Here is a 72,089-nt window from a genome sequence, read left to right as displayed (position 1 = left end):
ACGTACTGCTCAAAAGCATGAGGGAGGAATGCCCACCGACCCATTTCAAAGCCGGGTTGGGTCCTATTTGGATAATCTCCGAGGAGGGATGAATTACAACACACAAATGTTGGAGGCCATGTTTTCTCACATGGGCATGGTTCATCCACATGTCGTGCCGCCGCAGTGCCTATACATACCTACTTGGGAGGAGCTTTGGATACCAAGGGGAGATGGAGAAGGACCTAGTGGAGTACAAGGACATACCAATGATGATTGATTTCTTTTTCTTAATTTTTATTTAGTTTTTATTTGGTTTTGTTTTGTGTGGTTTTTGAATTGTTTTTAAACTTATGGTTTGTAAGAATTTGTTTGATTATTATGTTACACTTTTATTTCTTTTTGGTGGTTTAATTTCAGATTGCTAAGGAGTCTCGGGAGTAGAGTCAAGTCGAAAGTAAATACGTCTACCTAAGAGTTGGTTAGAGTCTAGAGTCAAGAGTTGAAATCCACAATTGGAAATAAGTGTGGGGTGCGTCAAAGAGAGAGGATAGAGTCAGGAAGGGTCATTAGAGTACTAAATGAGAAGTGTCTTAACTAGTTAAGACATTGGTCAAACTCTCAGGCTGAATGAAAAATTGGGAAATCTTAGTTCTGGATTGCCCAGTTTTCAAGACGTGGTGCCTCATTTCTCATCGCGAGCTAGTAGAAATGAGAGATTTAACACGCAATTTTGTGCAACACCATGACGTGGTCCTCTTCGCTACGACATGGTTTCTAATTTTTTTTTCACAAATTTGAAGGCCATTGGCATACTTTATTTTATGGCTTGCCACATTTCTTCTTGGGGTCATTATGAAGGCTCTTATGGCTTGTTTCCTCTACTATGTAATGTGGCGTATGCTTTCCCACATTATTCTACACGTTTTACACATTTGTGTCCGATTTTATTGAAGATTGAAGTTTCGATTCATTGCTTGATAGTTCAAGGTCCGAGTTCCTGTACCAAAGAGGTTCACATTCGAGATGCACATTTTATCCACACTTTTGGAGTTCGATTACGCCACTATTCCAGGGGAGTCTGTTCCCTTTTGTCCCTTTTATTGCTTTTAGTTTATTTTATGCATACAATGAGGGTATTTTATGTAATAAGTGTGGGGTAGGGGGTAGCAAAAGTAAAATTACTAGAAAATTTGGTAAATTTTAAAATTTTTAATAATTAGATCTAGTAATAATAAGTTGAACTGTAGTTGCTAATGTTATATGGGATGATATGATAAGAGCTTAAATGTTTCGTTGAGGCGATACACATTATAGTGCATTTATGGCCTCCCTTATTTTAGTGAAATCATGGAACAAAAACACAACCTCGCTTAGTTTGAGGAATGCGATATGTTTAGTAGCCTAAACCTGAAATATATCTAGGAAAACTAACATCTTAACCAATAAAGGTTGAAGTAAAGCGCCCCTTCTTAAGCATGTAGGGTTTTGAGTGATATAAAGAAGTGAGTACGTGTAAAAAAAGAGAGATACATTACCAAAAAGTGAAAAAATTGAAGAATTTTTGGAGCATAAAAGTATCAAAGTATGAAGATCAAAGATCGAAAATTCTAAAGTTTCTTAAGTTGAAGATATCAAAATTACACAAAAAGTTGGTAAATTCAAAAAAATCAAAGATCAAAATATCAAGAAGTGAAGAATTCAAGAGCTCCATATTGTGGTATCTTCTTAGAGTTGTAATTCTCTAGTTTATGTATGCTTGGGTGGCTTTACAAAAATACCTTGAGGTTAGAAAGCGTTCTGAGGATGGGTTAGGAGGGTTGCATAAAATGAGCATTGTTCAAAAGAAGTGGGTGGATGTTTATGAGGATTGTGACTATTTAGAATAGAGGGGGTCCTTAGGAAAAATTTTAGACACAATGCATGCGTTGAGGTCTTGGCATAATGGCTGAGCTGGAGTTGGATTGTTTGATGTGATGTTGGTGATGAAGGTTTAAGTTTAAGTTAAGTAGATTTGCTTGAGGGCAAGCAAACAACAAGTGTGGGGTATTTTGATATTGCTATATTTATACATATTTTTAGGCAATATTTACTTACATTTTTATTAACATTTTGGTTATTTGCATAGAATTATGGTACTTATAAGGATAAATTGTTAAGTTGCAGCCAAAGTGAAGCATTTTCGAAGAATGGGACCAAAACTGACAAAACTTGGAACATTGGAGACTTGGAGTACAAAAGATGAAGAAATTTACGGATTCAACCTAATCCACGACGTGCACTAGAGGGCTACGACGTGGCATGAGTCTTCCAGAAGATAAGTACACGCGAAGGAAAATCCTTGCCCGATAAGGATTCCTCTCAAACAACGTCGTGAAACATCAAACCACGATGTGAAAAGGGAAAAAATGGAAATTATAAATACCATTGTTCGTTACGATTTAGAGGCTTTTTGGCTGGAGAAAAGGGTTCAAGAAGACGAATTTTAGTAGAAGAGAAGCTCTGGAAAAAGGTTTTCAACACCAAAGTGTTGGAATAGTGTTTAAGATCGTAAGTATATTTGGTATGTACTTGACCCGGTTGTGCATGGTCATTTTTGGTTGCCTTCTCCAAAGCAACTTGACAAGGTAATTTAAGGAGAGAGAGAGAGAGAGATAATATTATGGTTTATTAATATATTATAAGAATAATATATTAAAGGAGAAATCATATTTATTTAATTAGTATTAGTCCTAAATTAATTAGGAATTAATTTGGTGACTAAAAGAGATTAATTAAATAAAGGGGTATAAACTGTCAAACGTATGATAGTTGAGTTTTGGGTTAAGGAAACCTAATGGACTTAAGGGGGAATGAAATTATGATGGGGATCCATCATATTTTCGTCCAAGGCCTTATTCGAGAAGGTTCCTTGGGTTGCTTGGTGGCTAAGTTGTCCATTAGGGTTTAGACTGAAACCCTAGCAGTCTGCAAGTATAAATAAGACCCTTAGGCTATGGAAATCGGCTAGACTTGATTCCAAGAAAACCCTAGGGCCAATTCTTAGCATCTCTCACCCTCTATCATATTGCCTTCTTGCTTGTGGAGTTTGTGAACCATTAGAGGAGTTACAATTGTGACTCTAAGCTCAAGATGAAGAAGATTACAAGGATTCAAGCTACTTGAAAGAGGTAAACCACTTAGATCTGTTTTCTTTATGATAATTTCGAATTATATATGATAGATCTAGGTTTGTAAGTCTTGGATTCAAAGCATGTACAATAGAGAAACCTAGATCCAAGCATTAGGGTTTGTATGAGCACATAAGATTGTTCTTATGCATAAAACCCATAAGTGGTATCAAAGCCTTGATTGGTTTAAATTGTATGTGAGGCTTAACTGTTTTGCTTGCTGAAAATTGTTTCTCTTGCCTCTGCCTGACTCAACTCGGTGAGTAAGTATCTAGACTCGGCGAGTTGGCCCTACTCGGCGAGTTTGTGCGTTAGACAGAGGATATTTCGAGATTTAGTTGCTGTTTTGTCTTGGATTTGATGCCTAAATCGTTTTTTTGAAGTTAAAATCTGAATTTTATCTTAATTAAATGATTATCCTTGCCAAAACAATAGATAATTTCAAATCTTTTGAATATTGGTTGTTTATATGATAAATATGGAATATTTAAAATGATTTTGTAATTATCTTATGACTAAAATATGATTAGGTCAAATATAGATAATTATGAAATTAATTGTTTAATTTAAATTATTTTTTATTTTATCCCTTGTGTTTTGAAAAGTTCAAAACTTGCCCTCAAGTTTTGAAATTTGAATTTTGTGATTAAAAGTTTAATTTTGAATAATTTGAATTTCAAACCCTTAGAATTTTACATGTTTAAAATTCAACCCTATACTGTTATATATTATTACAAGCTTTATATATATATATATATATATATATATATATATATATATATATATAACTTAAATTGCTAGTCTTACCGTTAGTAGGTCTCATTCACAAAGCCAGTCTACAAGGCGGGTATAAGGTTGCTGGCTAAAAAATGGCGCTTAATGGGTGTACACTCACACCCACCGCTTGCTTGACTGGTGGAGGGTCGTTAGCCGAACGGGTAGGATAGGGCAACGCTCTCCTCATTAAAAGTATAATGTAAGATACAAAGTAACTACATGTTTTACAAATTCCAAATCTTATTTACTTTAGGGTAAAATGTGAAAATGATGCTAATCCATGGAATTACACTTCGTACCCTTGTCAAATGTTGGTGGAGCGCGTGTGGTTAACCGGCACACTAATTTGGGGATGACATTGGTAGCGAAGGGTGACTCGATGTTTGTCATAGATCAATGGAGCGTGTGTGGTTTACCGGCACATTGATTAGGTGATAGAGACATTGAGTGCACCATGTCGATTCGCATGGTTATTCACAACTTGTTTGCGATCCTCGGTATCCCGGTCGCAAATTTGAAGTGCATATTGAGATTTAAACATGCCATTGAAAAGTTCAATGAATCTCAAAGATCTAGGAGTTTTCAATACATTTAAAACCTAAATTTCCTTTTCATTTTTCATGGTGAGAATTAGTGAATCGTCATTCACTTACCTTCAAATTATGTACTTTTATAGTACTGCATCCATTTCTAAGTTGTAAATATTGTTGTTGGATCCTAGCCCTAATTTGTCATTTGGGTGTTTAATTAGGGATTCATTTCTAATCAAACTTTGTTCATTTCGTTTTTTCATATGTCTGCAAACAACAACAACAACAACACTTTTGGGTCATTCTCGTTGATGAACCTGTGTCAAAAAGTGACATTTGATGGGTCGAACTTCAACGAGTGGATGAGGTATATTCGCATGATCACATGCTACGAGGAAAAAGAATATGTCCTTGATGAAAAGCTTGAAAAGATCATCCCAGATGTTGCAACTCCTGAAGAGTTGGCCGCCTTTGAGGCCCACGAGCGTGATACTACGAAAGTTCACTACATCATGATGGCCACCATGAACCTCGAACTCCAAAAGTCCTATGAGGACATGTATCCGTATGAAATGCATCAGGATTTGCTGGACAGGTATCACCAGAGCGCGAGGCAAGATATAAAGGATGGGAAGATTAAGCCCACCTTTGCAGGTATGTATTGAATTAAATGTAATAACTCATCATTTGCTACTTCATGGTTTCTTGATACAGGGTGTGGTTACCACATTTGTTCTGATATGCTGGGCCTAAAAAGTAGGGAGGTGGAACATGGAAAGATGAGCCTGATTACGGGAAACAGAAGATCGTCGCATGTAACCAAAGTCGGTGTTTATTGTTTAGTGTAGAGTAATGGGTTAGGGATAGATTTAAACAATTGCTGTTATTCGCCATATATGGCAAGAAACATTATTTCATTTCATGGGTTGTTTAGACAAGGTTTCAGATATTCTTTTGATAATAGTAATGGTTCTATTAACGTTTATTTGAATGGTGTCTTTTACTTCAATGCATTACCTTGTAATGGGATTTATGAATCTGTGATGGTTGTTGATAATTTAGGAAATAATGTTTTGAATATTGATTCGTCTACTAGTCTAGACAAAGCATTCTTGTGGCATTGTCGCCTAGGCCATGTCAACAAAAAACGCATAGCCCAACTCCAAAAGGATGGAGTGTTGGAGTCATTCGACCTTAGGGACGATGACACGTATGAATCTTGTTTACTTGGGAAGATGACCAAGTCACCATTTACTGGCACTTGTGAAAGGGATGAGGGTCTATTGGATTTCATACACACCGATGTGTGTGGGCCCTTTAGACCCACCACAAGGGATGCTTGCCGCTTCTACGTGACTTTTACAGATGATTATAGCAGATATGGATATATCTACTTAATCAAGCAAAAGTCGGAAACCTTTGAAAAGTTCAAAGAGTTTAAGAATGAAGTGGAGAATCAGCTGGGCAGGAAAATCAAGATGCTTTGGTCAGACCGAGGAGGAGAGTACCTAAGTCTTAAGTTTCACGACTCTCTAAAAGAATGCGGAATAGTTTCACAATTGACGCCTCCGAGGACGCCACAATTGAATGGTGTGGCTGAGAGATGTAATCGGACCTTGTTGGACATGGTTCGTTCTATGGTGAATCAGACTTCGTTACCAATAGCTTTCTGGGGGTATGCCTTAGAGACTGCCGCCCATATCCTTAACTTAGTTCCCACCAAGAAGGTTACCAAAACTCCTCACGAGATGTGGACAGGGACGGCTCCCTTGTTGGCACATATCAAGGTTTGGGGTTGCGAGGCTTTCATAAGAAGAGAGACTCACGACAAGCTCGAACCTCGTAGTGAGAAGTGTTATTTCATCGGCTATCCGCAGAAGTCTTTTGGCTATCTTTTCTATAGACCGAATGACAATGTTGTCTTCGTTGCTACAAGAGGAGTTTTCCGAGAAAGGGAATTGATAAGTCAAGAAGACAGTGGGAGGCAAATTGAACTTGAAGAGATTCAAGATCAAAGCGATGAAGGAACGTCTGACACTGGCACTCAACCTGAGGAGGAAACTCCTGTTGAACCTGTTGACGAATCCTTACCTCTTCGACGTTCCACTAGGGCTAGTGTTCCACCCTAGTTGTATGGATTTCATATTACTACTGAAGAGGATACATTTATTAGTGATAGTACACTAGTAAATTTAGACGAACCTACCAGCTACAAGGAAGCCATGGCAGGCCCGGAGTTTGCGAAATGGAAAGAGGCGATGGACAGCGAGATTCAGTCCATGTACGACAACCAAGTTTAGAATTTGGTTGATCATGTACCGGGTCGTAAGATAATCGGGTGCAAGTGGATCTTCAAGAAGAAGACGGACATGGATGGGAAAGTGCATACTTATAAAGCGCGATTGGTTGTGAAGGGCTTTACTCAAACTCACAGAGTTGACTATGATGAGACCTTCTCACCAGTTGCGAAGATAAAGTCTATTAGGGTAATGCTTGCAATAGTTGCGTTTCATGATTATGAAATATGGCAGATGGACGTGAAAACCGATTTCCTTAATGGAAAGTTGGCTGAGGATGTTTACATGAATCAACCAGAGGGGTTTTTCGATGCGAAGCATCCAAATAGAGTATGCAAGCTTGAGAAATCCAGTTATAGATTGAAACAAGCGTCTCGTAGATGGAATCTTTGTTTTGACGAGAAAGTTAAAGAGTTTGGCTTTCTGTGAAGCGAAGATGAATCTTGTGTGTATGTCAAAGCCAGTGGGAGTATAGTGAGCTTCCTCGTATTTTATGTCGATGACATACTGCTCATAGGAAACGATGTACCAACCTTGCAGGAGGTCAAGTCCTGGCTTGGTAAATGTTTCGCTATAAAGGACCTCGAAGAGGCTGCTTATATTCTGGGAATAAGGATAGTAAGAAACAGAGAAAAGAGACTGATAGGACTTAGTCAGGATACATACATGGATAAGGTACTAAAGCGTTTTAGTATGGAAAATTCCAAGAAAGGGGAGTTCCCAATCCAAAGCAATACCAAGCTGAGTAAGACTCAGAGCCTGAGTACCGAGGCAGAGATAGCTGATATGAGCCGATTACCTTACGCTTCCGCAGTAGGCTCTATCATGTACGCTATGACTTGTACTCGCCTTGATGTGGCCTTCGCTTTGAGCATGGACAACAGATATCATGGAAACCCTGGTAGAGCCCATTGGATTACAGTTAAGAATATTATTAAGTGCCTACGAAGGACCAAGGAATGGTTTCTAGTCCTCGGTGGGAGTGATGACTTAAGGGTACGAGGGTACAATGACGCTATTTTTCAGAAGGATCGGGATAATTACCGATCGCATTCGGGTTGGGTCTTTACCCTAAATGGAGGAGCAGTGACTTGGAAAAGTTCCATGCAGGAGACCGTAGCTGATTCAACGTGCGAATCAGAGTATATTGCTGCGAGCGAAGCGTCAAAGGAGGATATATGGTTGAAGAACTTCATTGGAGACCTTGGAGTTATGCCATCCATAAAGGAGCCGATGGAAATTTTTTGTGATAATGAAGGAGCGGTTGCCTTGACCAAGGAACCAAGAGATCATGGTAGATCTCGACATATCAGCAGAAAATACCATTTTATCAGACATCAGGTAGAAGAGGGACACCTCGTTGTGAAGAGGGTATCATCAGAAGAAAACCCAGCAAATCCCCTTACAAAGGGACTGAGTAGGGTCAAACACATGCAGCACGCTAGGAGCATTGGGATGAAGGATGATATAAGTTTGGATTAGATAGGAAACGTGTAATAGATAGTTTGTACTTGACATTTGATGAATAAATAAAATTGTTTTATTTATGAGTAAAGCTACTATCTTGTGTTGGTTATTTATCTATTGTTTCCATTTTGCATGTTTTGACTTCCTGAATGATAGGATTATTCAAACAGTCCACAGTCGGTCATATTTTGGAAGTAGATGTGAATGAAGATTGTCATGAATTGTTTGTAGATTGTCTAAAAGGTTTTGGGCATAGCAAAAGTTTGCTGCAAAGTTCATGAGTGCTTATGAATATGATTTGAGCATTGGAATAAACCCGAGTTTGCTGGTATCACTTCGTGGTGTTTTACCTTAAGTGATCGCAAAGCGATAATATCATATAGTCTTAAAACTTAGAGATATGGTTGTTGTTTGTTGGTTGGTTATGCATTGATGATGTGTAAACGCATCAGTAACTTGATGTTATAAAATACATTATTGTGCATAATTCAATTAGTAAACAATGGATGCATATGAGTCGAAGTTGATATGTTCCTTTTATTCTATGAGAATAAAAGTGATATCTTGGCCACTTGATGATTTGGTTTGACTTATGTGCCGTGCCCGGTCAGAATGAAGTTGATGTGTTCAACTAAATTCTATGTCAAACAAATCGAAAATCGAGGAACATATGTTGGTCAATAAGCATTGTCAGCATGATATCCAGAACAGAGGATTATACGATCCTTTATCTGAAGGATAAGTTGATCAGAGTTGACAGCGAAGTATAAGAGCTATGATTGCTAATCGGATTCTGAAGTCATATGTGATATATAGTTACTAGACTTATCCAAGTGGGAAACTGTTGGAATAGTGTCTAAGCCGGTAACTATATTTGGTATGTACTTGACCCGGTTGTGCATGGTCCTTTTGGGTTGTCTTCTCCAAAGCAACTTGACAAGGTAATTAAAGGAGAGAGAGGGAGAGAGAATATTATGGTTTATTAATATATTATAGGAATAATATATTAAAAGAGAAAGCATATTTATTTAATTAGTATTAGTCATAAATTAATTAGGAATTAATTTGGTGACTAAAAGAGATTAATTAAATAAAAGGGTATAAACTGTCAAACGTATGATAGTTGAGTTTTGGGTTAAGGAAACCTAATGGACTTAATGGGGAATGAAATTATGATGGGGATCCATCATATTTTCGTGCAAGGCCTTATTCCAGAAGGTTCCTTGGGTTGCTTAGTGGCTAAGCTGTCCATTAGGATTTAGACTGAAACCCTAGCAGTCTGCAAGTATAAATAAGACCCCTAGGCTATGGAAATCGGCTAGACTTGATTTCAAGATAACCCTAGGGCCGATTCTTAGCATCTCTCACCCTCTCTCATATTGCCTTCTTGCTTGTGGCTTTTGTGAACCATTAGAGGAGTTACAATTGTGACTCCAAGCTCAAGATCAAGAAGATTACAAGGATTCAAGCTACTTGAAAGAGGTAAACCACTTAGATCTGTTTTCTTTATGATAATTTCGAATTATATATGATAGATCTAGGTTTGTAAGTCTTGGATTCAAAGCATGTATAATAGAGAAACCTAGATCCAAGCATTAGGGTTTGTATGAGCACATAGGATTGTTCTTATGCATAAAACCCATCACATAGGAGTAAAGGTTCATAATTAGTTTATTTGCTTGATACTTGAACATGTCTTATACTTTGATTTGTGTTTGTTTATTTGCTACTATGAGTAGCTGAATCTAGCAACTCTTGTTTAGCTAGATGAAGCTTCTAACATATGGTTTAGCTTAATGATTATTGGATTTGTTAGCTGGTAAATTGCTTGTGTTCGATTTGTTACTACCTAGCATGTTAATATTTGTTTCTTTAGCTGCTTGAATTCATGTTATGTGTAGTTAGTGATCATTAAACTACATAAACTTGATAACCTAGTGATTTAGTGAACACTAATTTGCTAGAGCTAGGATTGAACAAAATCTTAGATGATAATTAAAGTAAATAAATTTAGCTGTGCCAGAGAACATAAATTATGACCATAATTGTGTTTGCATAATAAATCTTACATAGCATACCTATAACTAATAACTAGTTCTGTGTTTTGCTTATGTATGACCATACAAGGTAGTTCATGAATTGGTAAAAAGATTAGTAAATTTAGACTTAAATTGCTAATAATATAATAATTGGTGACCAACTTGATAATCCATAATAGCTAGCTAACCATAAAGAGGAAGTGGATTCGAACTAAACAAGAGTGTTTTTAATTACTTGATTGAATTTTGTGACTTAAGTTGATCTGGTCTTGTAAAACCAGATAAAACCCCATCTTTGCTCTAAAATTAGTTTAATTTAGTAGTAGATAAATTAATTAGTTAAAATCGTTCCTTGTGATCAACACCCGACTTACCCAACTATTCTATAATTCGACTAGGTACACTGCCTAGGTGCATTTTAGTTAGTTAAGTTAGTTAGGTTATAAATTATAAAATTAGTGGGTACTTTTGTGCACATCACCACGCCGTTGGCAACCAAATTTCATAAAAAGACCAAATATTTAATAGTAACAAATATGCAACCTAATTTTGTAAAGACCAAATATTTATTAAATCTAGAGAACATTCTTACGTTCATCCTAATTACCAAACATAATCGTCATTAAACACACATAAATACAGAAAAACATAAATCCAAACAACATTGTTACCGTCATCCTAATTTTTAAACATCATTATCATTAAATACACCACCAAACATCACCCTAATCAATTGTAATAGTCTTTTCCTTTGAGTTTCCTAGAGCATCATCACCACCTACTTTCTTACCCAATTTCAATTTCAAGATTCTCTTTGACTTTCTTCTCCTTATCTTCATTAAAATTTCAAAAAGGTTCTTACTCTTATCTCCATTTGAAATTGGACATTAGCAACATCATCTTCTACTCTCGTTGGAGTAACTTGCACACCAACAACCTCATCTTCTATACCCATATCACCATACTCATCTTCCATTACCACACGACTACCTTGCACATCAGTTGGAGTAGCTTCCACATTTATTGGATTAGCTTCCACCTCAATCGGAGTGAGGTGCACCTCCTCCTATTGTTCATCTTGTGCAACCTACTCATTTCTAGTGACATAGATACCGTGTTAATTAATGTTAGTAGAAAATCATATGTAAGTACATGTAAAAGATTTTAAAGATTATTACCTGTCCTACACCTTGGTTGACACCAACTCTTTGTTTATTATTTTTTTCTCACATTTAACTTTTGAGGTCTTCATGCAGGACAAGTAGCCTTGTTGTGAGCTATATCCTTGCATACACTACATTTGAATTTCTTTCCAGCCTTAGAGACCTTGTGTGTAGCTTGATTTTCTATAGCATCTTCTATTCCTATTAGTATTAGGTCTACCATGCAAAATTCTAATAACAGGAGACAATGGAGGTGTATATTCTATCTGTGGCCTTTGTCACTCTCATTCATAGGAGAAATTGTACTTGTAACATTTCATAAATGTGATGGTACTAAAAATATTGACCACAAATGGTTCAACATCCATATTTAGATAAGAAATACAAGCTACATAATGAACACATCCATATCCATTCAATTGTCACACTCTACAAGAAAATGTATTTCTTTCCAGTTCAACCTCATGTGCCTCAGCTGAACCACTTACCTCAAATTGGCTTAATCCACTTAAAAGTACCTCATAATGCATGTGGTGAATTTTAAGGCCATTCACCTTATCCTTTATGTCTGGATATATATGATTTCCCTATTGTTGTCCTTTCAACCTCATATTGTAAAATATATCCATCATGTATTATCCTAACTCTTCTAACATGGTGATAATAGGCTTTTTCCTGGAATCCATAATTATAGCATTAAAACTCTTAGACATGTCATTTTCTATAGCATCACAATACTAAGTCTTTAGATCTTTGTTGTGAGGTATTTATGGGCATTTGGGTTTAAGATTTCTATTTCATTCATTGCATCTTTAAATGAATTTTCAATTGTAGTTTTAAATACTATCCAAAACAGTGTATGATAAATGGCCAATGCTTCTTTTCTACAAATTTTGGCAAAAACTGATGGGTTTAATGCATAAGAACAATCCTATATGCTCATACAAACCCTAATGCTTGGATCTAGGTTTCTCTATTGTACATGCATTGAATCCAAGACTTGCAAACCCTAATCTAGCATACAAAATTCGAAAATAACACTATAAGAATAGATCTAAGTGTTTACCTCTTCGAATTGCTTGGAATCCTTTGAATCTTCTTGATCTTGAGCTTAGAGTCACAATTGTAACTCCTCTAATAGTTCACAAACCCCACAAGAAATAAGGCTATTAAGAGAGAGGAGGAAGAACACTAAAAATCGGCCCTAGGGTTTCTATTTGGAGTCAAGCATCCGAAAATTGCATCCAAGGGCCTCTATTTATAGTATAGGCAGCTAGGGTTTCAGTCTAAACCCTAATGGACAGCTTAGCCACCAAGCAGCCCAAGGAACCTTCTAGAATAAGGCCCTTGGACGAAAATATGATGATCCTTCATCATAATTTCTTTCCCTCTTAGTCCATTAGGTTTCCTAGTCCAAAAAACAACTATCACACATTTGACAGTTTATGCCCCTTTATTTAATTAATCTCTTTTAGTCACCAAATTAATTCCTAATTAATTTATGACTAATACTAATTAAATAAATATGATTTCTCCTTTAATATATTATTCTTATAATATATTAATAAACCATAACCCTCTCACATTTCTTAAATAACCTTGTCAAGTTGCTTTGGTGAAGGCAACCCAAAAGGACCATGCACAACCGGGTCAAGTACATACCAAATATAGTTACGGACTTAGACACTAATCCAAAAAAAATGTATAGCACAATATCAAGGCTCTACTAATGGCATCAACTCCTTAACAACGTCAATCAAACCCAATAATACAAAAGGATTAGAAACTAGTTCACACTATAAATAGAAATATATTACTACTTAATATACTCACTTTATGTTGATCTAAAAACCACTTCCAAATATGCTTGTTCTCCATATAAACCACCACCCAAGCAATAGGATATATTTTGTCATTGCATCCCTCCCAACATTAAAAAAATTCCCTTTTACAAATCCCTTTCAAAAAGCACATCAAGACCTATTATCCTTCTATAACCTTCAATCCAACCTTGTTTCACTCCTTGAAACCCCATATAGAATTTGTTGAGATACTTCTTCCCATCTAGCATGTGGTCCACCTCTAGTTTCATAGTAGAACTTGGATTTGTTCTTAGTATCTCTTGGCCATATAACCACAGTTTTGCATAGTGCTCCACAAGAGTACCTTCAGTAAGCTTCATTTCATACTTCTTGCTCTCCTGCATTTCCCTATACTAACTTAGATACTAAACTTTTTGATTTCATGTTAGCCCCAATTTCCTTACACTCATTTTTTTCTTTTTACAATTTGTTTGGTATTGTGACTTCCAATCTATGCATATATCACCAGTGATCCCAACTTAAATTCCTAGTACAATTATGATAAGCTTTTAAAGACATGATATGGAAACTCTCTTCATCACTCATCCAAAGAGCCTATAATCTAAATGTGCAAGAACCCTTTCAACACCACACTAGAAGTTTTTTTTTTGCCATTTTTTTTTCAAAACACAACTGATACCAATTAGCCACAACATAGTTGCACAGCACTGATTTTACTTGCCATGGATCCTTAAATTTCATTCCAAGAATTGGTTTTTTATTCCATTGTAAAAATGGGATGAACCTACATGGTAGGTTTAATTTCTCTCCCATTATCATCATTTACAATATTGTTGTCCTCTTCCTTATCCACATCAACAAGCAATTTACTCAAGAAAGTATTTTTATATGTCTTGTTCATAATCGCTACATCCTTATTGAATTCCACTTCAACATCCATAAGATCGTCATTTTCCACACCATCAATACAAGACTCGTGTTTATCCTTTGGATTCTCTTCATCATCAAACCACCCCCCCTATTCCAGCCCCAACATGATCCACATAAACAAAAATTTTACCATTTGTTCCATAAGCATTAAAAATAAAACCAACATATTCCACATCATCTAAAATTGGATTAATCACATCCATTAGGGATTTTTCTGGTTCACATTAGTAAAACTTTTTATATTCTTCATGCATGAAACGTTCCAAGAATGTCAAGCACTCAGAATATGTCATATCAGAAAGATGAAGATCATCGAAGATGGTTTTCACACCACCGGTGTAAGATAAATGATTACGAGTAAATACCACTTGATACTTGAGTTCCATCATTACAAAGAGTCCATAAAGGTACAATTGTACCATTGTGTCTACTTTTTTGGTTCTTCAACTCAATAAAAAAGGGTTCAAAAACCTTAGCTCACTTTTGTTTTCTACTGAAAAATGAAGAATGAAGATCAAATGATGAAGAAGGTGGGTTTAAGTACCCGATATTATTTATTGTGACATGGATTCTCTTGCGTGGAAGAGCTATTTAATTCAAATTAATCACATCCATTAGGGATTTTTCTGCCCAAAGATCTTCATGCGATACCTTGGGGGATTAAAAATGTTACTTGAATTTACCGATGTAAAAGAGAAAGAGGATTTCCTTATTAACGGAGAAGAGATCTGGAAACCATGGTTCAAAAAATTAGATCCTTGGTTAATAGGATGCAATTTCAATGATCGAATTGCATCACTAATTATACAAGGGGTTCCTCAACATGCTTGGTGTGAAGAAGCTTTTAGTATCATCGCTAGCACTTGGGGAAAGGTAGTTATTCCAGAAGAATGCATCACTGATTCTCCTAATCTTGCTTTTGGGAGGGTTGGAATAATCACATATCATCCTGGCCTCATCAATACTGCAATTACAATAATTGTGGATGGTAGGCCATTTGTGATCAATATCATGGAGGATTTGTTTGAATCACTTAAACTCAGCCCTCTCCTAGCAGCAAACGACTATTACCCTAATACGACATGGTGGAACGAAGCTGATTCATGCGATAATATAAGTAGTAATGGTGAAAGTGCAATGCAATCAGATGATGATGAAGCTACGCCGGTAACATCTCCGGTGAGTACTGACCGGAGACATGATCTGAAAAATTGTCGGGAAGACGAAGAGACCCACGTTAGTAATTCATTCACTGCTCCCGAGAAAGTGGCACACATTCTCAATGCTGATGACCGTTCGAGAGAACATGAAGAGACAAAGCCGTTATTCCTAGGGAGTACGTATCCAGGGACTTCTTCACCTTTGGGCCAAAATAGTTGTTAGGCTAGAAACTCATCAATAAAACAGATTTCTCGATCCAGACCCACAAAATCGTTGGATCTTAATCATGTTCCTTCCTGATCTACTTCACCCCTCCAGTTTAAAATTTCTGGCGATGACTCTAGATCGCTCTCAGCCGCCCAGAGAAAAATCCTCCCCTTTCTCCTTCTTCACGGAACTCTTTTTCTAACCCCTGTGAGGATGGTGCAAACGAGGTGAGGCAAGCTCAAACTCAATCAGGGGATTCGAACTCCACTACCTTGGAGATAGTCAAGACAATTGAGGTAGGGGAAAAACTGGGTTTCCAGGTTAGAAATAGTGTTGAGCAACTTACGAAAATGATCAATGCACGTGGAGTAACAATTGTGGATCAATGAATATCTTCTCAAACAACATACGTGGAATCGGGTGTGAAGTAAAAAGGGGTTGGCTAAAAGATTCTAGAAAAAATACCATTCCTTCTAAGTAGGGCTGCAAGAAACGAAATCAATGGAAGTTAAAGGGTGTCTAGATAAACAAATTTGGGGATCATCTAATTTCCAATGTGAAGTAGTTGACCCAGTGGGATTGTCAGGAGGAATTGCTTCTCTTTGGGACCCCACTTTATTTAGAGCTGCAGATGCTATAAAAGGTGCTGGTTTCCTTGCTATTAAGGGGTTGTGGTTAAAGTTAAAGAAGAAATGTGCTTTTATTAATATTTATGCCTCACAGGAGCCTAATGAAAAGAAGATCCTATGGAATAGACTACATGATCTTATTACATCTGATCCTCAATGTATGTGGTTTGTGTTTGGCGACTTTAATGCAGTCCGTTTTCCTGAGGAGAGGCTTGGGTCAATATTTTGCCCAAATGGAGCATATTTCTTCAATAAATTCATATATTCTACTGGCCTATTGGAAATTAAGATGGGCGGTCGTCGTTTCACGTATATGAGTTCAAAGGGCGATAAACATAGCAAGTTAGACAGATTTTTGGTTTCCAAAAATGTTACTGATACATGGCCACACCTGAATGTTACCACATTGCTTCGAATTCATTCAGATCATTGTGCTATCGTTCTATCTTCAAATGAAGTAGATTTTGGACCGCATCCTTTCAGGTTCTTTAACTCATGGCTGAAAGAGCCTGGTTTTGAAGAGGTACTTAAGGTTGGATGGTCCATTCGTGAAAAATCAGGAAGCTGTTTATAGTTATCTCCACTTTCTCTTGTCGCTGGAAAACTAAAAAACTTGAAGGAACACATTAAAAAATGGAGGAAAGTATTCATAGAGAAAAATAGAAAAGAAATTGAGGAGCTCACCAACAAAATAAACTCCATTGATTTACAGGCGGAGGAGGGTAATATAAATGATGAGTTAATAAAGTGCCGCCAGGATGCATATAAAAAAATTATGGAATTTGAAGCAAGACGCATTGAGGATTTAAAACAAAAATCAAGAACGAGGTGGGCACTAGAAGGAGACGAGAACAACAAATTTTTTCATGGGCTGATCAATAAACACCAAAGATCACAGAGGATAAATGGTCTAAAAGATAATGGGTTTTGGATTAGTGATCCTGATCAAATTAAACAAGTGGCGGTCAAGCACTTCTCTGAAAGATTCAGTGAGCCAATTCGATCAAGACCTAAGTTTAATAGCCCTAAATTCAGGAAATTACCTCTTAACACGGCTATACTTCTGGAGGAACCATTCACTTTAGAAGAGATCAAGTCGGCTATATGGTCTTGTGGTTCGGATCGGGCACCTGGTCCAGATGGATTCTCTTTTGCAATGTTAAAGAGGCACTGGGATACGATTGGAAGCGATTTCTATTTTGCTTTAAAGCATTTTGAAGCTACCGGATGTATTGAGAAAGGATGCAATTCATCTTTTATCTCACTTGTCCCCAAGATACAAGACCCAATTACTATAAGTGATTTTCGCCCTATTAGTTTAATCGGCTGCTTATACAAAACAATCTCCAAGGTGTTGGCTGAAAGGTTAAAGAAGGTGGTGCATCTGGTTGTTAGTCCTGTACAAACAACTTTTATCAAAAAGCATTTTATTCTTGATGGCCCTTTGATATTAAATGAAGTGATAGCGTGGTTGAGGAAAAGTAAGAAGAAAGCTTTTGTTTTTAAAGTCCACTTTGAGAAGGCATTCGACAGTTTAAGCTGGGAATATCTAGACTCAATCTTACAGCAGATGGATTTCTGGGCTAAATGGAGGGCATGGATCCATGGGTGCCTATCGTCAACAAGGGTATCTATTCTCATCAATGGGGCTGCGACGTCTGAATTTGGAATGGAGCGTGGGATCAGACAAGGTGACCCGCTATCTCCATTCCTATATATCATAGCTGCTGAAGGATTACATATTGCTATGGAGATGGCAAAAGAACAAGGAATTTTTGAAGGTATCCAGCTTCCTCAGCAAGGTCCGACCATTTCACATCTCCAGTATGCTGATGATACCATTCTCATGGGATCGTGGTCATTTGAAAATGCGAAGAGTCTGATTAGAGTTCTAAGATGTTTTGAACTATCATCGGGCCTCAAGGTGAATATATCTCAGAGTAAACTCTTCGGATTTGGTGCCCAAAATTGCGAACTGGAGTTGGTGGCACGAAACCTCAATTGCTCGATCGGTTCCCTGCCGTTCATATATCAAGGATTGCCAGTTGGGGCGTCTATGGCAAGAGCAGTACACTGGAATCCTATCATAGAAAAATTCCAAACAAGATTATCAAAATGGAAGGCATCTACATTGTCGTTCGGGGGGCGTTTAACGCTATGCAAAGCAGTATTGAGCAGCCTGAGTTCCTTTTATTTCTCACTATATAAAGCTCCCGTCAAGGTTATAAAAACCCTTGAAAATATTAGAATGCGGTTCTTTTGGGGGGTGATTTGGAATCAAGAAAGATGTCATGGATTGCTTGGGAAAAGGTTCTTGCAGCCAAAGAAAGAGGTGGGCTGGGAATAGGCTCTCTAAAGGCACAAAATATAGCTTTATTAGGCAAATGGTGGTGGAGATTCAAAAACCATCCTGATAGCACATGGGATGAGGTGATAAAAGCAATTTATGGCTCTGCTGGCGGATTTGATAGACCCTCGATAGCAAAGAGAAGGAATGGATGTTGGGGAACAATTGCTAATATCCCTAAATTGTCAGCAAAGGAAAAAGTGTCTTTTATAGAACATTTTAAGCTGTCAACCAATACCAATGGTCCAATCAAATGGGTTTGGTCTCTTGAGGCTTCTGGGGCATATTCAGTTTCATCACTCAGGAATCATATTGACAATGTAATCCTTCCTCTAAGCGAGAGTAGTTGGTCTTGGAACTCTCTAATACTAGGAAAATTAAATATTCTTGCTTGGCGAATCTGTCACGGTAAACTTCCATCCATGGCCAACCTATTTAAATTTGGTATTAGTTCATCAAACTTGTGCATAATTTGCAATGGAGCTCCAGAAACAGTAGAACACGTGTTCGTGGATTGCCCAATATCAAATGAAGTATGGAAACAAGTATGTACATGGTGGCGGCTGTTAGACTATCCTCTAAACTCGTTACGCGATTTGTTAGAATGTAAAGCAAGGCTCGGGGGTCACCATATGCTGGCAAATATCCATGAGGGTATAATGTTGGTTTTTCTTTGGGTGATTTGGAGATACAGGAACTCTATAGCCCATTCTTCAAACCAAAATCCAAAATCATACATGGCGCTGGTTTATGAGGTACAATCGTTATCGCTTCTTTGGATCAATGCAAGAAATAGAAAAGGGTAGGTGCTAAGATGGAGTGAATGGAGTTGTGATCCGATTTTAGAATGTTATTGTAGGCTATAACTTGGCTGTTCTTTTGTTAGCTTTGTTTGTTTCTTTTATTTAGAATGTTTTTTTCTTGTTTTGTACCTCCTAGCCCCTGGCTAGTTTATTTTGTGTTTTAATGCCGGCTTGCCGTTCAAAAAAAATAAATAATGTAATTAAAAGGTAAATCATGAGTTTAATGGTGTATTGCGGAGAAAAATAATGACCAAACGAAGTAAATAACGAAATCACGGTTTGTTTGGGTTGTTTAATAAGGTTTGTCGCTTTGACCTCATGCATAAAGTATGTTTGCATGGAATAATAATAATAATAATAATAATAATAATAATAATAATAATAATAATAATAATAATAATAATAAAACCTAAAAGGAGTTGATTAATCATAGTTCGAGTTGGTGCCAAAAGATGAAACCTTTCTACCCGTTAATTATTGCGCAAATTCAAGGTACAAAATTTTAACATGAATGTCATAAAACACATTTTCCTAATGTATATTTTTTATTTTGTAGAGAATTAATTTAGTAACACCGATATTAGTAATACTTGTGTTTTATTCCAAATTTAAAAATGTTATTTATTTATTTATTTATTTAGGATAATGCATGTTTGGTATTGCAATATGTCATATGAAAGGTAAGTTAATCTGACTCTAGAAATTTTAATATTTTGTTAATATAATTGTTAATGAAAATAGGATCTCTAATATTATATATGTTTATTTGTCTTTATTTATTTTAATTAAAAGATATATTTATTATTAATGAAAGGCCATGTCCACAATATTGTTTTCACACATGCATACACACTTTATTTTTTATACAAAATTTTTATTAACGAATATTTGGAAGGCTTTCATGAAGGGCATTTCCGTCGGGAACCAATGTTTTAAAACCTGAGTTTTTAGTTGACCCGGTGTGATGACCGGTTCACGGGTCAACCGGTTGAACCGCCGGGTCCACAATATTGTTTTCACACATGCATACACAACTGTAAGCTAAAGTTTAATGAATTCCCAAAATATTATATACAACACAACACAACTAAACATATATATATATATATATATATATATATATATATATATATATATATATATATATATATATATATATATATATAACAACAACGAGTCGGATCAACCTCAAGTCCTCAATGACTCAAATACAGTATATTCGGGTTCTCAGTGACCTTGAGTCATCATTGACTCAATTACAGCATGTACGGGTCCTCTATGACCCCTGGGCTATCAACGACTCAATTACAACATATTAACATACAACGATAGTCAAGCACAACTAAAGATACAATCCAATCATAACAAACATGACATAAGTAATATAGTGAGAAAACTCACATCACAAATAGATTAAAAACCACCACCACACGCGAATACTAACATGTCGATGTCATATAACACCTAGACATTAAATCAATGGTCAACCTCAGCTATGACCTAGAACCCTAATGTTTGACCTAAGGCCAAACTTAGTCAAAAAAAATCCAAAGTTCAATATTTTGGTCAAAAGCACACCATGCTTTCTCTTGGGCGTCCCGCACCCACAAAAGGACAAAACAGTTGGGTTTTTGAGCTAAAACAAGCATGTTTCTGAAAACCTTAAAAGTGCCCGTGCCAAGGAAAAATGTGTCGCACTCAAGCCTTCTTTACAAAGGTTTTTTACTTAATCCAATAAGTCACAACCCCGTCTTCCAGATTTGAACTCTACTAAGGTCAAAATGGATAAAGTTTCAAACTCTATCAATTAAGACATGCCACAATAACCAAGATCTAGATTTTAAACATAAAAAAGAACAAAAGTGTCAACACAACTTGCACAGCTTAGCGTACATGCTCAAGATACCAATTTTCCAAGTCCAAATGGTCCATATTACAACCCTTAGTGTTCAAAAGGAGGTAGTCATCTTAACTCCAAGATCAACACCAAAATGGGACCAAAGATGTATAAAAGGGAAAATAATCAAGATCTAGAAAATAAGAAGGAAATCTTGGAGCTTAATACTCCCAAAGGTCCAAGAAAGGTGCAAACTTGTTGGATCTACACTTAATCTTCACTTCAAATGTCTAAAGGAAATCTTGATCTTCAAGCTTCATGCTTCATGTGCAAATCAAAGAAAGATAAGCTTTGAAGGTGGAATCAAGCTCAAAATGGGAGGAGATGGGCTAAGGTTTCTGGAAACACGCTCTAGGGGTAGGGATGATGTAACTGATCCAACCATAGAGGCTTAAGTGTGTTTAAATACCCCTAAAACCCTAAAAAGTCGTTCAACCCATGGCCCTGAGCGTGCCGCTCCCTTAAGAAGCACGTCGCGCTACCTTGCGATTAATTTCAATATTTAAATTTCAAATTTTAGTAAATATTCAAATTAAAACCACATTTAAATTATATACTGGGAATAATGATGTTAAACGCGAGCTCCATTCTCACCACCAAACCATCTTCAACGACTAAACTTAAACCTCACGTCAATGACTTATATTTTTTTTAAAAAAAAACTATGAATAAGAATATAGTCTTCCTTTTCTTTTAAACAACAAAATAATCAACTCATTATTACACAAATTGACTTTCGTCACGCAAAAAAACGGCGACCATAGACAATTCGTGACAATTATGTTTTCATTAAAAACATGATTGTTGGTTGTGTCATTTTGGATAAGTTATGATGACGTTTCACTTTGATGACAATATCCCATGAAAAACCGTTGATATACGTAAAAACTGTGACTATATGGTAGAAGTTTTTATAGTTATATCAATATTATTTTTTGATAACCGTGATCATAATGTATTTATAGTTACAACTTATTTATTTTATTAAGATTATTGTGCATTTTTTCACGAATTAAAAATTAAACTGTGTAATGTCCCAAATTTTCAACCAACTGTTTTTTTAAAAAGAAGATTTAATAACCAAAAATCATCACGAAAAATAACATATCATCCGATTGTTTCAAAAGTCATAAAACGTATTTTTCGAAAACAGAGTCATAATATAAATCAGCCGAAGTCTCCAATCATAATCATAACATTGATGCAAGTATACAACCACACTACGCCCTTAACATTCTCACCAGAACAACCTGAAAAAACATTTAACTATAAAACGTAAGTACAAAGTTTAGTGAGTTTCCTAGTATACCACACATTCCTTTACATATACATTTGTTATGGTCCAACCATAGTCTCGCATACTATTGTTATAGTCCAAGTATAGTCTCATACATATTTGCTATAGTCCAACCATAATCTTACATACGATTGTTATAGTCAAAATACAGTCTCAAATACAATTGCTAGAGTCTAAAATGCAATTCTTATAGTCCAACTACAGTCTCATCGCAATCACACAAACAGACTATCATACAAGAACATCTAATGCCATACATAGTATAGTGAGAAAACTATCTAAATCTAGCAAAAATTTGATGGGTTTTAGCCATAAGAACTTTCCTATGTGCGCATGCAAAACCCTAATGCTTGGATCTAGGCTTTCTAATTAAACATGCTTTTGAATCCAAGACTTCTAATGACTAATTAAGTATAAGAACAATAAAAAATCAGATCTAGAAGTTTACCTTTGAATCTCTTGTTTGATCTTGTTGTCTTAGAGCTCTAGAGTCACAATTGTCACTCCTCTAATGGCTTACAAACACCAAATAGCAATGAAGATGATTTAAGAGAGAGGAGAGGAGGAAATCGGCCAGGGTTTCTCTATTCTAGATGAGATGTCGATTTCCCTATGCCATAGGGTCTATTTATACTTGTAGACTCCTTAAGGGTTTCACCTTAAACTCTAGTTGGATAATCCTTTCCTTAAAGCAATCCAAATCCTTACCATAGATAAGCCTTGGACGATTTTGAGCTATCCCAAGCTCTAGAATCCGTCCAATCCTTATCCCTTAAGGATTTACAGTCTAAAGTGTAACTATCAATCAATTGACAGTTTATACCCTTTTATTTAATTAATCTCTTTAAGTCACCAAATTAATACTAATTAATTTATGACTTATATTAATCAAATAACAATATTATTATTCCTTATATTATTCTCATAATATATTAATAATATTTACTCTCTCATAATAAATCATCCTATCAAGTTGCTATGGTGAAGGCAACCCAAAAGGACCATGCACAATCGGGTCAAATACTTGCCTAATATAGTTTTAGCCTTAGACACTATTCCAACAGTCTCCCACTTGGATAAGTCTAGTAACTATATGCACAAGTATAATTCGATTTGCAATCATAGCTCTCAAAGACGCTGTCAAACTCTGATCTAATCAATCTTGTCCTTTAGATAAGGGATCGTACAGTCCTCTGTTAGATATCATGCTGAAAATTCTATGGAATGATTAGTCAAGCATTTAGGTTTCTCGATCTGTGATTTATTTGACATAGAACTTAATCGAACACATCAATTCAGTTCTGACCGGGCCCGGCACATAAGTCAAATCAAATCATCGAGCGGCCGAGATATCGCTTTTACCTACTCAGGATAAAAGTTACAGATAAACTTTGACTTATATGCATTTACTTATTCATTAATCAACTATACACAACAATGCGTTTTATAACATCGAGTTACTGATGCGTTTTCGCATTATCAATGTACAATCAATTAACAAATAATAAACCATATATCTAGGTTTTAAGACTATATGATATTATCGTCTTGCGATCACCCTTTTATATCATATTCCATAAGGTGATTCCAGCAAGCGCGGGTTTGTTCCAATGCTCAAAACCAGTTCATAAGCACTCATGAACGTTGCAACAACCCTTTGCTATGTCTAAAACCATTTAGACAATCTACACACCGATTCATGACAATCTTCATTCATATCTACTTCCAACATATGAACGATTGTGGACAATTCGAATAATTCGATTATTCTTAATAAACTCAATTATTCTGGAAGTCAAAACATGCAAAATGAAACAATAGTTAAACAATTAACATAAGACAGTAACATTACTCATAAATAATACTCTTTTATTTAATCATCAAATGTTAATTACATTTATCTATTACACGTTTCTACTACTATATAATCTATGCTAATATCATCCTTCAGCCCAATACTCCTAGCATGCTGCACGTGCTTAACCCTGCTCAGTCCCTTCGTAAGCGGATCTGCTGGGTTATCTTCCGATGATATCCTCTTCACTACGAGTTGTCCTTCTTCTACACGATGTCTAATAAAGTGATATTTTCTGTCGATATGTCTAGATCTACCATGATCCCTCGGTTCCTTGGTCAAGGCAACCGCTCCCTCATTATCACAGAAAATCTCCATGTGCTCCTTTATGGCAGGTACGACTCCAAGATCACCGATGAAGTTCTTCAGCCATATTGCCTCCTTCGATGCTTCGCTCGCTGCAATGTACTCTGATTCGCATGTTGAATCAGCTACGGTTTCCTGCTTGGAACTTTTTCATGTCACTGCTCCTCCATTCAGGGTAAAGACCTAGCCCGACTGTGAACGGTAGTTGTCCCTATCGGTCTGAAAGTTGGCGTCACTATACCCTCGCACCTTCAAGTCATCACTCCCTCCGAGGACTAAGAACCATTCCTTCGTCCTCCGAAGGTACTTAAGGATATTCTTCACTGCAATCCAATGGGCTCTGCCAGGGTTCCCTTGATATCTACTAACCATGCTAAAGCAAAGGCTACACCAGGGCGAGTACAAGTCATAGCGTACATGATTGAGCCAACTGCGGAAGCGTATGGTACTCGGCTCACTTCTGCTATTTCCGCTTCGGTACTCGGACTTTGAGTCTTACTCAACTTGGCATTACTTTGTATCGGTAATTCTCCCTTCTTCGAGTTTTCCATACTAAAATGTTTTAGTACCTTCTCTAAGTAAGTGTTATGACTAAGTCCTATTAGTCTCTTACTTCTTTCTCTCACTATCCTTATTCCCAAAATGTAAGAAGCCTCTCCGAGGTCCTTGATAGCGAAGCACTTCCCGAGCCAGGACTTAACCTCCTGCAGAGTCAGGATGTCGTTTCCTGTGAGTAATATGTCATCGACATATAGAACGAGGAAGCTTACTATACTCCCACTGGCCTTGACATATACACACGATTCATCTTCGCTTCGTACAAATCCAAACTCTTTGACTTTCTCATCAAACCAAAGATTCCATCTGCGAGATGCTTGCTTAAGTCCATAAATTGACTTCTCAAGCTTACACACTCTATTCAGATGCTTCAGATCCACAAACCCCTCTGGCTGAGCCATGTAAACATCCTCAGCCAACTTTCCGTTAAGGAAAGCGGGCTTGACATCCATTTGCCAAATCTTATAATCATCAAATGCGGCAATAGCTAGCATCACTCTAATAGATTTTATCTTCGCAACTGGTGAGAAGGTCTCATCATAGTCAACTCCGGGAGTTTGAGTAAAGCCCTTCGCGACCAATCGCTCTTTATATGTGTGTACGTTTCCATCCACGTCGGTCTTCTTCTTGAAGATCCATTTGCACCCAACGGTCTTATGTCCGGGCACATAATCAACCAAATTCCAAACTTGGTTATCATACATGGATTGGATCTCTCTATCCATTGCCTCTTTCCATTTCGCAGACTCCGGGCCTGCCATGGCTTCCTTATAGCTATTAGGTTCATCAAGGTTTATCAGTGTACCATCACTAATATACGTGTCCCCTTCGGTAGTAATATGAAAACCATAAAACTAGGGTTGAACTCTAACTCTATCGGAACGTCTAAGAGGTAAGGACTCGACAATCGGTTCAACCGGAGTTTCCTCCTCGGGTTGAATGCCAGCGGTAGAGGTTCCTTCATCTATCGACTCTTGAATGTCTTCAAGCTCGATTTACCTCCCACTGTCTCCTTGGCTTATGAGTTCTCGCTCTCGGAAAACCCTTCTCCTCGCAACAAAGACAACATTGTCCTTCGGTCTATAGAAGAGATATCCAAAGGATTTCTGCGGGTAGCCGATGAAAATACATCGCTCACTTCGAGGTTCGAGCTTGTCGTGAGTATCTCGTCTTACGAAAGCCTCGCAAACCCAAACCTTGATATGTGCCAACGAGGGAGCTTTCCCTGTCCACATCTCGTGAGGTGTTTTGGCAACCTTCTTAGTAGGGACTCGGTTAATGATATGGACGGCAGTCTCTAAGGCATACCCCTAAAAAGAGATTGATAGTGAAGCACGACTCATCATAGAGCGAACCATATCCAATAAGGTTCGATTACGCCTTTCTGCCACACCATTCAACTGCGGTGTCCTAGGAGGCGTCAATTGTGAAACTATTCCACACTCCTTGAGATAATCGTGGAATTCAAGACTTAGGTACTATCCTCCTCGATCGGATCGAAGCATCTTGATTTTCCTACCCAATTGATTCTCCACTTCATTCTTGAACTCTTTGAACTTTTCAAAAGTTTCTGACTTTTGCTTGATTAAATAGATATACCCATATCTACTATAGTCATCAGTAAAAGTCACGTAGAAGCGGTTCCCATCCTTTGTGGTTGATCTAAACGGTCCACATACATCGGTATGTATTAGGTCCAGTAGACCCTCACCCCTTTCACACGTCCTCGTGAAGGGTGACTTAGTCATCTTTCCAAGTAAACAAGACTCGCACGTGTCATCTTCCCTAAGGTCGAATGACTCCAACACTCCATCCTTTTGGAGTTGGGCTATGCGTTTCTTGTTGACATGTCCAAGACGACAATGCCACAAGGATGCTCTATCCATACTATTGGAAGAATCTATGTTCAAAACATCATTTCCTAAGTTATCAAAAATCATAACAGTTTTATATATTCCATTACATGGTATAGCTTCAAAATAAAAGACACCATTTATGTCACAACTAGCATTTTGCTAGGAAATTCTACTCTCATGTAATCATTCACCTAGTGTAATAACTTTTACTCTAAAGGAATATCATGCTCCACTCTCATTCAAATATATCTCATATGTCTCAATAAGGGTTGGAAACGCTAGATATCCCGACTCAAGTTCAATATGGACTATGATCCTCTCATTGGACCTAATGGACCAATAAACCCTTAACTTAATTCTTTTAAGCTAAGAGTCTTAAGTTGGACCTTATTTGAACTCACATTCATTAAGATATAGTATTTTGTGCTTAATGGGCCTAGAATGACCCACACCTTTCTCATGGACCTATTGGGCCGAGAACTACCCTAAAGGCCCAATGGGCCGAAAATTTTTCTTTATGGGCCTCATAATTTCGAACCAAAGAAAGGATTGAGCCAAGCTAATTCACCCCCTTCCTCCTAGCCCAAAATCTCGGCCCAAGATCAAATAAGACAAAAAAAAAAGGAAATGTTATGAGAGTTGACTTAGGAGGTGCCACCTCCATAATGTCCAACATATATCCATGCATTACCCTCCATACATCCATGCAAGGACCCCCATACTTCCAAGCATGTCACCTCACCATCTCTCTCTCCCGTCTCTCTCCATATTCTCGGCCAACCCTCTCACCACCTTCATTTTTTCATTCAAAAACTCTCTTAAACACTCTCAAATACCTCTTCCCTCCTCCATCAAAAATCTCGAGTTGGTGTGTGCTTTCAAGAGGATTCTCCACCAAAAATCATCATCCTAGGTAAGTTTTTACTTATATCCATGGTTTAGCTTCTTGATTTCTTCAAAATCTCCTCTTAACCCTTTCCATTTCGTGAATCATACATCTTAGAGCCATCTACGTTGTAAAGCTCCTCAAGAAGCTTGCTAGGGCCAAAAACCTCTTCACATCTTCATCAAAAACCGAAACCTTCAAACAAGGTGAGCTTCATACCCCTTATTTTCTGTTTTTATGAGTTTTGTGGGGGGGGGGAATACAAGTGAAAGTGTAGATCTATATGTGTTTGTATGCCTTGTATGATTTCCATGCTTATATGTATGCTTTTATGTGTTTTAATGTTGGATCTAGCCATAAAACCCCTCAAAACCGAGATATAACTTATGTTTTATGATCTTAGCTTCAAATATGTTTCTACATACAAAGTGTTTCAAGAAAAATGGCTAAGTGGTTTAGTAATAACTTTCTTTGGGTTAAAAACACAAATTTTGGGCCAAAAATGTGAAAAATACAAACTTAAGGGCCCAAATTGACATTTCACAGATTCTGATGGATGAAGTGTGCCAAAACAGTTTCCATAAAACTATTTCTGGAATTATACTCAATTAGAGGATTTAAAAACTAAAATTTCAAGCTTAATGGGCTAAAAATGAAAATTTCGGCCCAATGAGGCCCATTATGCAGATTTTTCTGTTTTGGAGGGCCAAAACTGTAACTTTCTGTAAAACAGTGGACTATAAGTGTTCCAAATCCTTTTCAAAGGTTTAAAATGCTTTCCAAATTTAAAAAGGACCAAAGTTGCAAAAGTTTCACAATTTGGGCCAAAATTGTCAAAGTTGCGAAAAGAAGGGGCTAAAATCGAGAAAATTGCATTTTCAGGGACTTAAACTGTTTTCTATGAAAAATGTGCTGAAAAGTATTAATTTCAATAATTTTTGGTGTTAAAATGTCAAGAAAAATAGTTTAAGGACCAAACCGGGAAGTATTTAATAAAAAGGGTTGAAAATGTAAATTTTACAAATAATGAGGGGCTGAAAACAGGAATATTTCAAGACTAATTCAATATACACAATTTGATTAAATAATGGCATCACGGCTATCGACGAAATACAATACACTACAATACCAAAAGTCGTTGTTAAACGAATTGGTTCGGTCTCGAACCAATAAAATCCGAAACTACTAACACTACGACACTATGACACTACGACCCTATGACGCTATGACACTACGACACTACGATTCATACAACTAACGATTTGGAATTCACTATACATACGAGTGTGCACAGACGTCTACGCACCATCTTTGGGCCCCAAAAGTGTAAAATCTTGTTCGTTGAGCCTAGCTAGCCCAATGACCTGATCTTAAGGCCCGAAGACCTCTATCTTACGAAGTGTTGGGTTTTACCAATCCGACACGACGTAACCGGACTTTCAATGGCTGTAGACTACTGGTCCCCAAGGGTCCTTTAGTGTCGCTAGTGGAGTCTGCCTTTTTGCGAGGCGGGTCTGGGACCCCTCGTACATTTTTATCCCCAACCGGTTAATGGGGTCACCGGGGTCTTCGTGACCTCTTTCTCTTCGGATGTGGGACTACACCTAGTCAGGGCGATTGGATAACGTGATTAGTACTGACGACGCCTTCGGGTTCGTTAGTATAACTATAAACTGGGCGTTTGTGTAACGCGGGTTTGTAGTAAATAATCCTGCTCGAGAACCTTCCAACGTCGCCTGGGACTGACACTATACGCTATGCAATGGTTTCAATGTAACTTCACGTAATTCAAGGAACTAGGAGAACATCGGGTTTTCCTAGGGTTTTCAATACATACAGATTTGAAATGCATACAACTTCAATGAACATTTTTTTTTACAAGTATAGAAACAAACAAGCATACCTATGGATCTTCACAAACATTTTCGAAAGATTTTCATTTCAGAAAATATCGGATTTTCTGGTGGTTTTCAAACGATACGAACATTGTTTTTCTTCAAATACCGCTTATGAACTCACCAACATTTCATATGTTGACGTTTTTCAAAATACTTGTATTCTCAGGTAACAGATTAAGTGAAGGATGAATTGTACTCTATGACGTTTCGCTGTTGCTTAATTAGCATCGAACAATTACTTTTGAGAATGTAATATTTAAACAATGTATTTCATGTAAACGCTACTGGTTGTATTATATTAATGCATGGTGACGAATGTTGTTATGTTTCATATATATTCAATGTTATGGTATTCAATTGAGTCACGACAGCCCCTGGACGTTTCCGCCGTCTGGTTCGGGGGTGTGACAGGTTGGTATCAGAGCTTTGTTTATAGTGAACTAGCATGTCGAGCCACACATTGATACGCAACTATAAACCAAAAGAGGGACTAACATAACTCTGAACAAAACAAATAAATAAAACACCCTTGCTTGCATTAGGAATAGGAACCTAACACCGAACCAAACAATATAATGCTAGTATCTCGGCTAATTCAGGACTGTTCTTAGTTGTATCAAGGAGCGGATGTAGCCTGATCAACTACATTCCCTCCAAGGTACAACCATCACATGTCGTGAAGAGATCGTGATAACTAGGAACCTAAACTCATACCCCTTAATCTCCAAGAAGAGAACCTCAACTGAATCTATGCAATAGTCGTAGAGCTATAGGAGTAATTGGTATGCTATTTGTTTCTAGTATTCATAACCCATCGTGCAATACGCTATAGACGAGTATCATTAGCCAGGAAACCCTATCACCCTAGTCAAGGAATAGTCGGGTGGCTCGACCCAGAGGAAGAACCCCCGGAGGGACACGAAGTAGAACTCGCAGGTGAACCCGCTGAGTTTATAGTGGACCTCGAAGAGGAAGAGCCGGAGGGCAGTGACGATGACGACACGGATGTAGAATCCAATGACATCAATCCTCCATGTAAATCCAGGGCACCGACTTATAGCGTGGGCCCCGGTGACCCCATGCCCCCTCGGGCACCCGATATTTCGGGATAAAGTCACCAGTAAGGAATACGACCACACCACGGTAAGAGCGGAGGTCTCTCTAATTTTAGCCACAGAGGACCAGCTGACCAGGCCCTCCCAGTCGTGTTGCGACGCACTCGAGGTATCGATAACCAAGCTCAGGACACCCCAAATCAAACGAAACCAATGTGGTTTGTTATTAAGAGGGATGAAAGGAAAACACGGGAAGTGAATGGAGACTCTCGAGCGAGACAGTTAGTTTGGGAGGCACGCCTACGATATACCGAGCAGCAAGTAGCTCGTCTCCGAGGTGCATCCACTTCATCAGCATCACCACCAGACACTTCTCGCCACGACTAGGATCAGCCTTTTCTAATTTCCCCTACTACCCGACACGACTCTCTTTCGTATGCTAAGATGTTACATACCCCTGAAACGATTATATGTTATATTTATTTCATATTGCTGCAACGACTCAATTACATGCACAAGCGAACCCTCAGAACCACTAGATACTTAAGGATCTCGAAACTAAAACAACCCACATAATCTAAGGATAGACGTAACAATCGTTCCAGATCTGTGACCACCCATTACCACAAAATACATCATAGGGATGTAGATGGAGGCAGTAAGAATTATACAACAAGATGCGAAAATTTATAGAGTACAACCAGGAATGACGATCATCACTTACGATCTGGGTTATCAATGTGCATCAGGAAAATGCCATCCCGCAAGAATAACAAGCGCACCCGCAAGACACCACTCCTGCAGATGGACTCTGCTACATTCCAAGCTGCTGTAATGGCAGCAGTAACCGCTGCCATGGCACAGATCAATGCCAACAACCCTAATGGAGGCAGGAATAGCATTGACAACTCCAGCCAAAGGAACAAACATGGAAACCAACAAGTGACAACCTGTCAAGGAACTCCAAACCCCAAGCTTAAGAGCAGGAAGCTGAGGTCTGGAGGTAAGAGAAAGGGACAACACACTCAAGGGTTCTCAAGGGAGCAACGTGTTGTTGCTGTTCATGCGACCACGACCCCTATTACACTAGCAATCAGGAGACCATATGCTGGAAACCTCCCAAAATGCAACCAGTGCAAATTCCATCATAATGGAGCCTGCAGGGAGATGCATTGTAACAAATGCAACCGAAAGAATCACATCGCCAAATTCTGTAGAACTTATCCATGCCAGAATCATCAGCCAAATGAAAATGACAACAATCGTAACAACCCTAACAACAACACCAATGATGAGACCAGTCGCACCTGCTTTAGGTGTGGAGGAACTGGTCACATCAGGAGCAATTGCCCTAGGGATAACAACCGAGGAGCAGAAGGATCAGAAATGGTCCTAACCTGGGGTCAAGGCGAAACAATCCCAAAACCTAACGATTGTTACTGGTACATTCCCACTTGACAACTCTTTCGCTTACCTCTTATTCAATGGTAAATCCGAGTGAAGTTTTGGTTAGTAACAACTTCAAACACTTACTAAAACAACATCCCCAAAGCTAAGCTAAGCCTTTTCAATGGACATGGCCAAAGGGGAAAAATGATTTAATCTAGGGTACTCATGTGGAGTACACCTTAACACTGAACGACCATTCATTACAAATAGATTTCATGCCAGGAAATATTAGGAGTTTTAATGTGATAATCGTCATGGTTGGGTAAGCCCCCACCGTGCTGATACTATGTGCCGCAAGAAGGCCGTTTGCCTTCACCTTCCTAATCACGAAAACTCTAATAATCCATGGTGATAAACCTGGCGCTAATCCTCTTCCTATCTCGTGCATCAAGGCACAGAAGTGCCTGCACCAGAAGAACTACGTTTTCCTCACTCATGTTGTGGACAAGACCAAAGAAGAGGTAGACATGCAGGGTATTCCAGTAGCTTGTGATTTTCCCAAATGTGTTTTCTTAAGGAACTTTCGGGAATACCCCAGAGAGACGGGTTGAAATTCGAATCAACCTCATACCGGGAACCACATCAATTGCCAATTCACCCTATAGGTTGACTCCCGCCAAAAATTCACAAGTTATCCTATCAACTGAGTAGAATTGTTGCGCAAGGGATTCATTAGACCAAGCTTCTTATCCTAGAGAGCTCCGGTCTTGTTTTTCAAGAAGACAGATCCTTCCGAGGGTACATTGATTTTAGGAAATTGAACAATCTCCCTATTAAAAGTCGATACCTACTTCCACGGACTGACGATCTATTTGGCCAGCTCCAAGAAGCTCGTTACTTCTTTAAAATAGATCTAAGAATCGGTTATCATCAACTCTGAGTCCGAGAAGGCGACATTCCAAATCTGCACTCCGAACATGTCACGACCATTTCAAATTCATTGTGAAACCCTTCGGTCTAACGAATGCTCCCATGATTTTCATGAACCTTACGAACCAAGTCTCCCAACCATTCCTAGTTAGCCCTTTCACTATTTTCATCGATAACATACTCATCTGCTCACAAAGCGAGAACGAAACACTACCATCATCTACGACCAGCCTAGAAAGCATCAAGGCTGGAAATGTCGCGATGAAAGCAGTACATGGAGGGATAAAACTCTCGAAGTCGAAAGACGAAATTTTTTTTTAAGAGTTGAGTTGGGCGTTATCTGGGTGATCATCGATAGGTTAACCCAATCTGCCCATTTCCTGCCAATACAGAAATCAAACAAGATGGAAGAATTAGCTTGGATCTATATCCAGGAGGTCGTGAGACTCCATGAAATATCGGTATCTACTATCTTAGATCGAGATAACAGATTTTCTTCAAGACTATAGCAGTCATTTCAGAGGGCTATGGGAACATAACTAGACATAAGCGTTGCTTACCACCTTTAAACCAATCGCCAAAGTGAACGAACCATTTGACCGCTCAAATGCATACTACAAGTCTAGGTGCTCAAATTCAGCAAGTCATGGGATACCTGATTGCCCGTGATTGGATTCCCCTACAATAACAGTTATCGCACGAGCGTCAAGATTGCTCGTTTCGAAACTCTTTATAGTCATAAACGCATATCACTCGCCAGTACTCTCATGAGAACAGAAACCATTTACGAAACAACAGAGAAGATAATCCAAATCAACGCTTGACTTCAAGCATCGCGAGACCGACAGTAGAGATATTCCGACAAGCGGCGTAAGCCGTTAGGATGTCAGGTCAGGGATCGCGTGCTATTAAAGGAATCTCCTTGGAAAGGAATGATTCGCTTTAGGAAACGAGAAAACCAAACCCACGATACGCTGGACTGTTCGAGATTCTTGCTCGGATTGGTCCAAAGACATATAGGCTGTAACTGCCTGTAGAGCTCAACAACGTGAACCCTGTGTTCTGTGTCTTGAATCTGAAAAGTGCCTATCAGGCAAAACTCTTACCATACCTTTATAAGGGGGATCGAAATAAACAAGAATCTCATGTTCGTCAAAGAACTAGTCGAGGTGTTTGAGATAGGGAAGTAGAGCATACGAAGCAAAGCCACCTTTTCATTGTAAAGGTTCGGTGGAACGCTACGCGTGGACCGAAATTCACAAGGGAACCGCGAAGACCAGAGGAAGTACCTACTCTCTCCTTCATGAACCTACCCTTCGAAAGAATTTCGGGACGAAATTCCCTCTAACGGGGGGATGATGTCACAACTAGCATTTTGCTAGGAAATTCTACTCTCATGCAATCATTCACCTAGTGTAATAACTTTTACTCTAAAGGAATATCATGCTCCACTCTCATTCAAATATATCTCATATGTCTCAATAAGGGTTGGAAACGTTAGATATCCCGACTCAAGTTCAATATGGACTATGATCCTCTCATTGGACCTAATGGACCAATAAACCCTTAACTTAATTCTTTTAAGCTAAGAGTCTTAAGTTGGACCTTATTTGAACTCACATTCATTAAGATATAGTATTTTGTGCTTAATGGGCCTAGAATGACCCACACCTTTCTCATGGACCTATTGGGCCGAGAACTACCCTAAAGGCCCAATGGGCCGAAAATTTTTCTTTATGGGCCTCATAATTTCGAACCAAAGAAAGGATTGAGCCAAGCTAATTCACCCCCTTCCTCCTAGCCCAAAATCTCGGCCCAAGATCAAATAAGACAAAAAAAAAAGGAAATGTTATGAGAGTTGACTTAGGAGGTGCCACCTCCATAATGTCCAACATATATCCATGCATTACCCTCCATACATCCATGCAAGGACCCCCATACTTCCAAGCATGTCACCTCACCATCTCTCTCTCCCGTCTCTCTCCATATTCTCGGCCAACCCTCTCACCACCTTCATTTTTTCATTCAAAAACTCTCTTAAACACTCTCAAATACCTCTTCCCTCCTCCATCAAAAATCTCGAGTTGGTGTGTGCTTTCAAGAGGATTCTCCACCAAAAATCATCATCCTAGGTAAGTTTTTACTTATATCCATGGTTTAGCTTCTTGATTTCTTCAAAATCTCCTCTTAACCCTTTCCATTTCGTGAATCATACATCTTAGAGCCATCTACGTTGTAAAGCTCCTCAAGAAGCTTGCTAGGGCCAAAAACCTCTTCACATCTTCATCAAAAACCGAAACCTTCAAACAAGGTGAGCTTCATACCCCCTATTTTCTGTTTTTATGAGTTTTGTGGGGGGGGGGAATACAAGTGAAAGTGTAGATCTATATGTGTTTGTATGCCTTGTATGATTTCCATGCTTATATGTATGCTTTTATGTGTTTTAATGTTGGATCTAGCCATAAAACCCCTCAAAACCGAGATATAACTTATGTTTTATGATCTTAGCTTCAAATATGTTTCTACATACAAAGTGTTTCAAGAAAAATGGCTAAGTGGTTTAGTAATAACTTTCTTTGGGTTAAAAACACAAATTTTGGGCCAAAAATGTGAAAAATACAAACTTAAGGGCCCAAATTGACATTTCACAGATTCTGATGGATGAAGTGTGCCAAAACAGTTTCCATAAAACTATTTCTGGAATTATACTCAATTAGAGGATTTAAAAACTAAAATTTCAAGCTTAATGGGCTAAAAATGAAAATTTCGGCCCAATGAGGCCCATTATGCAGATTTTTCTGTTTTGGAGGGCCAAAACTGTAACTTTCTGTAAAACAGTGGACTATAAGTGTTCCAAATCCTTTTCAAAGGTTTAAAATGCTTTCCAAATTTAAAAAGGACCAAAGTTGCAAAAGTTTCACAATTTGGGCCAAAATTGTCAAAGTTGCGAAAAGAAGGGGCTAAAACCGAGAAAATTGCATTTTCAGGGACTTAAACTGTTTTCTATGAAAAATGTGCTGAAAAGTATTAATTTCAATAATTTTTGGTGTTAAAATGTCAAGAAAAATAGTTTAAGGACCAAACCGGGAAGTATTTAATAAAAAGGGTTGAAAATGTAAATTTTACAAATAATGAGGGGCTGAAAACAGGAATATTTCAAGACTAATTCAATATACACAATTTGATTAAATAATGGCATCACGGCTATCGACGAAATACAATACACTACAATACCAAAAGTCGTTGTTAAACGAATTGGTTCGGTCTCGAACCAATAAAATCCGAAACTACTAACACTACGACACTATGACACTACGACCCTATGACGCTATGACACTACGACACTACGATTCATACAACTAACGATTTGGAATTCACTATACATACGAGTGTGCACAGACGTCTACGCACCATCTTTGGGCCCCAAAAGTGTAAAATCTTGTTCGTTGAGCCTAGCTAGCCCAATGACCTGATCTTAAGGCCCGAAGACCTCTATCTTACGAAGTGTTGGGTTTTACCAATCCGACACGACGTAACCGGACTTTCAATGGCTGTAGACTACTGGTCCCCAAGGGTCCTTTAGTGTCGCTAGTGGAGTCTGCCTTTTTGCGAGGCGGGTCTGGGACCCCTCGTACATTTTTATCCCCAACCGGTTAATGGGGTCACCGGGGTCTTCGTGACCTCTTTCTCTTCGGATGTGGGACTACACCTAGTCAGGGCGATTGGATAACGTGATTAGTACTGACGACGCCTTCGGGTTCGTTAGTATAACTATAAACTGGGCGTTTGTGTAACGCGGGTTTGTAGTAAATAATCCTGCTCGAGAACCTTCCAACGTCGCCTGGGACTGACACTATACGCTATGCAATGGTTTCAATGTAACTTCACGTAATTCAAGGAACTAGGAGAACATCGGGTTTTCCTAGGGTTTTCAATACATACAGATTTGAAATGCATACAACTTCAATGAACATTTTTTTTTACAAGTATAGAAACAAACAAGCATACCTATGGATCTTCACAAACATTTTCGAAAGATTTTCATTTCAGAAAATATCGGATTTTCTGGTGGTTTTCAAACGATACGAACATTGTTTTTCTTCAAATACCGCTTATGAACTCACCAACATTTCATATGTTGACGTTTTTCAAAATACTTGTATTCTCAGGTAACAGATTAAGTGAAGGATGAATTGTACTCTATGACGTTTCGCTGTTGCTTAATTAGCATCGAACAATTACTTTTGAGAATGTAATATTTAAACAATGTATTTCATGTAAACGCTACTGGTTGTATTATATTAATGCATGGTGACGAATGTTGTTATGTTTCATATATATTCAATGTTATGGTATTCAATTGAGTCACGACAGCCCCTGGACGTTTCCGCCGTCTGGTTCGGGGGTGTGACAGGTTGGTATCAGAGCTTTGTTTATAGTGAACTAGCATGTCGAGCCACACATTGATACGCAACTATAAACCAAAAGAGGGACTAACATAACTCTGAACAAAACAAATAAATAAAACACCCTTGCTTGCATTAGGAATAGGAACCTAACACCGAACCAAACAATATAATGCTAGTATCTCGGCTAATTCAGGACTGTTCTTAGTTGTATCAAGGAGCGGATGTAGCCTGATCAACTACATTCCCTCCAAGGTACAACCATCACATGTCGTGAAGAGATCGTGATAACTAGGAACCTAAAATCATACCCCTTAATCTCCAAGAAGAGAACCTCAACTGAATCTATGCAATAGTCGTAGAGCTATAGGAGTAATTGGTATGCTATTTGTTTCTAGTATTCATAACCCATCGTGCAATACGCTATAGACGAGTATCATTAGCCAGGAAACCCTATCACCCTAGTCAAGGAATAGTCGGGTGGCTCGACCCAGAGGAAGAACCCCCGGAGGGACACGAAGTAGAACTCGCAGGTGAACCCGCTGAGTTTATAGTGGACCTCGAAGAGGAAGAGCCGGAGGGCAGTGACGATGACGACACGGATGTAGAATCCAATGACATCAATCCTCCATGTAAATCCAGGGCACCGACTTATAGCGTGGGCCCCGGTGACCCCATGCCCCCTCGGGCACCCGATATTTCGGGATAAAGTCACCAGTAAGGAATACGACCACACCACGGTAAGAGCGGAGGTCTCTCTAATTTTAGCCATAGAGGACCAGCTGACCAGGCCCTCCCAGTCGTGGTGCGACGCACTCGAGGTATCGATAACCAAGCTCAGGACACCCCAAATCAAACGAAACCAATGTGGTTTGTTATTAAGAGGGATGAAAGGAAAACACGGGAAGTGAATGGAGACTCTCGAGCGAGACAGTTAGTTTGGGAGGCACGCCTACGATATACCGAGCAGCAAGTAGCTCGTCTCCGAGGTGCATCCACTTCATCAGCATCACCACCAGACACTTCTCGCCACGACTAGGATCAGCCTTTTCTAATTTCCCCTACTATCCGACACGACTCTCTTTCGTATGCTAAGATGTTACATACCCCTGAAACGATTATATGTTATATTTATTTCATATTGCTGCAACGACTCAATTACATGCACAAGCGAACCCTCAGAACCACTAGATACTTAAGGATCTCGAAACTAAAACAACCCACATAATCTAAGGATAGACGTAACAATCGTTCCAGATCTGTGACCACCCATTACCACAAAATACATCATAGGGATGTAGATGGAGGCAGTAAGAATTATACAACAAGATGCGAAAATTTATAGAGTACAACCAGGAATGACGATCATCACTTACGATCTGGGTTATCAATGTGCATCAGGAAAATGCCATCCCGCAAGAATAACAAGCGCACCCGCAAGACACCACTCCTGCAGATGGACTCTGCTACATTCCAAGCTGCTGTAATGGCAGCAGTAACCGCTGCCATGGCACAGATCAATGCCAACAACCCTAATGGAGGCAGGAATAGCATTGACAACTCCAGCCAAAGGAACAAACATGGAAACCAACAAGTGACAACCTGTCAAGGAACTCCAAACCCCAAGCTTAAGAGCAGGAAGCTGAGGTCTGGAGGTAAGAGAAAGGGACAACACACTCAAGGGTTCTCAAGGGAGCAACGTGTTGTTGCTGTTCATGCGACCACGACCCCTATTACACTAGCAATCAGGAGACCATATGCTGGAAACCTCCCAAAATGCAACCAGTGCAAATTCCATCATAATGGAGCCTGCAGGGAGATGCATTGTAACAAATGCAACCGAAAGAATCACATCGCCAAATTCTGTAGAACTTATCCATGCCAGAATCATCAGCCAAATGAAAATGACAACAATCGTAACAACCCTAACAACAACACCAATGATGAGACCAGTCGCACCTGCTTTAGGTGTGGAGGAACTGGTCACATCAGGAGCAATTGCCCTAGGGATAACAACCGAGGAGCAGAAGGATCAGAAATGGTCCTAACCTGGGGTCAAGGCGAAACAATCCCAAAACCTAACGATTGTTACTGGTACGTTCCCACTTGACAACTCTTTCGCTTACCTCTTATTCAATGGTAAATCCGAGTGAAGTTTTGGTTAGTAACAACTTCAAACACTTACTAAAACAACATCCCCAAAGCTAAGCTAAGCCTTTTCAATGGACATGGCCAAAGGGGAAAAATGATTTAATCTAGGGTACTCATGTGGAGTACACCTTAACACTGAACGACCATTCATTACAAATAGATTTCATGCCAGGAAATATTAGGAGTTTTAATGTGATAATCGTCATGGTTGGGTAAGCCCCCACCGTGCTGATACTATGTGCCGCAAGAAGGCCGTTTGCCTTCACCTTCCTAATCACGAAAACTCTAATAATCCATGGTGATAAACCTGGCGCTAATCCTCTTCCTATCTCGTGCATCAAGGCACAGAAGTGCCTGCACCAGAAGAACTACGTTTTCCTCACTCATGTTGTGGACAAGACCAAAGAAGAGGTAGACATGCAGGGTATTCCAGTAGCTTGTGATTTTCCCAAATGTGTTTTCTTAAGGAACTTTCGGGAATACCCCAGAGAGACGGGTTGAAATTCGAATCAACCTCATACCGGGAACCACATCAATTGCCAATTCACCCTATAGGTTGACTCCCGCCAAAAATTCACAAGTTATCCTATCAACTGAGTAGAATTGTTGCGCAAGGGATTCATTAGACCAAGCTTCTTATCCTAGAGAGCTCCGGTCTTGTTTTTCAAGAAGACAGATCCTTCCGAGGGTACATTGATTTTAGGAAATTGAACAATCTCCCTATTAAAAGTCGATACCTACTTCCACGGACTGACGATCTATTTGGCCAGCTCCAAGAAGCTCGTTACTTCTTTAAAATAGATCTAAGAATCGGTTATCATCAACTCTGAGTCCGAGAAGGCGACATTCCAAATCTGCACTCCGAACATGTCACGACCATTTCAAATTCATTGTGAAACCCTTCGGTCTAACGAATGCTCCCATGATTTTCATGAACCTTACGAACCAAGTCTCCCAACCATTCCTAGTTAGCCCTTTCACTATTTTCATCGATAACATACTCATCTGCTCACAAAGCGAGAACGAAACACTACCATCATCTACGACCAGCCTAGAAAGCATCAAGGCTGGAAATGTCGCGATGAAAGCAGTACATGGAGGGATAAAACTCTCGAAGTCGAAAGACGAAATTTTTTTTTAAGAGTTGAGTTGGGCGTTATCTGGGTGATCATCGATAGGTTAACCCAATCTGCCCATTTCCTGCCAATACAGAAATCAAACAAGATGGAAGAATTAGCTTGGATCTATATCCAGGAGGTCGTGAGACTCCATGAAATATCGGTATCTACTATCTTAGATCGAGATAACAGATTTTCTTCAAGACTATAGCAGTCATTTCAGAGGGCTATGGGAACATAACTAGACATAAGCGTTGCTTACCACCTTTAAACCAATCGCCAAAGTGAACGAACCATTTGACCGCTCAAATGCATACTACAAGTCTAGGTGCTCAAATTCAGCAAGTCATGGGATACCTGATTGCCCGTGATTGGATTCCCCTACAATAACAGTTATCGCACGAGCGTCAAGATTGCTCGTTTCGAAACTCTTTATAGTCATAAACGCATATCACTCGCCAGTACTCTCATGAGAACAGAAACCATTTACAAAACAACAGAGAAGATAATCCAAATCAACGCTTGACTTCAAGCATCGCGAGACCGACAGTAGAGATATTCCGACAAGCGGCGTAAGCCGTTAGGATGTCAGGTCAGGGATCGCGTGCTATTAAAGGAATCTCCTTGGAAAGGAATGATTCGCTTTAGGAAACGAGAAAACCAAACCCACGATACGCTGGACTGTTCGAGATTCTTGCTCGGATTGGTCCAAAGACATATAGGCTGTAACTGCCTGTAGAGCTCAACAACGTGAACACTGTGTTCTGTGTCTTGAATCTGAAAAGTGCCTATCAGGCAAAACTCTTACCATACCTTTATAAGGGGGATCGAAATAAACAAGAATCTCATGTTCGTCAAAGAACTAGTCGAGGTGTTTGAGATAGGGAAGTAGAGCATACGAAGCAAAGCCACCTTTTCATTGTAAAGGTTCGGTGGAACGCTACGCGTGGACCGAAATTCACAAGGGAACCGCGAAGACCAGAGGAAGTACCTACTCTCTCCTTCATGAACCTACCCTTCGAAAGAATTTCGGGACGAAATTCCCTCTAACGGGGGGATGATGTCACAACTAGCATTTTGCTAGGAAATTCTACTCTCATGCAATCATTCACCTAGTGTAATAACTTTTACTCTAAAGGAATATCATGCTCCACTCTCATTCAAATATATCTCATATGTCTCAATAAGGGTTGGAAACGTTAGATATCCCGACTCAAGTTCAATATGGACTATGATCCTCTCATTGGACCTAATGGACCAATAAACCCTTAACTTAATTCTTTTAAGCTAAGAGTCTTAAGTTGGACCTTATTTGAACTCACATTCATTAAGATATAGTATTTTGTGCTTAATGGGCCTAGAATGACCCACACCTTTCTCATGGACCTATTGGGCCGAGAACTACCCTAAAGGCCCAATGGGCCGAAAATTTTTCTTTATGGGCCTCATAATTTCGAACCAAAGAAAGGATTGAGCCAAGCTAATTCACCCCCTTCCTCCTAGCCCAAAATCTCGGCCCAAGATCAAATAAGACAAAAAAAAAGGAAATGTTATGAGAGTTGACTTAGGAGGTGCCACCTCCATAATGTCCAACATATATCCATGCATTACCCTCCATACATCCATGCAAGGACCCCCATACTTCCAAGCATGTCACCTCACCATCTCTCTCTCCCGTCTCTCTCCATATTCTCGGCCAACCCTCTCACCACCTTCATTTTTTCATTCAAAAACTCTCTTAAACACTCTCAAATACCTCTTCCCTCCTCCATCAAAAATCTCGAGTTGGTGTGTGCTTTCAAGAGGATTCTCCACCAAAAATCATCATCCTAGGTAAGTTTTTACTTATATCCATGGTTTAGCTTCTTGATTTCTTCAAAATCTCCTCTTAACCCTTTCCATTTCGTGAATCATACATCTTAGAGCCATCTACGTTGTAAAGCTCCTCAAGAAGCTTGCTAGGGCCAAAAACCTCTTCACATCTTCATCAAAAACCGAAACCTTCAAACAAGGTGAGCTTCATACCCCCTATTTTCTGTTTTTATGAGTTTTGTGGGGGGGGGGGAATACAAGTGAAAGTGTAGATCTATATGTGTTTGTATGCCTTGTATGATTTCCATGCTTATATGTATGCTTTTATGTGTTTTAATGTTGGATCTAGCCATAAAACCCCTCAAAACCGAGATATAACTTATGTTTTATGATCTTAGCTTCAAATATGTTTCTACATACAAAGTGTTTCAAGAAAAATGGCTAAGTGGTTTAGTAATAACTTTCTTTGGGTTAAAAACACAAATTTTGGGCCAAAAATGTGAAAAATACAAACTTAAGGGCCCAAATTGACATTTCACAGATTCTGATGGATGAAGTGTGCCAAAACAGTTTCCATAAAACTATTTCTGGAATTATACTCAATTAGAGGATTTAAAAACTAAAATTTCAAGCTTAATGGGCTAAAAATGAAAATTTCGGCCCAATGAGGCCCATTATGCAGATTTTTCTGTTTTGGAGGGCCAAAACTGTAATTTTCTGTAAAACAGTGGACTATAAGTGTTCCAAATCCTTTTCAAAGGTTTAAAATGCTTTCCAAATTTAAAAAGGACCAAAGTTGCAAAAGTTTCACAATTTGGGCCAAAATTGTCAAAGTTGCGAAAAGAAGGGGCTAAAACCGAGAAAATTGCATTTTCAGGGACTTAAACTGTTTTCTATGAAAAATGTGCTGAAAAGTATTAATTTCAATAATTTTTGGTGTTAAAATGTCAAGAAAAATAGTTTAAGGACCAAACCGGGAAGTATTTAATAAAAAGGGTTGAAAATGTAAATTTTACAAATAATGAGGGGCTGAAAACAGGAATATTTCAAGACTAATTCAATATACACAATTTGATTAAATAATGGCATCGCGGCTATCGACGAAATACAATACACTACAATACCAAAAGTCGTTGTTAAACGAATTGGTTCGGTCTCGAACCAATAAAATCCGAAACTACTAACACTACGACACTATGACACTACGACCCTATGACGCTATGACACTACGACACTACGATTCATACAACTAACGATTTGGAATTCACTATACATACGAGTGTGCACAGACGTCTACGCACCATCTTTGGGCCCCAAAAGTGTAAAATCTTGTTCGTTGAGCCTAGCTAGCCCAATGACCTGATCTTAAGGCCCGAAGACCTCTATCTTACGAAGTGTTGGGTTTTACCAATCCGACACGACGTAACCGGACTTTCAATGGCTGTAGACTACTGGTCCCCAAGGGTCCTTTAGTGTCGCTAGTGGAGTCTGCCTTTTTGCGAGGCAGGTCTGGGACCCCTCGTACATTTTTATCCCCAACCGGTTAATGGAGCCACCGGGGTCTTCGTGACCTCTTTCTCTTCGGATGTGGGACTACACCTAGTCAGGGCGATTGGATAACGCGATTAGTACTGACGACGCCTTCGGGTTCGTTAGTATAACTATAAACTGGGCGTTTGTGTAACGCGGGTTTGTAGTAAATAATCCTGCTCGAGAACCTTCCAACGTCGCCTGGGACTGACACTATACGCTATGCAATGGTTTCAATGTAACTTCACGTAATTCAAGGAACTAGGAGAACATCGGTTTTTCCTAGGGTTTTCAATACATACAGATTTGAAATGCATACAACTTCAATGAACATTTTTTTTTACAAGTATAGAAACAAACAAGCATACCTATGGATCTTCACAAACATTTTCGAAAGATTTTCATTTCAGAAAATATCGGATTTTCTGGTGGTTTTCAAACGATACGAACATTATTTTTCTTCAAATACCGCTTATGAACTCACCAACATTTCATATGTTGACGTTTTTCAAAATACTTGTATTCTCAGGTAACAGATTAAGTGAAGGATGAATTGTACTCTATGACGTTTCGCTGTTGCTTAATTAGCATCGAACAATTACTTTTGAGAATGTAATATTTAAACAATGTATTTCATGTAAACGCTACTGGTTGTATTATATTAATGCATGGTGACAAATGTTGTTATGTTTCATATATATTCAATGTTATGGTATTCAATTGAGTCACGACAGCCCCTGGACGTTTCCGCCGTCTGGTTCGGAGGTGTGACAATTTAGATAAGCTAAAATAGAACCATTCTCATTATTAAAAGAAAATCTAAAACCTTGTCTAAACAAACCATGAAATGAAATGATGTTTCTAGCCATTTATGGCGAATAGCCACAATTGTTCAAATCTAAACATAAGCTATTCCTAAGCACTAAAGAATACACTCCAATCTTGTTCACAGGAGACGATCTTCTGTTCCCCATGATTAGATTGATCCTTCCTTGCTCCACATCCCTACTTCTTCTTAGTCCCTGCACATTAGAGCAAATGTGGTAACCACAACCGGTATCAAGAACCCAAGAAATAGCATCATTAGAATCGTTAGATTTAATTGTGTATATAACTGCGAAAGATGGCTTGATCTTTCCTTCCTTGATGGCTTGCAGGTACACTGGGCAACTTCTCTTCCAATGTCCTATCTTGTGGCAGTGGTGGCACTCTGCCTCCTTTAGGTTAGGGCAGGGCTTAGCAGGATCAACTTTGGTCCCACTACAAGAGGTACCATCTCGGGCTTTAACCTTACAATAGTTCTTAGACGAAGCCTTCCTCTTCTTTCCCTTTCCTTGTCCAATAGCCAAGATAGGAGCAGCAGGCGGATTGGGAGTTGGTGCAACAGAATTGTCCTTGAAGTTGCTTTCAGCGACCCTCAAGAGACCTTGGAGTTTGCTTAGGGTGACCTCCTCTTTGTTCATGTGGTATGTCATCCTAAATTGATTATAGCTCGGAGGCAAAGAGTGAAGCACCATGTCGATCGCCAAGTCTTCCCCAAAGTCAACATTTAACTTGCGAAGGCGGTCGACATACCTTTGCATCTTTTGCAGGTGCACGGTAAGAGACTCTCCATGACCCATCTTAGCGGAAATCATGTTAGTAAAAATCTCATAACGCTCTTGTCTCGCGTTTTGGTGGTATCTCTCCACTAAGTCTTGATGCATCTCGTACGGGTACATGTCCTCATAGGATTTTTGGAATTCGGAGTTCATAGTGGCTATCATGATGCAATGTACCTTTGTTGCCTCTCGCTCATGAGTTTCAAAAGCGGTCATTTCAGCCGGAATAGCAATTTCAGGGTTGATTTTCTCAAGCTTCTCATCGAGGACATACTCCTTATCCTCATAGCGAGCAATGGTGCGAATGTATCTTATCCATTCGCTAAAGTTCGTTCCATCGAAGGTGACCTTTTTTACTAAGGCTCATCAATGTGAAAGAACTAGCAGCAACGTTGTTTGCGTTCGACATCTACAAATAGAAAGGACGAAGATAGATTAGAATATGAATCTCTAATTATCACCCAATAAGAAAAATTAGGGCTAGGATCCAACAACAATATTTACATATTAGAAAAGGGATGCCGTAATCCAACATGCAAATAACATGAAGGTAAGTGAATGACGATTCACTAATTCTCCACCATAACTTTCAGTCCTAAATGTATTGAGAATTCCTAGGTTCGGATGAGATTCATTGAAACTATTCAATGGCATGTTTAAATCTCGATATGCCCTTCTTGTTTGTGACTGGGATACCGAGGATCACCAAGCAGGTGTGAATTACCATGCAAATTCACATGGTGCCTTCATTGTAACGATCACCAATTCGATGTGCAGGTAAAGCACACACGCTCCATCGAACTATGATAAACAATGAATCACCCTTTGCCACCTTTGCTTAGAACCAATTAGTGTGCCGGTAAACGACACACGCTCCACTAACTTCTTAGCAAGGGTGCAAAGTGTAATTTCATGGGATTGCATCAATTCACTTTTCCTAAAGTAACTAAGATTGGGAAATTTTAAAAAATGTGTAGTTACTTTGTATTTCATATTATACTTTTAATGAGAGGATGAGGTTGCCCTATCCTACCCGTTCGGCTAACGACCCTCCACCGATCAAGCAAGCGGTGGGTGTGAGTGTACACCCATTAAGCGCCATTTTATAGGCCGCAACCTTATACCCACCTTATAGATCGGCTTCGTGAATGAGGCCTACTAACGGTAAGACTAGCATTTAGTTATACATACATATATATGTATATATATATATATATATATATATATTAATCTTGTAATATTATATTAGTATAGGGTTGTATTTTAAACTTTTAAAAATCTAGGGTTTGAAATTTAAATTGTCTAAATTAAAACTTTTAATCACAAAACATAAATTTCAAAACTTGAGGACAAGTTTTAAACATTTAAAACATGGAGGATCAAATAACAAATAATCTCAATTAATTCCATAATTATCCATATTTGATTTATTTAATTATTTCTTGCAAGATAATTACCAATTTAATCAAAATAATTAATTAATTATCACATAAGGAAATTAAATATTTTATTAGTTGATAAATATCTTTAATTAGATCAAGATTATAGTCATATATATCAGAAAATCAGATTAAGATTGATCTAATATGATAAAGGCAAGTTTCCATAAGATAAGTATGGAAAAATCCCGAATTTGGCCCTTCCTGACGCTTGAACTCGTCGAGTTAGGCCAACTCGTCGAGTCCACCATGGGACCCGTCGAGTTTACGACACAGAAACACAAAATTCGAATTTTGCACACAAGTTTCAAACAAACAAGTAACAATTTAATAGAAACCAATCTAGGCTCTGATACCACTGATGGGTTTTAGCCATAAGAACTTTCCTATGTGCGCATGCAAAACCCTAATGCTTGGATCTAGGCTTTCTAATTAAACATGCTTTTGAATCCAAAACTTCTAATGATTAATTAAGTATAAGAACAATACAAAATCAGATCTAGAAGTTTACCTTTGAATCTCTTGTTTGATCTTGTTGGCTTGGAGCTCTAGAGTCACAATTGTCACTCCTCTAATGGCTTACAAACACCAAATAGCAATGAAGATGATTTGAGAGAGAGGAGAGGAGGAAATCGGCCAGGGTTTCTCTATTCTAGATGAGATGCCGATTTCCCTATGTCATGGGGTCTATTTATACTTGTAGACTCCTTAAGGGTTTCACCTTAAACCCTAGTTGGATAATCCTTTCCTTAAAGAAATCCAAATCCTTACCATAGATAAGCCTTGGACGATTTTGAGCTATCCCAAGCTCTAGAATCCGTCCAATCCTTATCCCTTAAGGATTTACAGTCTAAAGTGTAACTATCAATCAATTGACAGTTTATACCCTTTTATTTAATTAATCTCTTTAAGTCACCAAATTAATACTAATTAATTTATGACTTATATTAATCAAATAACAATATTATTATTCCTTATATTATTCTCATAATATATTAATAATATTTACTCTCTCATAATAAATCATCCTGTCAAGTTGCTATGGTGAAGGCAACCCAAAAGGATCATGCACAATCGGGTCAAATACTTGCCTAATATAGTTTCAGCCTTAGACACTATTCCAACAAAATTCTCTCAAAAGAAGTATCCTCAACAAACAACTAGCATAAACCACATAATACAAAACATAAACCAATCCTCATTCTAATCCTCAATTCCATCAAAAATCTAACCAAAAGTCAACTTGGTCAAAAAGTTAACGGTTAACGTCTAGACGCACCGAGACCAGCTCCTAGTCATGTTGCATCCACTACATGACAAAATAGTAGCGCCTAGACTTGCTCAACGTGCCACGACCATCAAATGGATGTGTCGCTTCTACTGCTTATCATCCTCTTTCATTAAGCTCTTAATTTATCAAGTCAGAGGCTCTAACTTTCCATAGGCCTTCCAATAAAACACTTAAATGATTAAGTTTCCAAATTTATCCGGATCCAAGTCTCTAACAAGTCCAACCCTAACCCTACACCCAAAATGAGCCAAAAGTGGCTAGATCTTCATGCATGGAGCAAAGAGAGCTCACGCATGCACTATTAACTCCACAAAATGTCCATAAATCAACATCAACGAAGTCTAATAATCTAGAGTTTCATACCTCCAAGAACAACTTGCAAAAAGAACCAAAATGTCTAAAAACTCTTCTAAACACTGGATTTATGAATGAAACACATAAAGCTTGGAATTTTATCACTTACAATGGTCCAGAATATGATGATAAAGTTGAAACTCTTATGGATCTTACTTCATTGCACCATTACCCCTTGTTTCTTCTTCAAGGTTTACTCAAAAGACAACATTATCTTACAACACCAAGAGAGGAGGCTGGAGTTTTCTCTCTAGGTTTTTCTGGATTAAGGAGGTTACAAAAATAAGTAAACCCTATAAGTCAGAGCCATTAGATAGGGCTTAAGGCTCGAGATTAGGGTTTGGTCTGACTGAGGCGACATGTCGCGTCCAACTAAAGACGTGTCGGGCGTCCAACACGTAATGACTCTCAAAGGGACGATTCACGACCATTTGTATTCCATGGCATGGTCATCCTGAAATGCTTTAATGGATTTTTAAATTTAAGTTTGAACCATTCATGCAAAAGCGATGTAATTTTTGATTAACTCATAATGATGGTGTATAAGATAAATCCATGTAAAACAAGAGTAGTTATCAACAAAGATAAAAAAGAATCCATCATCCTATAGTTGAATAACAAGTTATCTCAAACATCTAAATGAACTAAATCAAGGGTTGTTGAATAAGTAAAACATCTACAACAAAAAGAAAAAATAATGATTTTCTAGTTGGCACTGCAAAGAAATTGTTTTGGTTTAAATGTTACCAAGTAAATCAAATTGATCGAGTCATTTAAATCTAAACATAGAGATATGACCATGGTAAGCATTCCATATTATCGACGGACGATAATGTAACATCCGGTTTTCAGGTATGAATTTTATGCTTGAATCTTGTGGATTTTTGGTGGCAACGACGTGGTAAGGATGATCACCATGACGTGACATCATTCATGAGTTGAGACCTTTTTAAACTGTCAAGACGTGGTCATGACGTGGTAGCGGATGGGGCTCAATACTCTATTTCGGGCATTGGGCCCTATTTAAAGGATGTGATGGCTAGGGTTTCATCCACCCTTAGCGTCCATCCCCTTCAAGTGCTTAGATCCAAACCCTAATCCCCTCTCATGCATTATTAAGCCTCTTGTTGTAACGTCCCAAAAATTCCAATAAGAATTTTCATTTTAAACATCGAGTCTTACAACCAATTGTTCCAAAACCAAATAAATTAAAAGTGTATTTTTCAAACATCAGAGTATCTGAAAAGTAACCAATACGGAAAAAGTCATCAGGGGATGTGGTGCAGTCAAAGCGGGCCCTTCCCTTTGAAAATGGTAATGCCTAGAAAATGTTAAACCACAAACCCTAAGCATAAAGCTTAGTGAGTTCCCCAAAATACCACATACCATACATATATTCCCTTGTGCTACCCCTATGGTCTTGCATACAAGTGCTATGGGCTACCCCATGGTATTTCAAACCTTTGCCATGGGCTGCCCCCATGGTCTTCCCTTGCAGTGCCTTGGTTACCCCTTGTTCTTACACACAAGTGTCATGGGCTATCCCATGGTCTTTCAGAAAAATTCCATAGGCTAGCAACGGGTTCTTCCATGCAAGTATCATAAATACAACTAGCACCCTACATAGCACAATCTAGTGGGCCGACATTGGTACCTTTGACCCATCAGTACAATAAGAAGATTCACCTCAACCCTAGAGACAAGATATACCATGCACTTGAACCGACGATATCAAGCCTACCCTTGCTAAACATATCCACCATAAAACCCTAATTAATAATTAAGGAAATAACTGGCCCACGAAAGGTCTAGGCTTACAATTAAACCTCCTTTGGATAAAAGACCATTTTTCCCTTCCCATAGTAAGTCCCAACATGGTTGACCAAAAGTCAAACCGGTCAACACTTAGTTGACTTATAGCCTGTGTAACTAATCTACGTCCAGCGTAGAGCTACATCTGTGTATAGAGGTTAGGCCCAACATAGAGCCCCTGATACCAAAATCTTCTATTAAGCTCTTAATACAACAAGTGAAACTCTCAAACTCCCATATAAGATCTAAATGAATGTCTTAATGGATAAAGTCTCTTAATTTATCCCTTTGCATGGCCACGATGAACACACAACCAAACTCTAAGTTCAAGAAGATACCTTTTGCTCAATAACTCGTGCATGGATGGATGAGAGTGCCCAAGCACTCATTTTTATGACTATATAACCTTAAAAATATCATAATGAGGCATTCAAATGGTCCGGAGTAACCTATACTCATAAGGAATAAGGTTAAGGGACAGAAGCATAAAAACCCATGAACTAATTAGATCTAATAAAAGGAACATCAAGATGCAAGCTTTATACCTTCTGGAGATAGGTTATGAAGTACAAAGTAAGGATCTACAAATCTTGGAGCTCGCACCTGCTTCTCCAATGGACTCATTCTTTAAAAATGCACACAAAAATCACACTAAAGCTTCCAAAACTCACAACTGGTGGGTAGGGTTTCAAAGGAACGACATGTATAACGACGTAAAATTCAAAACAATTTTTCATTTTCCAAACATAACAAATCTCATATAATCATCTCAAAATTTAAGTGTATCAAGTGTTAAAACATATCCCAGAATCTCAAATACAAAATCCTCTGTCAGTGTGTACAAGTCATGCCGGCGCCTTCCCGCGATCCTCGCTAGTACCTGAAAAACATATCACATAACAGGGTAAGCATAAATGCTTAGTGAGTTCCCCAAAATACCACATACAGCACATAAGCCACTCGAGCTATAACTCGGTAAGACCCTCCGGTCAATGTATCTCAGCGGGACCCTCCAGTCCCGTAGCTAGTTGGACCTTCCGGTCCGGTCTAGCTCGTTGGACCCTCCGGTCCGGTCTAATCGAGGACCCTCTGGCCTCATGAGTTGTTGGACCCTCTGGTCCGGTCTAAATAACACATAGCATACATATAACACAATGCACATAAATCGAAAACATACACATACACTTAAGACCCTCTGGTCTGCACATATATACCATTCTAGGTAATGTATAGTGAGAAGACTCACCTCGGGTAACTCGGATAATCTCGAACTCGAAATACTGATCTAGCCTCTGCCTAATCACATAAAGTAATTACTTCTAATTAATAACGAATCTCAAAGGCTAGATTAATTCCTTTCTATCATCCCTCAGAAGGGGAAAAGACCATTTTACCCCTCCAATGGTCCAAATGTCCAATTGTTGACCAAACCCTAAAAGTCAACGAAAGTCAACAGATGGCAGTACGCGGGGCGTACCAACTCTGTTCGCAAGGCGTACCCTGGCTATCCAGAATCGGGGATCTCAACCCCTACGCGGCGCGTTCTGAGATTTACGCCCAACGTAAGTCTCAGTTTCATGCTCTTATTGTTTTTGGTCTGAATCGATTAAGACATAAGCTCATATTCTAGATCTAGTTCTTCTAATGCCTCTTAACCCATAAAGTCGAGGCCTTTAAGCCTTTGCATGGTTGTAAAGGTCACCAATCACTCCAAACTCTTATCCACTTTCCTCATTAAGCCCTTATCTCATCCATGACTCAATATTAACGATCAAGATTGGATTTTTATGGATCTACAACACATTTTATACTAAAATGGGGCAGATCAAGGCTTGTGGATACCATTTACTCATAAAGTCTCCATCTTTGGGCCAAAAACCCTAAAAATGGTCCATAATGCACAAATCCAAAAAGGTTAAGAAAGCTTTGAGCTTTTTACCTCCAAATGATGCTCCAACCTCTGTAAAGCTCAGATCCAAGGGTTGCACTCCAACTCTATCTTCTACAATGGCCCTTCTTCTCTTCAAAATCTCACAAGAACACTTTATGAAGCTCAAACACACACACACACACAAGCTCTAAAACAAGGGTTGGCTCTTTAAGGGTTTCACTCTTTGAAAATGGTGGCTGAAAAGGAGACCATAATGTTCCTTTTATAGTACTCATTCCTCATTTAGGGTTTCATGTCTGAGCCCAATACACCCAACGTACACTATGGTATGCCCAACGTACTGGGTAGTATCCGCATCAAGAGCACGCTCATGAGTACGCGCATCGTACTCTTCAGTACGCCGAGCGTACCCATTTGCTACAATTTTCTTCCACGGGCTAGTTTTGACAACTTGGAAAAGAAGAGGGATTAGATAGTTATACCTGAGTTCTGGATGTTACAACATGAGGTGATGAGACTGGTAATGAGAAGGGTTCCAAGAAGATAGAGACCTTAAATAGGTCTCAAAGCTTTAGGATTAGGGTTTTGGTCAGTAGCGGCTATGCCCTGTGTAGCATCTACACCATGCGTAACTCATTAACCTTGTGATCAGATTGCAACATTTACGCCATGTGTAGCTCTACTACGCCCTCCATAGGAAAAAAAATCCCTAACTCCTAATTCAACTTCATACAGACATAACTTCTTCAATTCGACTCTATTTTTGGCGTTCTTTATATGCGCGAAAAGGTATAGAAGAGCCCCACAATTATATCTAGTTAGTTTTGTCTTAACACATGTTGAACTAAAACCATAATCCATGCAAGTAGCCCACCATATAACTTTTCCCATTTGAACCTTTGGTTCCAAAACATGAATTAAGGACTTAGATCTCATAACCAATATTATCTACCTTCAGTAAGGTCCAAACTTTACTTCCTCAAAGCCAAAGGACTTTACATGATCGAATTATGGTCCATAAACCCTGAATTAAGGAATGTCCTAAAACAAGGTTTTATACTTGTGGTGTTCTTGGTCTTATAAAGGAAGAAAGAAGTGTTGTGGAGCAAAAGGATTAAAAAACTAACTTCATGTCAGTTTCCTTCACCTCTTTATGGACCTTTGTAAGTATACAAGCTTATATCTTTTCTATACCTTTTTAGATCTAGGTTTTTATGCATATTTCTTCATGTATGAGATGGTTTGAACATTGGGACAATAAAGGTAACATGTTTATTGATCCTTGAAGTCCCAAGAGGGTTAGATGCTCTAGATATGAAGTATTATGTAATTTTTAGTCCATGCATGGGGTTTTGACCCCATTTCTCCCATTTTGTTCTAGTTAAGTGAAAGACATGCATTTCCACAAAGTAAGGATTTTTATGATGTAAATAATTCTAAAGAGGCCTTCTAGAAAGTTTTAGCAAAGGACTTAATAGATTTATATCTTAATCAATTAAGTTGTCTTCAGCTAGAAACCATGACATAACATGTTGCTTGCCATGACATGGAGAGGGGGTTTTCAAGACTATTTTGTCGTGTTGCTACCATGACGTGGTGACATGCTTGCCATGTCGTGGTGGCAGTGATCGTCGTGAATGTTTTTGATGGAGATTAGTGCCCATAACCATAACAAACCCGATAATATTTCTATAAATAGCAGTTTCCTTTTCGGTTACACACAAGAAAAAAATAAAGCAGAACTGAAAAGATATTAATTTGAGTGACTTGTTTGTTAATTAATTAATAGTTTAATTAACTAATAGATAAAGGAATATCGAAATTTCCAAAATGATTTGAATTCCATAGATAATTATTATTGTATTTTCCTTAGGGTTTCAAATCATCACCCTATATATAGAGAGCTCCAAATCTAGTCATACATGTCAAATATACCTTTCAGTCACCAAATTTCATAATCCTCAAAAACCCTAGAATCCCCGAAGTGCAATTCGCATGTCGTGGCAGCTTGATCACCACGTCGTGGCCCACAGCAGATTTGAGTTCTTTGTTTCTGTTAGCTATTCTTGTTTGAGGATTGCTTGGTTTTGCTAGTGTTTTTCTTCTTGGGTGCGATTACAGAAGAGGAACTCTCCGTTGGGTTCTCTAGTCCAATCAACTAGCTTGTCAAATGAAGAAACCCACTAAGAAAGCAAAGGTATGATTATATTTATTGTGTCCTATAAGTTACATGGATTTGTTTGAGTTATATATGTTAGTTTCGCGTCATTTGATCAAAATGGTTGTTTCTGCTGCACATGTTCTTGGACTTTGACAACGATCGAAACCCATCAATGGCATCAGAGTGTTGGTAAACTCAAGTCTATTGCACTTAGAGTTTGTCTTGATAGTATTTTAGGGTTTGTATGCGTTGGATTTCTTGTTTAAATCGTTTTAAATTGACTAGAAATTTTCCATGATTAAATCTGAATATGTTTATGCTTAAAAAATAACGATTGGGTCATTCTACCTCTTTGCCACGTCGTGATGGTCTGCCACTATGTCGTGGGCTTGACCGATGTTGAATTTGGATCATGATTGTTTTCGTCACCATGTCGTGGTCTTCTCTTGGCCACATCATGGTTTACTGCTCAGAATCCTAAAATAACTATTTAATAATTTTTGCGTTTTTTGTGTGCTAGGACATGGTTGCTCATTCCCCATGTCGTATAACCTGAAGATCTAGAATTGTCAAAATCGTTTCCTTATTTTGGTTACTCGTTCCTTTCAATTTTACACATACTAGCCTTTATACTAAAAGATAAAGCAATTTGATTTAATTATAAGATTAATTAAAAGACAAACTATTAGTACTCTTATAGTTTGATTGTTGACATTTTGGTCAATAGAATTAAAAGACATATAAACCCCAAATGTTTGTGTGTGTGTGTGTGTATATATATATATAGTAAAATTGTATTTATATGTATAACAGTAAAACAAACATTACGTCCTCATATGTTTCTTAAATGTACATTGTTTGTCTTACTATGACTACGATCAGCTACTTTGATTGCTATAAGAAAGGTTCTAGGAGGTCTCTTCGATTCCTAATGAGGTTGGCTTTTAAGTGGCATTTATTTGTCTTCAACCTCACCGCCTTCTTGTGTTTTGAAGTAGATGTATCGAAAGGGTTTGATATGACAATTATGCAAAGTTAAAAGTATTAACTTAATAAGTAGTAAAAAAATCCCATTTCATAATAATGTGAATCTTATGCTTTCCATGAAAATTAAGCCTTGTAATTTAATATATTCTTTTTGATGTAAGCATGAGTGTGGTTTACCAGCTCGTCAAAAGAAGAATATAGTCACAGGAAGGTATATGTTTATAGTGATTCTCAAGCGTTACTTCAGCCAAATCTCATTGTAACTTCGCATGGTCGATTCACCATTTGGATTGATGATCCTCCACTAATCCATTTATGATTGCTAAATAACCATTTGAAGAGATTACATGCTATTGTGTGATAAAATGCATCACCAAACGCTGTTAAGAATTAATAGAAACATACTAATGTAATAGGATAAGAATGTAATATATATATATATATATATATATATATATATATATATATATATATGACTATGTTTCTATCTATTTGTAAAATACGACTATTTTAGGCTAAAAGGCTTGAACATAAGTGCGCAAAAGTTCGTGTCATCATATGAAAATTTTAACATATTTGGAAAGTCTACGATGACACGATTCCAAAATATAAACTTCGTAAAAATCCAACTTCGTATGGAATAGATATGATTTTAATAAGAAATAAAAATCAACCGCGTAAATAATTTTACAATGTAAAAAATCTCAAAGAGATTGGTCGAGTTTTGGCAAAAGTCATAAAAAGGAGAATCGTAGTACTCATCGAAATAGGAATTTTAAGACTAAAAATACCAAAAACGGATACCGTATAGATGAGTTATAACGTTTATAAAATCATTTTAGAATGCCCCCACCATAGAAAACAATAGGCTAAAAAATAAAAGTTGAAATTAGCCAGAATAATCCAAATGAAAGTTGTATTACTCGTCGAGACCTACACGTGAGTATAAAGAACGTCGAAAATGGAGCTCATACAGGGAAGATACATAATTTATAAAAACAATTACGGTGGATGTGCGGCTCGCGATCCATGCATGACGCGTAATCTAACGTCTGATTCACAAAGATGCAATGACCTGGCCTAGCGAGAGAGTGATACGTGTCAGCACCCAGATGGGGCCAACACACATTGCACGGTGCACACCCTAAATTGTGCAGCAAAAGCTAAAAAAACTTTCTATAAATAGGAAGGTGTGGCTATCCCATTATGCATAGCTTCAAACTCTCCTATCCTCTCTCCCCCCCCCCCCCCCTCTTTCTCTCACTCTCTCCTTCTGATTGAATGGTTCCCATTTTACGATTGATCCACGAGCTTCCAAGCCCCGTTGTTGCACTACATTATGCCTAGTCTTTATGTTGCACAAAACCATAGGGTAGTATAATGTATGGTAGATAATTTGTCCAAAACCATACGATAATACTATACCTAGTCATTATTGTGGCAATTTCTCTAGGATAACATAGTACCTAGTCGTTATTCTGGCCAACTATAAAGGATAGCATTGTACCTAGTTCTTACTCTACCCAAAATATCCTATCAGAATAACTAAGCTATTATATATATATATATATATATATATATATATATATATATATAAAAGTAAAATATATACATCAATATAATTATGGACAAAAATCAAAACAAAGGAATTAAAACTATGGATAACGATATCGAAAAAAAAGAAGTATATGATAAGGCTAAACAAAACAGATGCCCAATGAGAACGATACTATTCATCCTTTATCCGATTAGTTTTCAGCTAACCTCGACCTATAATCGTTAAATATTAAATGAGCAAGAAATATATGTATAAATCTATATGGGGCTGACACCTCCACCTGCGGCTGCTAGCTACAACCTTGATGGTCGAATCAAAACATGCATAACTTTCTAAACTATTTTACGACGTCCAATAAAGTGTCGTGTGGGGTAAATATCAAGTTGAAAGCTCGATTGTAGGAATTCATTGTAGCATTGTTCGGCCAACCTTAATTCATTAAATGACGTGGAAGGGGATGCCTTGAAATAGTAATAGTATACAGTAATAACCGAAAGGGGTGAAAAAATATATAAGAGAAGTATGCGAAAGGGATGAATACTAAAGAGAAATTATAACACTAAGATACTAATAATATTAAATATGATGATAATATTATTCTAGTATAAGTATACGAAACTATTTTCAAAGGTATAAAAGCCTATGAACACACCAACATTATGTTGACATTTTCAAAACCACATGTATTCACAGGAAAATGAGTAACGGAAGTGGCTACGAGAATGAAAGAGTCATCAAGGGATCGGTTGGAAGTACCATTTGTTCTCTGATTGTTTAGTTTATATTAAGATGTGTCGTGCGCTTGTACTAAAAACAATGATGTAACCTATTATCTAATGAATAAAAGTAACTTGTGTGGTATGTCTTTTGTGTATTGTTCAATGTATTCATTAAATGTGAACCACATTGAACATCGCACAACCCTATGTTTCCACCGCTGGCTGGGGGTGTGAAATATTGACATAAGTCACTAAATCTTGTTTTCTAGGAGTCTCATTGTGATTGTGATCGATAATAGTTTGTCCACCTAAATAAGTTCATTTTGTAATTTCCCGCTAATCCACTTTACATTGTGAAGCCAAATATAGTACTAGCCTTTTAATTAATAATTTGATATTGGGTAATTATATTAAAAGGATTTATTGATCAAAATAATTGTGTTTTTCCTTTTCTTAAATAGATGTCTTCTGGTTCAGGTGCCACTCCTTCTCCTCCTGCACCAACCACTCCATCAAAACTTCTCACTAATCCAACTCTTCTCGCGAGATAAGCTCACTGGTCTTAACTATCTTGATTGGATTCATAACCCGAGGATCACTCTGAGATATAAAAATAAGGAGTACATTTTGGACGAGTATCTTGAAGAGGAGCTCCTTGATGATGATATTGAAGAAGAAGCAGCCAAAATTGAAAAGCATCACTTTCACTCTATTGAGGTCTCGTGTCATATGTTGGTGGCCATGACTTCTGAACTCCGAAAGAGTTGCGAGAATCTTGGGGAATACACAATGAACAAGTAGCTCAAAGACATGTTTCAAGAGAAATCTCGTACTAAGAGATTCAAGGTTATGTAATCAATTCTAGGTTACAAGCAACAGGAGGGTGGTTCTATGAGTGCCCATGCTCTAAAACTAAAAGGGTACATTAATATACTTGAACGTCTTGGCTTCCCATTCAATCAAGACTTGGCTATTGATGTCATTTTTAACTCTTTGACTAGTGTATACAAGTAGTTCACCACGAACTGCTATTTGAATGGTTTGGAAACGAGTATCGTTGTGGTACATGGGATGCTCAAGACAGCTGAAGAAAGCATCATTCCACCTAGGAACACAAATTCAACCACTTCGTCCTGGCTATTAGGGAAGGTGGTGTCAAGAGAAAAAGTTCCATTTATCCCAATGTTATGGGAAAAAGGAAAGGGGAAGTAGGTGCTCCCAATTCCAACACTAAGAAGGACGTTTCTGAAATACCACCAGTGAATGACCCTGAAGAAGTCATTTTCTACTGCTACCAAGAAAAGGTCCATTGGAAACGTAGCTGCCCTAAGTAGATGGAGGATATTAAGAGCAACAAGGCTAAGGGTGCTTCCACTTCAAGTATGTTTACAATTGAATTACATTTGGCCTCCACTACTAATAATGGGATACTTGACACAAGATGTAGAACCCACATTTGTTCTGACGTGTAGCGACTAAAATGAAGTAGAAAGCTAAGGCATGTAGAACTTGATTTGATCATGGGGAACAAGAGCAGAGTAGTTGTTACCAAGATTGGAAATTATGAGATTTCATTACCTTTTACTTTTTCGATTGTTTTAAAATATTGTTTCCATTCGCCTTATATGGCACGAAACATTATTTCATTTTATGCGTGGTGGCACGACGATTTTACTTATATATTTGATCATGATAATGCTAGTATTTTGGTTTACAAAGATAATATCTTTATTTTAAAGCAAATCAATGCAATGGAATATATGAATCTATGATTGGTGTAAGTAGAAATGATAACTTAATCTTAAACGTTAGTTCATATACTTTGGATAAATCATGTATATGGCATTGTCGTCCTAGCCATATAAACAAGAATAGAATCGCCAAGCTCTAATCAGATGGAATCATGGAATCATTTAACCTAGAGTTCAATAGAGATTGTAATCTTGTTTACTTGGGAAAATGACTAGGTCTCCTTTCATAGGCAACTTTGAGAGAGGAAAAAATAAGTTGGACGTCATCCTCTCGGAGATATGTGGTTTGTTTAGACACATCACTGGACATGGTAAAAGATACTTTGTCACATTTAACGATGATTTCAATATATATGGGTATGTTTATCTGATTAAACATAAGTCTGATACATTTGAAGTATTCAATAAATTCTAGAGTGAAGTAGAGAACCAACTGGGAAAGAAAATCAAGATACTTCGTTCTGATAGGGGTGGAGTGTATCTTAGTGATGATTTCTACGATCATCTTAGAAGTTGTGGGATAGTCTCATAACCAGCTCCACCAAGAACACCATAATACAATGGTGGGTATGAGAGGAGAAATGGAATCTTATTAGGAATGGTTCGTTCTATGATGACTTGTGATATACTTCTAGTTAGTTTCTGGGGTTATGCTCTAGAAAATGCCGCTTACATTCTAAAATTTGTGCCAACTAAGAAGGTTGAAAAAACACCATTCGAAATGTTTAAAAGAACCCATTCTTCTCTTGCATGAATTAAGTTTTGGGGTTGTGAGGCTTTCATTCATCAAAAAGTTCTTAATAAACTTAAACCCAGATCCAAAAGGTGTTACCTCGTTGGTTATCCGAAAGATTCTTTTGGATACTTGTTCTATAAGCCTACTGAGAACAAGATTTGTGTTGCTTATATGGCAGTCTTTCGTGAGAGGGAGATAACATCTCAAGAAACTAGTGGGAACCCAATTGATCTTGACGAGATTTAAGAGCCAATAAATGATGCACCTGAAGGTGACACTAGACCCTGACAAAAAGTTGAGCAACCTATTTTGGAATCTAATATATTTCTACCTCCTCATCTTAGATCTGATATAGAACGACGTCCACCAGAGTTCTATGGATTCCATATTACTCATTAGGATGACAACCTACTATTCAATAATGAGTCGCACATCTGTTAGGAACCTATGGCAAGCCCAAAGGCTAAAAAATGGAAAGAGGCGATGGATAGAAAGACTTAGTCCATATACAATAACCAAATATGAAACTTGGTTGATCCTACACATGGCCTTAAAACCATTGGATGTAGATGGGTCATCAAGAAGAAGAATGACATTGATGGGAACGTACAGACTTATAAAGCTCGATTGGTTGTGAAAGGTTATACTCAGACTCAAGGAATTAATTATAAGGAAACTTTCTCACCAGTAGCTATGATTAAGTCTATTACGATACTACTTTCCATAGTTGCAGTTTATGAGTATGAAATATGGCAAATTGATGTAAAAATTGCTTTCCTTAATGGGAAACTGAATGAGGATGTTTACATGGCTCGTCCAAAAGGTTTTGTACAGTCCAAGTCTCTTACTATGGTATGCAAGCTTGAAAAGTCTATTTATGTGCTCAAACAAACAACATCGCATGTGGAACATTTGTTTTGATGTGAAAAACAAAGAGTTTGGTTTCTTAAGAAACGAAGATGAACAATGTGTGCATGTTAGATCTAGTGGGAGAGTAGTTGTCTTACTTGTCTTGTATGTCGAGGACATTCTTCTAATATGAAACAACATCCTAACACTGAATACTATAAAAACATGGCTTGGGAAGAGTTTTGCTATGAAGGACTTGGGAGAAGTTGCTTACATACTTGGTATTAAGATCTATAGGGATAAATCTATGCGACTAATAGGACGTTGCCAAAATGCATACTTAGATAATATTTTGAACAAATTCAATATGGAAGAATCTAAGAAGGGATTTGTACCTATGCAACGTGGCACAGTTTTGAGTAATACCCAATGTCTCAGTACTAGTAAATGACTGGATAGAATGGGTCGAGTCCCATATGCCACGGCTATAGTATCTATCATGTATGTCATGATATGTACAACGCCAGACGTCTCATACACCATTAGTATGACGAGTCGTTATCAAGACAATCTTGGTGAAAGACATTGGAATGCAGACAAGAACATTATGAAGTATCTTATAAGGAATAAATATATGTTCCTAGTTTATGGTAGTACGAAAGAGTTAAGCGTCAAAGGAAATGTGGATGCAAGTATCCAAACTGATAGGGATAATTTCATATCACAGTCTGGTTTTGTATTCATGTTGAATGTAGGAGCAGTGACTTGGAGAAGTTCCACGAAAGAGACTATAGCAAACTCAACTATAGAGTAGTAGTATATTACGGCCAAAGAAGCAATGTGGCTATAGAAGTTTATTAATGATTTGGGTATTGTTCCTAGCATATCCAAACCGATTAAGATCTTTTGTGATAACTAGGGTGTTGTTGTCTTAGCTAAAGAACCTCGAGATCATAAGAGCACAATACATATGCAGAGAAAGTTCTACTATATAAGGAAGTTAGTTGAAGATGGAGACATTATTATGAGTTGAGTTCCATCAGAAGATAATTTGATAGATCTGCTCACCAAAGCACTATCACGTATTAAGCATGATACTCATACACGTTTTATTGGTATTAGATTTACTAGTGAATTGGTTTGATTTCACAATTTTTAGTTTCATTATTTGGAACATTTTAGATATTTTTGACTTGCGATTATGAATAATAAGCTGCTATGCTTATTCATATTATTTGTGTTCCAACCTTTTCATGTTTAGAATCACTCCTAAAATAAGATTTTATTATTTAAACCTCCACAATCAGTCTTACTCTTGGGAGATAATAGTGAATTAAGATTGTCATGTTGTATTGATAGATTGTTCACAAGGATGAACATTGTCTAGTCTTACGACCAATACTGATGAGTAATTGAAAATGGAGATTTTGAATATTGGACTAACTACGCTTAAAGATTACTCCATGGATCATGTCATGAGTAAATTAAGACGACTATATTTCTTATTCTTCAAATAGAGATGAATGAGGTTTTGTTCTACAATCGGTTGTATCTTGGGTTTTCCCCAACATTGCATGTAACTAGCAGTTATACATGGTTTAACTAGATATAACATGATCAATAGTACAAACTTATGCAGTCAAAGTTTATTTAATCATTCTGCCAGAAATGGAGAAGTCAATATCTCTAGGCCCCTCATTGATTTGGTGTTAAGAACAAATGCTTGGCCACATTGAGACTGAGTTGATTAAATTTGATAGTCATTCTGAAAGGTATTGGGAAACATAATCTTGAACCATGAGATTGAATTAAATCCATGTTTCTAGTTCATAATAAGATATCATGAAGATTAAAGGAATTTGAAGTTGTCAGTCTTAGGGCTGTTTATAGCAAAGTTGTTATAAGAACAGTAATTGCATTAGATTGCTACACGCTGTTGTTCCTACTGTTTATTAGTTCGGTCAATTGTTCATGTCTAAGTGAAAGCCAGAGCTAATGGATATTAGTGCCCATAGCCATAACAAACCCGATAATATTACTATAAATAGAAGTATCCTTTTGGGTTACATAAAAGAACAAAACAAAGAATAACTGAAAACATATTTATATGAGGGACTTCTTTTGTTAATTAATTAATTAGAAAATAAAGGAATATGGACCATTCCACAATGATTTAAATACCATAGATAATTATTATTATATTTGGTAATTATCCTTAGGGTTTCAAATCATCACAATATATAGAGGGCTCTAAATCTAATTTTTCATACATGTGAAATATACCTTTCATTCACCAAAGTTCGACATCCTCAAAAACCCTAGAATTCCCGAAGTGCAGTTCCCACATCGTGGGCAGCTTGATCACCATGTTGTGGCCCACAATAGATTTGAGTTTTTGTTTATGTTAGTTGAAATCCACATCTTGTTTGAGGATTGCTCGGTCCTGCTAGTGTTTTACTTCTTGGGTGCGATTACGAAAGAGGAACTATGTGTTGGTTTCTTTAGTCCAATCAATTGGCTCTTAAAAAAAAACCCCACTAAGAAAGCAAAGGTATGATTTTATCTATTGTGTCCTATAAGTTACTCGCTCTTTAAAAGAAAAAACCCACTAACCGTTGACTTTTTGACTTGGTTAACTTTTGGTCAACTGAGTAGTTTTAGATGATAGACTAAGGTTTGACCTTGAATGTTTCATTAGGTAGTGGATATCAACAACATTTCATTTATAAGAGTTTTGGTACTTTCGGTTTCTATTGTGAGGTAAGTTTTCTCACTATATTATGTGTGATGCTAGATTATCTTTGAAACTCTTGCATGAAATATTGTGGTTGGATCACAACATTTGTGTAAAAGATTGTGGTTGGATCATGGCAGGAAAGACTACAACTGGACTGTAGCGAGGGAAGTGACTACAAGACTATGGTTGGTTCATAGCATTCACATGGTTTGGAATATACCCCTAGGGTTGGGCCCACTTTTATATATGGTATATGGTATTTTGAGGAATGCATTAAACTTTCTGCTTACGGTTTTATGTTTAAATGTTTCATTCTGGTTCTAAAGGGAAGTGCCCGACTTGATCGCACTGCATCCCCTGGAGTTTTCCGCACTATCTATTTTATGACTTTACACCGATATTTTGAGAATACATTACACTCTGATTATCTTTTGAATGGTTGAACTAATGGTTTTTGGTTGATGGGAAAAATGAAATTTAACTTCGTATTTTTGGGAGGTTACATATAAAGTTAATGTATACGAACTAAATTTGAAGATGAATGTACTTCAAACAACCTTCCAAATCTACGACATATTCTAAGAGTCTCATCGGTCTTTGGATCCTACACAAGACAACCAAGTAGAGTAAAAATAACATGTAGATTGTGTTCATATAATTTGCTAACTGATACAAGGATACAAAATAAAATGGGAATATGAACAATAATGGGTATTTAAAATTAAATGAGGGGTTGAGCCATGTTCACCAATTGTTATACGTAATTGTTAAACGTGTCGTTTGCACTTAAACAACTAAAAATCATTGTTTGGTTGCACTAAAAGCAGAACACAAGAAAGTAGGGTTGAATCCTCTAGGACATAGCCTAATGGTCATTGTGTCTTTGTGCAAGACACGTTCTAGTAAACGTCATAAAAATATAAAATGAGGGTTTTGCTGTAGAATTTATAACTAAAAATTGTTGTGAAATAACTAAAGGAATTAAATAATGAAAAGATGTTTCAGTTATGCTATGACTCTCCTAGTTATGCAGTTAATCCAGATCTGGTTATTTAAGATGCATTCTATCTAAGCTGGTACTAAAAACTACTAATAAGTTCTAACAAGTTCTCTTTAACCAAGTTATTTAACCAAATTAAGCTTTTCAGATAATCCTAAGTTTTTTTTACTAACTTAATTAAATAAACTCTTAGTTAAATTAGAAACACAACGTTATGAACAATGTAAAATTCTCATCAATATTCAATACATCTTACTAACTCAGAAGCATAAAAATATATGATTTTCAGTTTATAATGGAGTTAAAATCCCAACGCAGAACCAATCTATTATTTGTTAGTTATTACAAGTTAATTAAAACAACTACGGATTTTAACAGTTGATTGACTAGAATGGTTTAATCCTAATTTAGGCGACGAGTTTAAAAATAATTAAAAATCAAAAGTTTATGAAGCACTAAACTGAAACTACTAGATAGAAACACAAATTAAAATCAAATCATAGATTAACAACATAAAAAGTATGAATGTTTTACAAAACTGAAAACTAAGGTTTTTAGCCAAAGATGACTAAAAATATATCTAAATGGTAAAAGTAATAATGTAAAGTAAAAATGTTAAACACTAAACTAATCGGCCGAGCTACATTCTTTAGATCTCCATAGTTCACTGGAAAACGTCAGATTCGTTGGAAATTGTAAAATATTCTTCTGGAATGGTGCAGTATGCCTTGCTTGATCAGGAAGTCAAGGAATGGTATTTATAGGCAACATGTAGGGTTAGATAAAGATGTTGGACAGATAGGATGGAATACGAAAAATTCAGATAATGTTCTAGACTGACTTTTAATGAATTAGGATGCCCTTTTTAAGATTTTTGGGTCAAAAACACGATCGTGTAATAGGACAAATGTGATCGTGTTTCACCTTCGAGGATTTACAAATCAAATTTCTATGTTTCGAGGAAAGAGCTATGGGATGTGTTGTGTCTGGTAAGGGGCGTGTCGCTCCTCTTAAAAATCTATTTTTTTTTTTTCGTTTTTCATCTTTTGCAAGCTGCAGGATTGTTACATGATCGTGTAACTTTTGGCCTAATCATGTTTTAACTTCGAAGTCCTTATATGATGTTCGGAATGGCAAGAAAAAGTTGCGAAGTGAAAACACAATCGTATAAATCCGTAAATTTGTTATTCGGACATGAATTCTTCCGTTTCAACTAATTTAATCCAGCTTTCTTGTTTTAATTCTGTTAAGCTCCAAAAATGCATCAAAGTTGATTCCAAAAGTCGACCATTATTTACATTAATGCATATATAAAAGCATAAAAATTGGTACATAATGTTAATAAAAACTAATAGAAAAGATGCATCAAATGACATCTAACCCAATAGAAGGTTATTGGCTTTGTTTGCAAACAAAACGAAATGAACATGAGTATTTAGTTATTAACAAGGCTTTGTATGGTGTCATATAAAATCAAACAAGCGTGTATTACCCGTGGATGATAAAAATTCATGATAACTCATAAAATCGCTGGTGAGTTGTTTGATTGACTATTGATTTATCAATTATATGTGATAATTCCATAATGGTGTAAGTGTTTGCTGCATTAAAAGTGGATGACATACTTGCAACTGAAACTTGATTGAAGAAGTTGTAACAACTCTTGCTTTCGTCGTAGTATTTCTATAAGGTTCGATGGACTTGTAAATGGATTGTATTTGCATAGAAGGTGCTCATAATGTAATTCTAATAAGAACCGTAAAAATAAGATTGCATTGACTGTACCTACAGACTAAATATCGCAGAGCTCGGAATGCCAGACTGTAGGGATTGGATTGCAAAACAAGAATACTAAATATAAGAGAATATCCGAAACCTACGCTAACAATGCACATGAAGAAAAGTCAAACAAATGAATATTAGTTGTTATTATTATAGATCTGATATTAAATAAACTCAATGAACAAGCTTCATAATGGTTCTTCTTTTTTGTATTTTAAATTTTTTTATTACTAATAAAATTAAATTGTTAGACCTCTCTGTTAATTCCAAAAGTAGGAAAAAGACTACCACGTACCCTAGCGGCTAGCATATGTTGTGTGCTGAATTTTGAAGTCAAAACTAATAAAGTTGACTTTGAAAATTAATTAAAAAGAAATTTTGTTCAAAAATATTTTTATATATAAATATAATATTACATGACCATGTAGGTAGTACCAATATTTATTAAATACATGTGAAGGAAGATCAATAATTTCAGCCGAAAAATGATGGGAAAATCAAAATCAACATGGGCTACGCTATCGTTGACTCCTTTTATTCATGTAAAGTAATTTGTCATGTAACATGTAACAACATATTTCTTTCATATGGATTAAATATTTAGATATTCGCAAAATTCTAATAATATATTATGAAAGACTACAGTATAAAGTTTTCACTCGACTGTTCAAATCATTCAAATGACGTCCATTTGAATGATATATCCAAAGTCAAATTTAGAACTTTCAATTTAAATAATGTTTTTATGATCAATAAAAATAAAATAAAGGCATGTTGTTTTATTAGCACATATTCCCCTAGACCCCTGCAGCCTATTTATTTTATCGAATCTTTCTTTATTATGCTAATTTATTTTTTGTATTGTTTGATGGTAGACTGACGTTTAATATGCAGCAGATCTCTTTCGATGAGCGAGCGTTTCGACTTTCCCTATTTCGTTTTTATTTCATTTTTTGTACAGTTTCGAGTGCTTACCATCTTAACTCTCTTTTACCCCACTTTTATGGTACCTGGGATATTTGTTATTGTTGTTGACATGTTCTTTTATTAGATGTCTATATATAAGTTCGATGATAATATGAGTGAAAAAAGAAGCTATTGTCACACTTTACACGTTATAACCACATTGCATCACATTTTTATAAGTCACATTTTCTCTTAAAATAATACAGTAAACTTTAGAAAAGAAATAGACCATCTCATTCCGTGTACCCACCAAAGAAGTTTAATTAATACAATCATAACCGTAAGAAAAATGTGTCATATTAAAACATTATTATTCTTTTAGTTATAACTAGTTATGTGCATCAAGTGAAAGCATAAGCCCGTATGGTAAAACAGATAGGAATAGGATCTAATATATATATTATTTTCACATGTTATATCGGGTATAGCTTGTCATATTTTATATTTATATTTTTATGTTAGATTTTAAATCTTGTTGGTCTAAATTTAAAATTTTGTTATGGATATGATCCAAACTTTGTTTTTAACAAATTCCACCTAAAATTTATTATTTTTTTTACAAATATTTTAGAACTTTGTTCAATACATTTTATTTTAAATGTTTTACAACCTTTTTATAACATTTTATGTACTTTTTTAATACCTTTTTACATATATTATAACTTTTTGTACATTTTTTTATAACTTTTATGACATTTTAAAACATTTTGCAATATTGTAAAACAAGTTTAAAACATTGTTCAAATAATTTTTTAATGTTATAAAAAACTATACAAAAAAACTATATAAAAGTTTAAAAAAAAATTATACAAAACTACGAATTAGCCACACATAGTCGGAATTTAACAGCCACACATAGGGGTGCAAACGAGCCGAGCCGAGCACGAGTCTAGCCAGGCTCGGCTCGGGCTCGTTTAAGTTATATGAGGCTCGAGCTCGAGCTCAGCTCGATTCGAGTTTTGTTTTACTGAGCTCGGCTCGAGCTCGTAAAGAGTTATACAAGCTCGGCTCGGGCTCGGGCTCGACTCGTTTTTATCTGACATGCCTAAATAAGCTTAAGCTTGGCTCGAGCTCGTTAAAAAGCTCGTTTACTAATACCCTAAATTCATAATTCCCCTAATATGTTTTTATTTTAATATATATAAATAACAATAAATTATATTATATAAAGGCTCGTTTAAGCTCGCGAGCCTAATCGAGCTTAGGGACAAAGGCTTGAGCTCGACCTCGTTTAATAAACAAACTTAATATTAAGCTCGAGCTCGGCTCGGACTCGTTTAAAATTGGTTTCGAGTCGAGCTTTTAACGATCCAATCTCGAGTAGCTCGCGAGTAGCTTGACTCGTTTGCACCCCTAGCCACACATTTGAATATTTATGTGGCTAAAGGTATCAAATTAAATTTCACTTTATTAGTTAGCCACATATGAACTCCGATCGTGTGACCATTCGGAAATGTATTGCTACACCTTCGAACATTTATGTGACTAAAGGCAACTGTTAATTTTTGGCTGATTATTTAGCCACAATTAAATTTGTAATACATGACAAATTTGGAATGCATGACAAATGAAGAGTAAGTTTCAAGCATTAGTCATGATATACATATTAAACGTGACAAATCTATGTCACACACTTGAACACTATGACCAAATGTCAGATATGGTCACATAAGTAATTATTTATGTGTCTAAATCATAGAGTCAAGCTTGTCACACAAGATTTTAGTATATCAAAAATATTATACATGTGGTAACATAACTTATTATGTTTGACTAAAGTTTAGTGTGTGTTAATTTTCCAAAAGTTTATATATATATATATATATATATATATATATATATATATATATATATATATATATATATATATATATATATATTATTTCTAGCACGATCATGTGACTATATGGCTTCTATAATAGCCGCACCATATAACAAATATGTATGGTTTATGGCCACAATTTAGGTCATTATATGTGTCTAATATGTTCATAAAAGTCATGTTGTGAAAAATGTGGATATTATTTAGAGCAAAAATAGGCAAAAGGGTTATCATTAAATTTGATATTAGTCACATTGTGTGCTTATGTGTTTACATCATGAAACTATATATGGTCATATAAAGTAATTTTTTATTTGTCTAAATCATAATGTCGAGTTCGTCACACATGATATCAGTGTAGAAAAAATCCAATCCATATGGTCACATAACATTTGTACTTTTGTACACCGAAGCAGGCGTTCAATGTACAGAGACAAGAATATAGACATGGAAGTTTTAGACGTGTAATTCTCCTTATCACTCTGAAATTTATATGCCAGTTATAATACTGTAATTAAACGCTTAGAAACCTGAAAACATAAAATTTCCTTATTTTAGCTCCGAAAAGACCTTACACTTAATAATATCAATTTACATAGGAAACCTAAGGCATGCTATAATATAAACCATTTAGCACATTAAAGCCTATTAGGCATGTTATCCTAAGGTAAACTAGTGTTTGTGTCAACTCAGGTGTGTTACCTAAAATATAATAGGCACACATCTCACGATCATCGCTTAGCATTCTTAGTTTAAGACTAAAAATCTTCAAAGTTCCTAGTTCGCTTAAACTAATGCTCTGATACAAGCTGTGGCATCCGTATTTTTATGGTCGTTTTAAAACTTTTGATTTATGCTTATTTAAAACCATAATTTATTTATTAATGCGGAATTTGATCCCGTAAAAGTATTTCCGAATAAATGTTTTTCATTGATTTATAAAAAGCTTCGTATGTCATAACTGATACAAAACATAAGCATAAATAGACCTTACAGTGTCTTAGACTAATAGTCTATGTCTCATTGAATCTCTCATCATGCATATACCTTTGTACCGCTACATGTGATACAAAGAAGCTAAGTGGGTCTGGTTGGGAAACCTACTGAGTACATAAGCATTTCAATCCCACAGTTTTATAATATATATATATATATATATATATATATATATATATATATATATATATATATATGTATTAAAACCCGCAATATACAAATTAACCTCATATAAGCAATCTACCCTAATCCATATCTCAAATCAGGAATAAATGACTATATCTAATCCATACTCTCGGATCAGGAATGATTGACGATGTCTAATCGAAACTCTCGGACCAGTGACAAATGACTATGCCTAATTCATACTCTCGGATCAGTGACAAATGATTATACCTAGTCCATACTCTCAGACGAGTGACAAATGACTATGTCTAATCCATACTCTCGGACCAAGGATGTCAGAATGCTACTCTCCGTTCTTGTCTTGCATGTACTCTTAAGAAGATGCTACCCATTGTCAAACTTAATTAATCTTAAGCCTCTTTTGCAAGTCTTATATTATGGTAAGACTATAATGCTCAACTCCTAATACCAACTATGTTTGGACAACACTATCATACTTGATTGTATATTGAGTATTTAGGTATTAACAAACCTTTATCAATATCTCTAATGATTACCATAAAATAATAGACATATATATTAACACATATGGAACCATACTTGGTTCACATATCAAATATTGTGAAAATATGCTCTTAGCAAATATTTCAAGTAATAAGCATATATCTCACATATAAACTCCTTAACAAATTTTTAATACTTTAATTAATACTTGTAATAAATATTGTTTATGAAAGGGACTATGCACTCACTTGATAAAAGTTCATGCCTCAAAATTTTTGCAGAACTTCGTCTTGGTATTTTACTTTTCCTTTAACGTGACCTAGTATAATCATTACTAAGTCTCAGTCTAATAATTCTTTGATGATTAATGGTAGTCGAGATTTCTCACTGATGCCAATGAATACCGAGAATTCTATCAAATAAGGATCAGCTAAGCAGGACAGTTGGGAGGCATGACCATTTTGGCATATAGCCTTTCTGAAATCCAACAACCAAGCTAACGTGACCATTCTATACACCACTCTTGTAAGTAGATCAATCAATATAATGACATGGAATTATTGATAAATCTTATTTATAGTTTTATAATAATGAATTATGACCATAAATATAAGTTACACTAAAAGCAGAAGATTGTAGCTTAACTTACAGAGGTTTTAGCGAAAATCGAAAAATGTGCGGTCAGAACTCCAAAACTGAAAGCTCCTATTTTTCGGACTCCATGAGTTCCAGAGATGCGAC

The sequence above is a fragment of the Lactuca serriola genome, chromosome 7 (genome assembly GCF_051521515.1).
Source record: "Lactuca serriola cultivar US96UC23 chromosome 7, Lser_US96UC23_V15, whole genome shotgun sequence".
Lineage (NCBI taxonomy): Eukaryota > Viridiplantae > Streptophyta > Magnoliopsida > Asterales > Asteraceae > Lactuca > Lactuca serriola.
The sequence above is the reverse complement of the archived record's forward strand: the minus strand, read 5'-3'. Positions refer to the sequence as shown.